This window comes from Chiloscyllium punctatum, chromosome 46 (genome assembly GCF_047496795.1).
Source record: "Chiloscyllium punctatum isolate Juve2018m chromosome 46, sChiPun1.3, whole genome shotgun sequence".
In the NCBI taxonomy this organism is placed as follows: Eukaryota; Metazoa; Chordata; class Chondrichthyes; order Orectolobiformes; family Hemiscylliidae; genus Chiloscyllium; species Chiloscyllium punctatum.
Genome location: NC_092784.1, coordinates 31,603,870 through 31,675,958, shown reverse-complemented (window position 1 = coordinate 31,675,958; position 72,089 = coordinate 31,603,870).

The window sequence follows — 72,089 nt, the reverse complement described above, 5'->3', positions numbered from 1 at the left end:
CAGCTGGAAGAGCTTTTAATATCGTTTTTATATTTTGGGTCAGTTTGCCTTCATACCTTATTTTGTTTCTCTACGAAAATGAAATGAGTTTGTTTTCTTGTTGTTATCGAGTTGAATTCTCAATTTGCCAAGACCTATTCTTGCTCCTCAGGCAGCTACAGAAAACAATAGGCCAGCCAATAATAATCTTCCTTTATCATTGTGTCAGTTATTCTACTGTTTCTGTTCTCAAGAGAACCAATAGCTAAAATAACAATAGCTTAATTTCTGATAAATGAAGCGTTGTTTTGGGTAGAGTTCACAAATGTTTAGAGCTCTCAACATGAAGGTAATAATTAATTTATATTGGGATATAACCCAAAATTATTCATGTATTTTGTAAAAGTTCATGCGGAACTGCCAATCCTCACTCCTGCACTCCAGTTCGTGTTTGATGTGGTATTCAGATTCGTGTCCACTGAGTGACCAGCTGAAATACTGAACCAAAAACATTAGATATGCAAAACTAATAGGTGGCAATGATTCGGACTGCTGCCTCATAGCTTCAGTGGGTCAGGTTCGTTGTGACCCTTGGTTGACTGTCTATGTTCTTGGTGCATGTCTATGCGTTACATGCTCTTCACCATCTGTGTTTGGTGTCTGCTGGTTGTTCTGTTTTGTTTTCCCCAGTATAAAGACGTGCAGGTTAGGTGCGTTGGCTATGATAAATTGCCCTGTAGCGTGTAGGTTAGTTGCATTAGGTCCAATAAATACCGTTTTACGAGATGCTGTTGGAATATTCTTGGACACCAGTGCAGACTCGAGAGACCTCGATATGAACTTCAGGTGTTCTGTGGGAATAATGTTGAAAGAATGCCAGGGCTGGCTTAAATTTCAGATATGCAATACTTTAGATTGGGGATGATATGAAGAATATTTAGATTTAGTGGTTCTGGCAGGTGTAATTTTACACAAAGTGCCGAAGGCTCAATCACATATGATGAAGAATCAGGCAACAGAACAGCATGTAAGTATTTGTTAAGGACAAAACCGTATTTTGTCTTGCTACATTTGTGCCTTTGGGTTGATAGATGCTTGAAAATCTGTTGAAAATCTGTTGCTCCTATGTCTCATTTAATCAGTTAGTGATCCAACTCATGCTGCACTGTCATTGATCTGTCTACATCAATTAGTACACTCTCGATACGTCAGTATCTATAAATCTCCAATGTCTCATACCCGTTTCATTCACAGTTATCTCTGAGTTAATTGAACTCATATTCCTTCAGTGAAGACCGTATAAAATTATAAATAATACTCAGTATCATGCCCTCTCCACGGCGGACAATTGTCCCCTTCACCTTGCACTTCCACAATATACTTTAATTCCAAACTAAACTTATCTTCACTCTCACATTAACAGCTTGTTTTCATAGTCAGTGCATCCTTATACCGAAGACATACTTAAATTTTGAATCCTCCACAACAATCTATTTTGAAAACTAAACAGTTTCTTCATTCTAAACTATTTCATGTTGGACAAATCAAAAACAAACTAAACTAGAAAAATGGATTATGCAAACTAGGAAAAAACATGCTTGAATAAATCGCAGCATTAATTCAATTATCAACTTTAATTGTGTCGTCTGAAGGCAGAGTAGGTATTATTTACTCAGAAACAAAGTGATTATTGTTTGGAGAATAATATATCACTGCAGCAATGACGAGAACATATGCTTGAATGTTGTAATCCTGACTTCTGCATGGAAGCGTCACCAGCTGGTTTGCTTTACCCAGACAGGAAGGATCTCTGCCAGAAATTTGCCTGCCTGACTCATTGGTACACCAAAACAACAGTAGATTGAAAGGTGCTTCTTTTTCATATAGAAGGGCCATTCTTCACGAAAATTGCTGTGTTTTTAGTAATTATATTGGGCCACAGATTAACATTCATTCAATATTTTGATTTTTTTTGCTTCATGCGAATGAAGTTATGATTTTTAACAGTCTAGAAAAGAAATAAACTTTGCAAGTTTTGAACAAATAGCGTTATTTTCTGACATGTAGCTCAGACTGTAGAAAATAAAACTAAACGCATATTTTCATTTTTTTTAATTTAAGAATTTGACTTAATGGATATATCGACAAAGCATAGAACTGCTCTCGGAATTTGCGTTGTGTTACTGCATAAATAAATGTGTTTGTGCAGCAGCTTAACAGCTGAAGAATGTTTCCACTTTCCTGAAAAATAAACTTGGGGTCATTAAAACCAGTAATTTTATAACCTTTTATAAACCTGTGGCAAAAGAACTCCACAACATAAGTCATCCACAACAGGATGAACGTACCGGAGATTGAAAAGAGTAAGATGATAGATTTTCTTCGGCTCTCCATCTCTTGGTCACTCTTACGTTCGCTATTGCTGTGGGCATGGAGTCTCCGACGGACTCTACTCGCCACCAGAATTTGTCTAACAGTCACGGTGTTGAACAGAACAATCAGAAAGAATGGAAGGCAAGGAGTTACAAACCGATCAAACCAATCAAATACTGTCCACAGAAGTGAAGTATAACGTGCATTCTTCTGTCGACAATACCACGGTATGTTGTCAGTTACGTAAATTGGCTCATGCATAAAATACCATGGGATATTTATAGAGAAAGCTACCGCACAAACAATTCCTATTACCACATTTGCTGTTTTCTCAGTGCAATACTTTGTTTTCAGTTTCTGGAAACAGATGGCAACAAGCCTATCAAATGTGAAAGTCACAGTTAACCATATAGAACTGTCTCTACATGCATAAATTAATGCAATTATGAAACTACACACAGGAGTAATGAACATGAAACTACCTGGAAAATAAATAGCTGGAATTCTATTTAATAGCACTGCAGTGATAATTACCAGGAGATCGGTCACTGCCATAAACACAAGGTACCTCGTAATACAGCTCGAAAGGCCACACCTTCCACGGGCCAGTATCACGATCGCAATCAAATTAACTGAAAGGAAATGAAAACGTGTCGCATAGAATTTATTTTCAGACCATCAATTCTGCCAAGTGCGTAACTACCATATATCTAAAAATAATTTTTCATTTAACTCAATGTCACAACAGGCAGGCAGGCTGAAGGACATTCACTGTTTATAAACCAAACGTCTAGACTATGCCAATTGAAACAAAAGAATTGCACATATTATGTACACCTAAAACAGATTACAGGCGTAAGGAGAATGAAACACAACACAAACATTGAGGAAAAGAAATACAAACAAAATGAATATAAATTATCATATTATTGAAAGAGTTAATGTTCGATTTATAAACTAAGTACATCAGCACGTCTTTCATGCAGATTAAAGATAACGAATTGAAAGAGACAGCAATCAAAGCTGCAAAGTGTTGAACAAAAGTTGTCTCTGTTATTGCAGCCCATTACAAAGGTTCACAAAATGTCTGCCTGGGGCTTTTTGACTTACACAGGATGGTCAAAAGAGGTTGATATATAGCAGATGTTTATAAACAGACATGTGATTCAGAGTTACTGGATAAGAAAATGGAAGGTCCAGCAGCGGTCATTAAAGGGGTCAGATGACAAGAAACATTAGGTAATTTAGTCGAATTTCAATAAACATCCAATTCTAAATATACAAGAATTTTAGTAAGGGAGATTTTTGAAAGGCCTCATGTAGCCACAGTCCCAAATTTATTTTTTAATAATAAGTGAAAAGAAAAGTCTAATTCTACAGTATTCCAAAAACATTTGACCATTATAAAATAGAAGTGGAAACAACAAATTAATCCGAAAAGATTAGATGTGTTTCTTGAGCAAATGTTTGTAGGCAATAAAGAGACACGATGGCTCAATGGTTAGCACTGCTGCCTCACCGCAACAGGGAGCCACATTCGATTTCAGCCTCGGGTCCCTGTCTGTGTGGAGTTTGCACATTCTCTCTGTGTTTGCTTGGGTTTATTTGGTGTGCTCCGGTTTCCTCCCACCGTTCAATGATGTACAGTTCAGGTGAATTGATCATGCTTAGTTGCCCATGGTGTTAAGAGATGTGAAGATTTGGTGTATGAGTCAGGGAAAATGCTGCATAATAGAGTAAAGCAATGACTTGAAGGGCTGAATTTACTGTTCCTACACTTTAGCGGTTCAATGATCATTAGGGAAGATAAACTACAAAATAGCGTAAACACAACCTCCAAAAGACAGAATGGGGCAGTGGAAAGTTGCAAGGAGAGTGGTCACAACTGGGGAGAGATAAACAGTCGAAGTTTATATCAGGATGTAGATAATCCAAAGATCAGTGAAGCGTGATTCAAATTACAATATAATTTTACCAAATGCAAAGTGGAGATTGAATCACACCCTTATTGATGGAAGTTGCATAAATGCTTAATATTACAAAAAGAAATATACTAAAGAAATGTGTTTAGAATAGAAACAGTAAAATATTCATTCAAAAACTGAACTCTCGTTTCAAATTTACTTACAACAAACAAATTAGAGGGTTTGTGTATGCGTCACCTGCAAGTCAGAAGGACTTCATCAGCTATCTGGTTGAAGTGAGAGAGTTGTTGTTTCCATGTTGTCAGCTGCAGCACAGAATTGTAATAACTAACTATTGGAATTAATTTTAAACATTTAATAACAATTGGGACAAATTAAGATATTTTCTAACATTCTTTAAATTGATAATTGTAATTTAAATATTCTTACATAAATTTGAAGAGTTCTTAATAATAACTGAGTTTCTAGTTCATTGATCATTAATGTGATGTCGCCACCAAACGACTGGGAAATAGTGTAACTATTTTCAGAAGAGTTATTAAGGATTGATATTTTACATTGCCCTCAAATTATGAGTTCAAACCAGTCATACAGTCAATGCAGTGAATCGGATCAAAATAGCCGGAGTGAACTATTAAGGAAGTAGGTGCTGGAATATACCATTCGGATCCTCAAGTCTCTTCCAGCTTTCGTTAGGGCAAGGCTGATTTCTGCTCGAACTCCACAGAGCTGTCTTTGGCTGAAAACACTTTCTACATTTGCTCAACAAGAACAACAAGTTTATCTTAGCTTCAAAAGTAACAACTGATCCATCATCTGCTGCAGTCTATGGAAGACAGTTCCAAACCTCGAACAGCTTCTCTGTGGGGAAGTTCATCCTATCTTCTCTCCTGAACTATAGGCTATGCCAATTAGCTCAATTCACAATGAGCAGAAATAGTTTAGCATTTTCTATGTTGTATTTCCCCCCAACATTTGATTGCGACTCTGCTTGATCATCTCTCGCACCAACCTTCAATTAATGCATATACTGCCTTTCAGTTAAGTTGGTAAAATCGTCAAGCAAAAGAAAAAAATGGAAACATGACTGAGGAACAGGCATAAGCGATATTCCAAAAAAATACTTGGCTGATGTTTCGGAGTTTAGAATTGTATATCCTCAGTGACATTCCATGTTACTTGATATCAATGTCTAACACAAGTTAGATTAGATTCCCTTCAGTGTGGAAACAGGCCATTTGTCCCAACATGTGTACACTGATTCTCCGAAGAAGAACCCAACAAGACACATTATTATCCGACTAATGCACTTAACACTATGGGAAATTTAGCATGACTTATTCACCTGACCCAAAAAACTTTGGATTTCGAGAAGAAATTGGAGCCCGTGGATGAAACCCACGCACATAAGGGGAGAATGTGCAAACTCCACAAATACAGTCGCCTGACGGTGGGATGGAACCCGGGATGCTGACACTATAAAGCAGCAGTGCTAGCCATTGAGTCACCGAGTTCCCCTAAATCTGAGTGATCTGTCCTCCATTTTAAACATTTTTTTCACAGAATCGTTTTCTTAGATATTATGCAATGCAAGGCAGAATGAACTAGTGTTAATGTAACTGAAGCGTTTACGTCCAAAAATCTCTCAGCTTTTAGCATTGGTATTATGAAAACTGACTCTCTGTCTGTCCAAGTGAGGATTCAAAATTTGAATCCTGGCTGTGGTCAGAAGCAACAAATATGTGTTAGTTTTTATTAACAACAAAGCGGCTTTTAAATTTAAACTAACCCAACAAAATGGCTTCAAGTTATGAATTGGCATTCCTATTGACCGATCTCGAAACCAAGAGGTCCCACCTGGGATCTACATCTTCACAAGTACTGTCCATGTCATGTGATGCAGATTTCTGCCTGTGTCATTTTTGCAGACAAAATATTTCAAATTACATTTAATCTCTGTGTGGGCATTTTGTTTCGCTTCAAGCTCATCCCGAAAACTCATTGTAATACTTTGACAATACGGGCTGATTACTGCTCTCTCATTTTAGACAATAGATAATTGCAATCCATTCTATATTAGCTTCCCATAATTATATACACCGAATTTAAATGTTCACCATCATTGTAGTTCAATTTACTGTTACCATTTCATTTTACGTGCAAAAAAATTTATTCTCATTATAGCGAGTTTTGAGAAGATTTGTATCTTCGATTGAGGTTTTGGATGGTTTGCTCACTGAGATAAAAGGTTTAGTTACCTTACTCGGTGACATTTTCATTGGTCTTCCTGCGAAGTAATGCTGAAAATTCGTGTCTTTGATGGTCCTCAGGATTTCTTGGTTTGAGTGGATGGAGTGGCATGCAGCCTTCTACTAAGTGTCTTCGACTTTCGTGTAGCTCCTTCACCAATCTGTAAATTGGTGTTCCTGGGAGCGAGACTATGGGTCTGAGGGGAGCTCCTGGTTTGTGAATGTGAGTAATCCATTGAAGCGTGGTGTGTTGGATCCGTCTGGTTTTACTTTTTGGAATTTAGTCTTATTTATTTGTCAAGATTTCTGAGTTTTTTTTGAGTAGGGCTGTGATTCAGTTCTCTAATTGTGGGGTTGGGTCTATTGCCACATGTGGGTAAGTGTTGGTATCTATAATTAGTGCGTTTCACTTTTTCAAAGTAGTCTCTTCGATTTAGAATGACTGAGGACCATCAACGACACTAAGATAGAATAGGATGAAATAATGGTCTCCTTTGATGTAACAGCCTTGTTTATTTCAATCAACACTAATCTGGCCAAGGAAACACTGTCTACACTATTGGAAGACCCAAAGACACATGCACAAAACACCACTACCTTCATCAACAAGGAGAATAACATCAAGCCAGTGGACCTATGCCTTACCACCTACTTCACCTTTAACAACAAAACTTACAGACAAACAAATGCAACACCCATGGGATCTCCGATATCCGGGTTCTTAGCAGAGGCAGTAATGCAGAGACTTGAGCAAACAGCCCTGCCAACCATCCAACCCAAACGCTTGGTCCCCTACGTGGATGACTCCTTTGTCTTCACTAAATGAAACAAGTTAGAGGAAACCTTCAAGACCATCAATAATATCCTCACTGGCATAGAACTCACTAAAAAGGAGGAAAGCAACAACAAATTGCCATTCCTAGATGTCACAGTAGAGTGAACAGCCGATGGGGAACTTCAAACCAGCGTCTCCAGGAAAACAACAAATACGGACCAAATTTTGAACGACAGAAGCAATTATCCCAACACCCACAAACGAAGCTGCATCAGAACAGTATTTCAACGAGCCAACACACACTACAGCACAGAGGAACTAGGCAGAGCAGAGGAAAATTACCTATATTGTGTATTCAAAAAGAATGGGTACCCAATGAACAGTCCGCCGATTTTTCAGCAACAAACCCAAACAACCAGACATAACATGTCCAGAATCCCTACATTCCCGACATCAAAGACACCTCGGAAATAATTGCCAGACTACTCAGACCCCTTGGTATCAGGGCATCTCACAAAGCCACCAATGCACTAAAACAGCAGCTAATGAAATTGAAAGACCCTGTATAGACAATGAGCAAGGACTGTAACAAACACTATATTGGACAAACAGGCAGAAAACTAGCCATCAGGATATATGAACACCAACTAGCCACAAAAAGTAATTACCCTGTCTCACTAGTATCCTCACATACAGATGAAGAAGGACACCACTTCGACTGGGACAATACATCCGTCCTCGGACAAGCGAAACAAAGACACGAACGAGAACTCCTGGAAGCATGGCATTCCAACCAGAAAATCTATCAACAAACATATCGCGTTAGACCCCATCTATCACCCCCTGAGAAAAGGAACACGACTTCATCACAAGAAATAACATCACCACAGGAAATGACATCAACAACCCAAAGAAATCCAAACATATACATAGAAAGCAAGAATTTCAGCATCGCTTCGCCTGAGATCCACTGAAGATGTTAACTAGGAAGGTAATGGAATGGCTGGAAATGAACCTTTCAGGTCACCGACATCCAAAATCTCTAATTATATTAGCTCAAATTATACATTCCTGCCTCCATTGATCTGCACTGTCGTGACAAAGACTATCATCTACAGCATCAAATTATTTCAACACTTTTATGTAACGTAACCAAATTAGATCATTGCATAAATTGACATGTTAAATAAAGTCCTTCTCCCCTTTTTAAAAACAATCTCGTACAGTAACCATTGAAACGAAAATAAATAAATTTAACCTTGAGTAAAACATCGCCCAAAACCAAAGATCTTCCTCTATTCATTACAGATGAGTGCCATAAGCATAATTTAGCTACAGTACGATCAAGGTTTTCACAACTTTGCCAACTTTCAAACTCTCAGCATCACAGAAATATAAACATAAAATGCTGCATGAGTTCAGCGCTGAGTATGGCGTTCGTGGAGACAGAAACTCTGTGGAGACAGAGTTAATGTTTTGAGTCCAATGTAGTTTTCATCAGAACGCTTGTGTTACATTGCTGTTACGAATAAATGCCAGTACCCAGTTCATTAATCAATCATTTATCTCACCACGTTACCTGGGATAGCAATAGCACTAAGTGCAGTGTAGTAAATGGCGTATGCCGGACCTCTTGGTGGGGCATGCATTTTCTTTGAGAAGTCGCAAAAATCATTTGGGGTTTCTGATACATCGTATTCAGTTTCTAAGGGATCCTATTATACCTGATACTAACCCACCAGAGACAGAAGTATATGATTTCACTATTGATGTTATTTACAGTAACTGAGAAAAAAAACAGATTTCGACACATAGCTATTCATTTTACTTACTGCCATTAAACAGCTGATTTACTTGCATCAATGCAAATTCTCGTTAAATAATAGAGATGCTTATCTAAGCATTGAAGTAATTCTGGTTTACTTCAATACTACAGACATTCCTTTCCTTTTATTTTCATGAAATAGAATTGCAACAAAGGGAATTGTATGAAGAATTATAAGAAACGTTTGCTGTCCTCAAGAGGTAAACCACTTCAGCCATCTGCTTTTTTGAATCAATGAGTGAATGCCAACGCCCATCAAAGGTTTACTTTTCTATGGACTCTGCATAGGCCCAGCAAGGAAACAATAAAATAAAACTGACAAGTGAAACAGTCAGGTATTGGGCATATGTTATGGACAAGTCTTTTCTTCAATTTGACCAGATATACTTTTATGTTGGTGCTAATGTTATGAAATCTGTTTTACAGATTGTTACAATATCTAATCAACACACTCTCAGAATGAAACTTACAGATAGAGCTGTTACAGACTAATTACAATACCATTATATTAGATTTGATAACAGGGCAGTCAGAACATAGGTGAAAAGGAAACAAAATGTAATGTTTGGATGCGAGCAGGTAGTGGGTGGATAGGTTTTCATGATTGGTGATGTTCTATTCCATAACAGAACTCATGGATTCAGAACGAATACAACAAGTAGAACTTCTCCTTTTAGCTCATTATTACTAAAGATTTGGCCAAGCATTCATGAGATCAAAGGATAATTTTTAAAAACGATTATGGGAAACTTTTATTGAATCGAACATTATTTTGGAATCATGAATGGCCTCGCTGTCTGTCTGATCTTCTTTAATTTCACGTATCGGGAGGGCGACTTGGCGAACGAGTCAATAAGTTGCCTAGCATAGCTACACGTGTCTGTGATGATAAAGAGAGGAGGGATGAGCACATCGTACTTGTGTCATATCGTGCAAGGATTCATAATAAGGTTTTAACGAGTATGTCATGAATAACTACCATTAAGTTACTGAGTATAGAATTAGTAGAGTTCCAGTGATAAGCACTGCACATTCATGAGGCACTGCGGATTGCAGCAAAACTTTCTTCCTGGGCATTCTCTGGTCTCCATGGCCAATTCCCTCACTCATTTATGACCGGCAAACATTTAACAAATGCTGCTGCTATGAAAAAATGCAGTAACGTATGCACAGTGTACTACCATTCTGAAGTGAAAATGATGCTTTGAATATTTGAAGCTGTAACTCGAGACTATATGGTAGTGTTCACAAGATCAGAGCAGCCATGAAGAGATTCTTGAATAGATGGTGCGTGTTCATACATTGAAGTGTACTGGCAATTACGTGAGCCATAACTCGCTTGTACATTTAATAACAAGGTATCTTAGTTTGAGATGGTCAGTCTTAATTTTGAAAATGAAATGTGGATTATATTTTCAAGCATTTGGGCTGTAAAATCAGTGTCTACACCATCATTTGCATGAAGAAGTCATTGAACGACTGAATTATTACTGCACAGAAGGCCATTTCACACCGGATTCTGCACTGGCACTCTGGGGAGGCTGACTGAGCACAAGAATATTGCTTTTTTGCCATTTACACGAAGGAATATTTATTAAAATAAAACTTAATTTCCACTTGAATGGCTCAATTCAAACTGCCCCTTTGCAACTCTGTGCAGTATTCCAAACATGGACCACAAGTTTTGAAATTTTTTTTCTCAGATAGCACTTATTCACATAAAACAAAGCCAAATAAACAAAACACACAAAACGTTGAAAATAGACACACATGTTATTTCGTATTTTTCCGTGTGAACATTTTGTAACCAATCTCCCCTGATCAAAGCCGTCATAATTTTGTATTCTTCCTTTCACACTCACTTGAGCCTTATTCATTCAAAGGAAAACAATGCCAATATTTCCAATCTATCTTCATGAATTTGCTTATCATCTTCTCGCAAGTCTCTTCTCCACTCTCTTGAATGCGTTCATATTCCACTTCAAATGTCAAGCCCAGCACTGTGAACAATATTCCACATTTTGTCTACCAAAATCTAATAGAGGTTCTATAAAAAAACATTGGAATTTTTCAATGTCTCTTGTAAAAGACAATATAATGTGTTCATAGTTCAAGAGACATGAATGCTTACAACAACTATTTGCACCTACATGAAAATGTGCAAAATTCGTGACTAAATATAACTCTCTAGAAGATATTGGAATACGTCAATCCTATTCATGTATTGATACCATAGGTTATGCCATTGTAGTCACAACATAATAATGAACATGATCTAGAAACAACAAAGATGTTTTCTTGTACGTCCAAAACAGGAGAAAACAGTTGAAAATCATTGCTGAATAATATTGAATTCCATAGTCAACAAAGGTGATTTTGAATGAATGCGGAACAAATTAATGACCAAAAACATTGCATTTGCTGGTACTGATTAGTACGTAAGGATATACGAATGTTCTTCACAACCTATTGACGACTTGCAATAAGTGACTTGTTTAGCAAAGAAGCAAACGTTATCAATAGAAGAAATTTGAAGAGGGCAATTATTGATCAATGCTGCACTATTCAGATCTAGATTGTATAATTATCAAATTACAGAAATTTGCAAAACAGGATGACGCTGTTTGTTGCATAAAAACTGCATCATTTCTTTGACATGTACATGGAATATAATATAGGTGTAAATCGCAATATATTTACTTCTAGTGCAAGTCGAATGCTTTTTAAAAGTGTTCAGTACATTCATATTCCTTCCAGAGCTTTCTAAGTATCTGTGTGAAATAAATAATTCCTTGTTTCCCAAATTTGATTGTTTAAGATTGCTGTTATCGATAGCGCTTTGCATTACATTATCAACTTTCCCAAGTATGGTCTATCTGAAAGGCTAACAGACCTATTGGGTTCTAGCTGGTACAGAGTAGCAGACCTATGCTGTATTAAACAGATCGATCCATAACATACGTTGCAAGGAACTCAATGTACGAACGATTCTGAAGGTATGAAGGAAAACGCAATAGCATGTGAATTAGGCATGCAGACTGTGACACAGTTTGAAAACATGGAGAGGTAAACGAGTGATGATAATCGTTCTGTTTATAGCAGTGTTATAATATCCAGAGTAAAAACTACATCACAAGAATCAACTTAGTGGTGAAAGCGGTGGAGAGTTTTGCACAGGTAGATGATCATTCTTACAACGATAGGGAATTTGAAATTCCAACATCATTGCAACTGCATTAGTCTCATTTTCATTAGAGTCTGAACAATATCCCTAAATATTCAGATCTTCATTTGAAGGGCATAGTATTAGGAATCATGTAAATGCTGGTATGTCAAAGTAAATTAGGAAAATATGAAATATGGTTTTATAATGGTTTTCACCTGACAATAGAGATGATCTGACCACAGCTACAATTATGGCAATATGTTTGAGTGTCTGAAAGTACAGCACTTCAAAAAAACAGAAGGCAATATATGGAATCATGGAGAAAATCCAGGGATGTATAAAAAATAATACAACATCAAAGGCATAAAATCGAAGCTACATATCGAAACTAAAGGAATTGTTTTGACAGCAAACCTAAATATCTGTGCAGGGTAAGAAAGAATTTTTAAAAAGGTGAAAAAATGAAGTTAGGAGTGGATTGCAAAAACAGGCATTCAGAAGGCAAAGTGTAACAATATAAATAAGTGCTGCAGAAGCATAAATTAAATTGATTCACACAATGTGAATGAAATGTTATCGACGACAAACCACGTCATCCCTAAATTATTATAAGGAGATAGCCTAGATTCTAATTTTTTTTAATTTATTTAAAGGCAAGTGTGTGTTGATGTGCTCCAGATGCAATTCGATTATTCTACAATTTGGCTTTAAGCAAAATACATTTTATTCATTCAGCACGTTTGAAATACAAAGGACAGACGTTACACGGCACCAGGTTAAAATCCAACAGGTTTATTTGAAATCACAAGCTTTCCAAGCGCTGCCCTTTCTTCAGCCTAAATAAAACTAGAAGTCTATTGAAATACACAAAAAAATTAACAATTAATCATCAACACTTCCAATATAGCATCTCATAAACACAGCCTTTGATAAAATAAAATTGCAGCGAACTTCTGATAAAACCAATTCGATCCCAGGGATTGTAGTACTGCTCTCTTCACCAATGAAGTGGGAAACACAACAATAACCTTCGCTTCCATATTCATTGTGGCAATTGGTCCTTGTCACCTAACATGGCCCAGGAACATGACATGGGCTTTGGAAAATTTATTCTTAATCACATTGATAGCCAAGCCTGTTTCCTGAAGTCGATCAAACAATTTCAATGCATATTGCAAATATTATTTCCATGTGTGACTAAAAATCAACAGGCCGTTGTTGTACACCCCGCAATTAATTCAACCAGAAATGACTTCATTGTTTGGTCTTTGAGGTGAGGCTGGCATATTTTTCATAACATATGGCATGATTTTAAATTGGTAGAGTGCATTCTGTGTCGCAAAACCGGAAATTTCAGATAAAGTCACCTCCAAGCACCCTCTGAGAATATCTAAATTAGCAATTAAGGTGCTTGTTCAACATTCTCAATGCAGTCTTCCAAACATGGAATAGCATATGAATGACGTTTTAAAAATGCATTGAACTTGTGATAGTCCACACATAATCGTTAGGTACAATCTGGTGTTAGCACCATTAATATGGTGGGTTCCAGTCGCTGCAACACAATTCGATTACATTGTCCTGAGCATGCATTCAATCTCTTTTTGAAACATTGCCAGCTTTAAAGGGGTAAGTCTATAAGGATCTTAGTTAAATGGAACAAAATTTCGTATATTTACATCATGCATAATTTGATTGGTTTTTCTTGGCTTCTCCACATATGATAGTACTAACTCTTCCACGTCATTTTGAATTTCCTCTGAAAGGTAATTCAACAGTTTATCCCAATTTTTGAGAACTTTTGCAATGTCCAATATAATTTGAGGAAGATTCAGTTCAGTATCCTCCGAACTTGAGTGTTCACTCTGTGTGATAACGAATAACGCATTCTCATTCTGCTTTCCTTCCGTCTCAAAACACCTTTTCAGCATATTTACATTGCACATTCGTTGAGATATCGTTGTAATTGGGGTTCATATCAAATAATTCAAATCGCCTGTCAGTTTGATAGGAATAACCAAATCATGCGTTTATAGGTTCATCTATCACTGCCAGGGACACTAAAACTTTGTCTCCATTAGCAAAATTGTGAACTTCTTGATTTCCCGTCTGATTCCTGTTTTCCATCTTTGCTGCAATTCTTTGATCAAAAGATATCGATTTTGTCCTCCACCTTTTCCTTTTTTTGAATCAAATGCTTGATCAAACATGGCCTCTGATAATTTTACATCAATTTCGTTATCTTTATTCTTTGATTTCTCCTTCTGCTTCAACCGATGGTTTTATGAACTGATTATCACACATACAAGAAAAATGCCAGGATATGTTTACTGTAATATTTCAGTTACCTGACTTTTTTCTGGCTTTTTAAACACTCCCACCTGTGTTCCAGCTGTATCATTGCCAAGGACCAATTACATTCCTGAAGCCGAGAGATCCTTCAGTATTCCTGTCACCATGTCCTTACTTTTCACCAAACATTCCAATCTCACGTTACATAATGGAGCACTTCTCATCTCACCATGAATTCCAGATATTGCCACTTGTTTTCGGCAATAGTCCTTCTGAAAGACAGATCTCCTCATGTGTGAACACCAAAGTTTGACATGCTCCTGTAACTCTTAAAATTATATTTTAGTTATATATTCCTGACACATGGGAGCAAACCTTTCCCTCACAATAAATTTTTATTAAAAAAAGATCTGGCACTTTCTTCCCAACCAACCTCCAAAAAAATTGTAAATTCTATTGCAGCATCTTACTCTTCAGTGTGCTTTCCCTTTCTGCATCAGCAAGTTCACTGCCTTATCCTATTTTAATGCATCCTCCTTCTCAATGCTTTTTCTTAACCATCCACACTGTGATCTCATGTGGACTACTGTATTGCAGTGAAAACACTGGAGATTTTTAACTTCACTCTCTGTTTCATTGGTTTTCTTTTCAACTTGCGCTAAACTACCTTTATTATCTACAGTGGGATCTATATTTCTCTTTCCAGCCGAGAATTTCTCTTTCCCACAATTTCGAATATGTTGTTTGATTCTTTCAACCTCAATATATGTTTGAACTGGTTTCCTCCTTAGATTCCTCATGTGTTGTCCATAGGCCTTGGCCCAAACGGACACATAATTTAGATGGGTTTCTTCATCACCTCATACTACACAAGTGCCTCCTCTGTTAGTGAGGTAGATACATCACAGGCTCTACTTACCAATTTTGTTTGGATCAACAAAACCCACAAGGCCCCCAGTCACTTCACTTGTTTATCTACGTTCTGAAATAAAAAAAACTTCTGCATCCTTCTCGTCAAATTCATGCAATTCTTGGATATATTTAAACATCGCCCCACAAGACCTTTAGCTACACTGTTTTTTTTTCATCAGGACAATCTTCCTCACTAAGCCTACATTCGACCTTCATCTCTATCCTTTTAAGTCGACTTTTCTGCCGAAATGATAATTTCTGAAGTTCAAACTCTCTCTCTTTTTTTCATTTCGTCTGCTCGGACCTTCCACCACTATTCTTTTGCTCTCACAGGGCTATTATTTTCTTTTTCTTTTTGTTCTGCTTGGAATATTCCTTTACTTCCTTTATCATCTGTTTTTAATCTTAATTCAAAATGTTTCAGCTCCATTTGATGTTCAAGTTCTTTCATCTCCAACTGAGTTCCACCCATTTCTAAATATTTCAATGGCACTTTCAGCAAATTGAAATGCCAAGCTTTCCTATAATTAACCCTCCGTTTATCACAGACACAGGCAACCCTAACTCCAGCTTGTCTTCCAACAACTTTACCTTACTTTTTGTTAAACTCCCGAAGTCACTTTATCCAACTCCAGAAAACGGCTTGTGCCTGACAGAGCCATTACAGCACAAAGCACACACAATTTAAACAACTGAATTCAACACACGAAACAAAAGAGACTAACGCCTACCACTCGCTGCCTTTGAGACCAACAATCATATCACTTGAAGTTAAGCAAAATATAAATTACTTGAACACTATAGTTAAGATACAAACCAAAAGAAAGGAGCATTTAGGGTAACAACCATTGGAAAGGTTGGTCGAAAGGGTGGTATGGAAAGGTACAGCAGGTCAGGCAGCATTCGAGGACTTGGGAAATCGACGTTTCCGGCATAATCCCTTCATTATCTTCTGCTCCTCAGACGCTGCTTGACTTGCTGTACTTATCCAGCACCACAATCTCGACTCTGATGGCCAACTTCTGCGGTCTTCACTTTCTACTATTGGAAAACTTCACAAATTTATACGTGCACTGGCTAGTTCTAATTAACTGCTCCAATTTTGTCGCAACCCATAAATACACCGTTTGGCTAAAAGTTAAATCCAAGGAGCAGGAGAATCGACGTTTCGGGCATAAGCGATAGGGTTCGGGCAAAAACGTTTGGCAGAGAAGAATCAGATGATTCCAAAGAGACTTTTTAAGTATAATAAGTGAAAAAATAATAAGACAGAGAACATGACCTGTCAAGGTCCAATGTTAACAGATTGTTTGGAACCACAGGAGATGTGCGAGATCCTGAATAAGTATTTCTCCCCGTGCTTATCATACAGAAAAACATGATGACATGAGAACTTGGGGCAGTTAGTGGTGACATTTTGGGACAGTTCATATCGCAGTAGAGGAGATGTTGGGTGTATTAGAATGAATGAAGTTGGAAAAATATCCTGGTCCTGACTGGAAAAATCTGAGAAGACTGTAAGAGACTGAACAATAAATTATGGGGTCTGTGGCTAATATTTGTGCATCATTGTTCTCCACATCTGCTGGCAGGTAATTTCATATGCAAATCATTCGCTGTGTTAAAAGGTTGCCCCTTAGATTCCCATTCAGCCTTTCCCATTCTCCCTTAAACTGATCCCCTCGCTTTCTCAATTCCCAACCACAGGAACAGGATTAAGTGCATTCACCACATACATGCCTCTCATGTTATTATGCACTTCATGATGACCCTCCTCAGGCTCCTATGCATTGAAGAAAAAAATGTCCAGATTCTCCAATCTCTCCCAACAACTCAAATCCTTGAGACCTGGCAACATTTTGTAAATTTATTCTGCGTTCTTCTCCATTTAATAACACCTTCCGAGAGCTAGGTGACGAAAACTGGAGAGGTGAGGCCTCACCAACGTCCTGCTTAACGTCAACATAACTTCCCAAATTGTATACTCAGTACCCTGGCTGATGAAGACTGGTATGCCAAAAGGCAGCTTCACTGCTCTGTCCATTTGTGAATCTAATTTCAGAGAACCATGCATTTGAACGTCAAGGTCACTTGTTCCAATATACTCCTGAACGGCTTGCTATTCACCATGAAATTTCTACCTTGATTTGACTTTCAAAAATGCAAGACTTTAATCTGTATTAAACTCCATTTGCTATTTCTCAGGCCTTGTTACAGCTGGTCAAGTTCTTGTTGCAATGTGAAAATGCTTTCTTCACTGCCTATGAAACTGCCGATTGGAATGTCATCTGCAATGTACTAATCATGCCTTATACATTTTCATCGACATAATTGAGAAACAGAACAAACAGCAAACTGCCCAGCACCGAACCCTAAGCGTCACCACGAGTCGCAGGCGTCCAGTCTGGCAAGTATCCTTCCACTATTACTTTCTGCTCGCTGTCATCAAGACAATTGTCTATCCATTTTGGCAGTTCCTTTATCAAAGGCCTTGCTGAAATCCTTCAGAACACGTAATCTGCTCTACCCTCATCAACCTTCCTGATCACTTCATCAAATCACTCGATTAAATTTGTGAGGCATGATCTCCCATGCAGAAAATAACATGCCGACAACTCCCTGTCTTTCAAAATGCAAATATGTCTTGTCTCTCAGAACGTTCTCAAGTAACTTCCCTACCACAGATACTGGTTTGACTATCCGATCGTTCTCAGGATCTTTTATGCAGCCTTCGTGAAAAAAGGTCAAACATTCGCTTCTGGGGCCTCACTCAAGTCGAACGATTATACAGCCAGCATCTCCATAATTTCTTCACTAGCCTCTTGCATTATTCTCATATGTGTATTTTCAGAACCATGAGTTTTAACCACCTCCATATGTTCGAATATATCCAACATCTCCTACACTCTGATATAGACTGCCCCAAAGGCATCACCACGAAACCCTCCAAAATTCAAAGTCTTAATGTCTTTCGCCATGGTAAACCCAGTGGAGAAATATTCTTTAAGGACCTCGCACATTTCCTGCTGTTCCACAGATACCTGTCCCCTTCGGTCCTTGCATGGTCCTATTCGCTCTCTAATTACTTGTTTTCCTTTAATATTATTTTAAAAATCTCTTCGGATTCAACCTATTCTTCACAGCCAAACCTATCTCATGCCATCCTGCATTCCTTCTTCAGTAAAATCCTGTATCCCCCCATTAACCTCCAGAGATCCCCTTCATCCCAGCTGCCTACACATGAGTCATGCTTCCTTGCCAGAGGATTACAGAAAAAGTAAACCAAAACTTTGAGGTAATTAGCGAATTGCTATTTTGGAAAGAACATGTTCGTATTCGCAATGCATTACAACAAAGAACAAAGAATGCAAGGACTGCAAGTTTGAAGTAAAATCGGAAACTGGTGGAAAACTCAGTAGTTCTGGCAGCTTCAGTGGGCTTAATGTTTCCGTGGAGCAACCATTCATCCAAACTGTTCTTGCCATCAGTCGTCTGCAGTGAGGAGAAATTCTTTCGAAAAGATTCAAGAATATTCTATATTACCTTGTTGCACTGAATGTAATATAGGTCTTGAATGACCTTGGACAAGCAGCTGAAGTGGATCATACAGATTTTGAAAACGCAAGTAAGGCGGACGAATAACTGAATATATATATAGAAGATGGCTTACTTGGGATACTCAGAGATTAAGAAACAAAGAGAGGGAGTAAAGGAGATTGAGCAATTGGGAACAGATGAAAGAAATTGAATCAAGTGTCAAGGAGCAAAAAGCTGCAACATGGAAAAGATTGACAGATGGGAGCAAAGTGTAATGTGCAGATAGTATGCAGAAATGTGCGGCACAGACTAATTTGCGGCTCTATGCTCATGAATCACACACGCACGCGAGCGCGCACACAGACACACGTACACACACAAAAGTGGCTTGCAAGTTCAGAGATGAAAACGAACTGTACAGAGAGGCAAATGAATTGTTGGTCTTTACTTCAAAGGCAATAGAGTAGTAAATATTAGGCTGGCATATCAAAATTATATGAACTTGTCATCAGACTAGACATCGATTAATGTAAACAATTTTGTTTACTCGATCGAAGGAAACACATACTGGTTTTGGATGGACTTCCAAGAAGTTTTGCCTGTTTCATTTCGAGCAAGATGGAGTTTATACTGAGTAAAGGATGAGTGGGTTTGGCGATACTTATTGGATTTTAGATCAATTCGGAGAGGCAGATTTAAATGTACAGGTACCTTAGGGGAATGATAGGACAGACAAAGAATTTTTGCTTACATTCGTCGATGTGTGAAGACGACACAGCATAAACGCAGAGTAAGTGACCGTCCATTTACGATATTGATGAGGGGGAGTTTTTCTCAATGTCTAGTTGAACTGAAAAATTCTGTACCATGGAAACGTGGAGACATGTTGTTAATTAGTAAGGGAATTAGGACTTAAGGTGAAATGGCACGAAAATCTAATTCTCTTTGATCAGATCAGCTATGATTTAATTGAACGGATGAGCGAATTCGATAAGACGATATGATTATAACTTTTTTTTTACAACTTAAGATTCCATAGGTCAATTATGATATCTTGCCTTTCTGAAAAAACGTTGGGCCATCAGAAATACTTTATGCTCATATTTTCTTCAGTTGTCTCAATGACGTTGATGCCATGAGGTTCCTTTCAGAATTCTGGGGCTTTGTTCTACGATGGCTGGTTCCCCAGGGAATATACATAAGATTGCATAGAATATAGAACATAGAACAGTACAGCACAAAACAGTCCCTTCAGCCCACAATGTTGTGCCGACCACTGATCCTCATGTATGCACCCTCAAATTTCTGTGACCATATGCATGTTCAGCAGTCTCTTAAATGTCCCCAAAGACCCCGCTTCCACAACAGCTGCATTCCATGCTCTCACAACTCTCTGTGTAAACAACCCGCCTCTGACATCCCCTCTGTACTTTCCTCCAACCAGCTGAAAACTATGACCCATCGTGTTAGCCATTTCTGCCCTGGGAAATAGTCTCTGGCTATCGATTCTATCTATGCCTCTCATTATCTTGTATAACTCCATTAGGTCCCCTCTCCGTCTCCTTTTCTCCAATGAAAAAAAGACCGAGCTCAGTCAACCTCTCTTCATAAGATAAGCCCTCCAGTCCAGGCAGCATCCTAGTAAACCTCCTCTGAATCCTCTCCAAAGCATCCACATCTTTCCTATAATAGGGCGACCAGAACTGAATGTCATATTCCATGTGCGTTCTAACCAAAGTTTTATAGAGCTGCAACAAGATCTCACGACTCTTAAACTCAATTCCCCTTTTATTGAAAGCCAAAACAACATCGGCTTGCTTAGCAACCCTGTCCACTTGGGTGGCCATTTTAAGGGATCTCTGTACCTGCACATCAAGATCCCTCTGTTCCTCCACATTGGCAAGAATCCTATCCTGAATCCTGTACTCAGCGTTCAAATTCAACCTTCCAAAATGCATCACCTCGCATTTATCCAGGTTGAACTCCATCTGCCACCTCTCAGCCTATCTCTGCATCCTGTCAATGTCCCGCTGCAGCTTACAACACCTCCAACCCTTGTGTCGACTGCAAACTTGATAACCCATCCTTCAATCCCCTCACCCAAGTCATTGATAAAAATTACAAATAGGCCCAAGGACAGAGCCCTGTGGAACACCACTCACCACTGACTTCCAGGCAGAATATTTTCCTTCTACTACCCGTCGCTGTCTTCTGTTGGCCAGCCAATTCTGTATCCAGACAGCTATGTTCCCCTGTATCCCACTCCTCCTAACCTTCTGAATGAGCCTTCCATGGGGACCCTTCTCAAATGCCTTGCTGAAATCCATATACACCACATCAACAGCTCGACCTTCATCAACTTTTCTAGTCACATCCTCAAAGAAACTGATATGGTTTGTGAAGCATGACCTGCCCCTCACAAAGCCGTGTTGACTGTATTTAATCAAACCATGCTCTTCCAGATGGTCATAAATCCTATCCCTCAGAATCCTTTCTAATACCGTGCAGACGACAGACGTGAGACTTACTGATCTGTAATTGCCGGGTGTTTCCCTATTTCCTTTCTTGAAGAGAGGAATTACATTTGCCTCTCTCCAGTCCTCAGGTACGACTCAAGTGGAGAACAAGGATGCAAAGATCTTTGCAAATTGCGAAGCAATTGCATTTCTCGTTTCCCAAAGCAGCCGCGGACAAATCAGGTCCTGGACTGGCGACTTGTCAATTTTAATGTTTGATAAAATTTTCAGCATATCAGCTTCCTCTTCCACGATCCATTCCAGCATGCACACCTGCTCTTCAAAGGTTTCAATCACTACAAAGTTTCTTTCTTTCGTAAAGACAGAAGCAAAAAACTCTTTTAGGGCTTCCCCTACCTCCTCAGACTCCACACACAAGTTCCCTATGCTATCCCTGATCGGCCCTACTCTTTATTTTACCATTCTCTTACTCCTCACTTAAGTGTAAAATGGCTTTGTGTTATTCCTAATCCGTTCTGCCAAGCCGTTCTCGTGCCAACTCCTGGCTCTCCTCAGACCATTGGTGAGCTCCTTCCTCGCCTGCCTGTAAGCCTCTCGTTTCTGGATTAGTGGTGCTGGAAGACCACAGCAGTTCAGGCAGAATCCAAGGAGCTTCGAAATCGACGTTTCGGGCAAAAGCCCTTCATCAGGAATAAAAGCAGTGAGCCTGAAGCGTGGAGAGATAAGCTTGAGGAGGGTGGGGGTGGGGAGAAAGTAGCATAGAGTACAATGTGTGAGTGGGGGAGTGGATGAAAGTGATGGATCAGGGAGGAGATGGTGGAGTGGAAAAGGAGATAGGCAGGTAGGACAAGTACATACAAGTCATGGGGACAGTGCTGAGCTGGAACCTGAGAACTAAGGTGAGGTGAGGGAATGCGAAATGAGGAAGCTGTTGAAGTCCACATTGATGCCCTGGGGTTGAAGTGTTCCGAGGCGGAAGATGAGGCGTTCTTCCTCCAGGCGTCTGGTGGTGAGGGAGTGGCTGTGAAGGAGGCCCAGGACCTCCATGTCCTCAGCAGAGTGGGAGGGGGAGTTGAAATGTTGGGCCACGGGGCGGTGCGGTTGATTCGTGCAGGTGTCCCAGAGATGTTCCCTATAGCACTCTGCTAGGAGGCGCCCAGTTTCCCCAATGTAGAGGAGACCGCATCGGGAGCAACGGATACAATAAATGGTATTAGTGGATGTGCAAGTAAAACTTTGATGGATGTGAAAGGTTCCTTTAGGGACTTGGATAGAGGTGAGGGAGGAGGTCTGGGCGCAGATTTTGCAGTTCCTGCGGTGGCAGGGGAAAGTGCCAGGATGGGAGGGTAGGTTGTAGGGGGGCATGGGCCTGACAGTTAGTCATGGAGAGAACGGTCTTTGCGGAAGGCGATAAGGGGTGAAAAGGGAAATATATCCCTGGTGGTGGGGTCTGTTTGGAGGTGGTGGAAAAGTCGGCGGATGATTTTGTTTATGCGAAGATTGGTAGGGTGGAAGGTTAGCACCACAGGCGGATGGAGGTGTAGAGGGATTGGATATCCATGGTGAAGATGAGGCGTTGGGGGCCGGGGAAACGGAAGTCTTGGAGGAGGTGGAGGGCGTGGGTGGTGTCTCGAACGTCCATCCCCCTCCATCCAACATGACCAGGGTCTCCAAGCCCGCCGTTGTTTCCTCTCTAGACGTCCCCAATAGTACCCTTCCACCGACACTCTCATTCGTTTGGCCGAACTGGTCCTCACCCTTAACAATTTCTCCTTTGAATCCTCCCACTTCCTCCAGACCAAAGGGGTAGCCGTGGGCACACGTATGGGCTCCAGGTATGCCTGTCTCTTTGTTGGCTACGTAGAGCAGTTGGTCTTCTGTAATTACACCGGCACCACTCCCCAACTCTTCCTCCACTACATTGATGACTGCATTGATGCCACCTTGTGCTTCCACGAGGAGGTTGAGCAATTCATCAACTTCACCAACACATTCCACCCTAACCTCGTAGCACTAAGCACGGAGGGAAGAAAACACAATTTTGACTGGAACAACACATCTATCCTGGGCAGGCTAAACAAAGACATGCCAGAGAATTCCTAGAGGCCTGGCACTCCAACCACAACGCCATAAACAAACACATAGATCTCGATACCATCTATCAACCCCTCAGAAAACGAACAGAAAATGACATCACCACAAACCCCAGGAACCCCATCCAGGACAAAGATATAAATAGAATGCAGGAGACAACAGCTTCACTTCACATGGAGGTCACCACTGATAATGTTACCGAGCCAGGTAATGAAACGTTGGATATCAAACCTCCAGCTAAGTGAGCTAACCTACACACTAAACAGTCAGACTTCATTATTTATTATACTCCACGTTTCATATATAAAATTCAGAAAATAAGATTCAAAACAGCAGCCGTTACAGTTCCCTGCAACATTTGTCGCCGTCAATTCAATATGTTTGCTCAGTTTCTGACAGTGAATGGTTATAAAAGTGTCAAAAGTAAAAGCAGTCGGAAACCAGACAGTGCGACATCATGATACAGAACGTAGCACGCACAAAGACCACAGAATGGCACTAGGTTGAAATAAATTTTAGCAATCCAGTTCAATATTAGTTCAACGATTACTAAGTTTGTTGTGAAGTATGGAAATCAAGACACCACAGAAAGAGAGAAACTCAGCTTTATGCCTCGATTACATGACCAGAGAAGTTATTGATTTGCTAGAGAATGGATTTATTCAGCCTATAGGATTTGAACAGTACTTTCAGCTTTTTGTCCGATCCCAAGTGTGCATATCTTTTTTCTTTGCTGTGATTAACGTTTTTATTAAAAGACATAACAATAACATTAATACGTAAGATAATAAATAAAGCAGAATGTAATACTGAGGCATCAGAAATTCCTTGCAACACAAGAAATAAAATGTTTTGCTACATTTGTTAAATCTGAGCAATTAATAAAAGTGATGCCACTAATTGAACTATTTTACAATTATTCCATCCCTATAAATGCAACCACGAATATCGATGGAAATTGCCAGTAAGCATTTGCTGATTTTCCAAGATAGTCGCTAAAAACGAAAACCTGTGTATCTTCATGTGTGATCATGTTTAGACGCCTGGAATGTTCAGCAAAGAGTGGAATTACGAGAAATGACAGATAAGGAAGTGTGAAATGTACAATGACCTCAATATTTCTCAGGCATCATTATTAATTAACTTCAACAGATACAAATCTCACAAAGATAAAAAAAATCCATGCACGTGCAGGAGCTATCAACATTTTTGTGTTCTCAGATAACGCAGATCTGAGTGAAGGAAGGAAGTGACCCAAATCTTTCCAGGGTGCGGAATAGAAGAAAGATCTGACCATGGTGTAGTCGCTGTAATGCGGATAATGAGAGCTGAGTTCAAACAAAACTGGAGGCCATTGCAATGTGACTGTGATGTTGAGTAAAGTATGTATTTTTCTTGATCTTTTTCCATGTTGCATATGTTTCTGCTCATCGCTCGACGTGATTGATTCCTCTTCAATACTCACCCCCCTCAAAGTCAGTTTAAATCTCTTAATACCTGCAAGATTTTAATCACTGTAATGTTAGTGTGAAATAGTTTTTGCCATGCAAATCAGAGTGTGAAACTATTGTTTATTTACTTTGATCCCATTGTCATAACTGAGTAACATATTTATTGTCAATAACGTATAATATCTACATCGAGGCAGAGTTATCAATGTGATCACTTCTCTGCACCACCAACCCCTGCTTTCTCTCATATCATCAAATCCAGCAAGGCAATATAACTACCTTGCAGTTCACGAACCGAATGATAATTCACCAACAATGATAGTTATAGCTAACACATTATCATAAGATTACCATTTCAATAACAGTGAAGCCTTAGTAACAACAACACTATCAATGAGACACTGCAAGAATTTTTGTATCATGATAATAATGTATCAGTGTATTTGTGGCAGCAAAGTGATATAATGATATTTGCATCGTGGTATGTTGGCAGTTAAAATGAAAAGGCGCAACTCAGTAACTAATGAGATGGAGGGAGTGATTTCAGTGCAGAGAAGACACAACCTCACGACATGTTGTTGCTGATAACGTGAAGAATACACTCTGAAAGACTTTTAAAGGAAAGATGACTAAAGACGAGAAATTGCACCATTTATGGGAAGTATTTGAAATTGTCTGCTTAAAAACAAAAGAAAAATGTAAATACGCAAACAGAACCAATAAAACAGTGACAAGTTAGAAATTATAAATTACCTCTTGGAAGTCGAGGAAAGACTATTTGTATATCCAGTAGTGATGCAATAAAAGATGATTTTATTTAAAATGTAACTCACTACTGCACTTTGACTGGAAAGCTGGTAGTTGCAAGGATGGCGTAGTCAATGAAAAGAAAAGCTGAATCTTTATACCTCTATAACCCGGCTGTAAGGAAGTTCCACACAACTTGGCAAGACTGAAGTATTGAAATCTGTTGTCAGACGCAAGGTTTTTAATTAACAATTTAGCTCGTTTTTTTTAAAACACCAAATGAATTCATTCAAACAGACAGAACAACGAAAATGTCAAGTTAATATTTTGTCCGTTCTGACTGAACTTATTATTTGCGAAGAGATCTCACCATTCTCTAAAACAAAGTACCCTATATGAACTGTAATTTTTTTCGTTTTCTCACAAGTTAATTTGAAGTTAGAACCGAGATTGAAGTGATTGAACTGGGTTTTGTACATTTTTGAGAAACTCAATCCTGAAGTGTGTGAGTGCAATGCACGTAAGAAAATCTATCTCATACATGGTGGGTGGAATGAATTTATGTTTTCACGTGGTATCTATTGTTCCGAGGTTCGGATTGTCTGCGACATATTTCTCTCTAGCTGCGTGATTCTGTTTCCACAGAACAAGACATTGAAATGCAGCGTTCGTCCAGTTTATTACTCCAGGCAAATTTCTTTGTGAGCATTCATGTGCCATGGTGTTTCTGGATTTTAATAGTCATCAGATTCGCCACATAGCAATTTCCAGTAGGAATTAGAATTGAAATTTGACCACGCTCTCGCCAATTCCCCGCTGCAAGCAGAAAGTGGCTACTTCAGCTTCGATCAGAGGCTTTCTGCCCAGGCCTGGAATGCAATGTCCTCTGATCCTGAACCAAACCTCCCAAAATATCGAGCACAGACTGAAGAAAACGCAGGTAAATTTCACTTTACTCGACCAACACAAAGTAGCATTGACACAATCCTGAAATAAGTGAAAGATTCTCTTCATTTCAAGACCAGAATGAATGATGTCAGCTAATTTCCCGACAGCACAAATCGTTCCACATGGACTTTAAACATATGCACTGTTGGACCCTGAAAAGAAACATACTCAAACAGACATCAAATCATGTCTTCAGTATCACCAACTGATCGAACTGAAACAAGATAAGTTTCCATGACAGCTTAATGTTGTCGACTGAAGCGGTAGAAAACTTTACACTTTTCAAAAATGTCTTGCTGTCTGTCCAATCAGAGATTTCCGTTGACTTCAGTTTATCACCTGGTTAGTCTTTAAACTATTTTCATGTACAGTGAGAAAGGTTGTTCATTCAGCTTTGTGCAATTTCATCACCTCCATTTGGAGATTCATTCTGAAGCCAGAACACACTGAAAAACAAGTGGCATCTAATTCAAAAGTGGAAAGTCTGATTATTTTTGTTTTTTGGTCAAGACAAAGATTCATGTGTGGAAAAAACTCAGGGAATGAGCAGGAATTAAACTTTGACTCACATAATTTGAAGAAAGAAAGAATCCCTTGTTTCTTCACGGTCAAAACGATCCATGTGGAAACTTTCTTCGATATTTTGTTAGACTGCATGTAAGTGCTTTTAATTGATTACTAATACCAGAGAGAATAACGTTGAATAGAAGGTTCTGTTCAGCCTGCTGTGAAGTGGAGAAGGGAAAGGTATCCTACTAAAAATTCAACAGCAAAAAGTAATGAAGTGTCAATCACTATTTGAAAACTAGAATCATCGTTTCAGTCACTATGTTCAATCAGAAATTGTGTTCCAACAGTTTTCTGTGCCTGCCATTTGATAAGCAACGTCCAAAATATGGTGACAACTATTACTTACAGAAAGTTTAGTTTAGTGAATATGGACGTCACTGGTGAGGTGAGAATTTATTGCCAATCCCTTATTGTCTCCAGGGTAGGTCAGAATCAATCATATTGATTCTTGAGTCATTATTAGGACAGAACATGCAAGGAAGTCACAGAAGAATGTCAATAGATCAGTCGGTGTCTGCCTGGAAGATAAGCGAAATGTTCACAATCATCATTAAAGTCTTATGTATAGATTTTTATTTACTTCAAATTTCAGCACTTGTAATGACGACATTTGTGGAAAAATTACTCAATGTTCTATAAAAATATTACCAGGAGCTTCAGACAATCCTTCACGAAATTAAGCTTTATTCTTACAAAATCAAAAGTGTGGGAGCCAGCAAAATGTCTTCCCTGACTCCGCACAAGTCCTTTGTTCCCCTTCAGTTTATACAATTGTTGGTGGTATGCTTCTCGGATAATATCAGCATAGCCAATCGTGCTGGCTTGCTTTGTCTTTCTAAACTACCAGTGATTTGACAAACCTATCACAATGCATTACAATTATCAGTTACTGGAGCACTGTAGGATGACCCCGGGCATACATTGTAACAGTAAGTTAACTACATCACTGCCAGAGTAATTTCCATAAAATGAGACTCCAGAATATAACAGAGGTTTCCAGATTAACGATCCAATGATCAGATCTCTGGATCATTATGTCTCCTTATGTCTAAGTTTGCGATTGTTGTTATAATTCTATCCATGTTAGATCAAAATGTTGTTTTCTCTGGAGATTTAAATTATAGACAGAGACAAAAGCCGCCACTCACTTCCAATCGCCCCCTCATGCAATCAATGCAGCAATAGCCACGGCGAATGTCCGTTGAATGAACTATAGATGGAGAGCAGCATTCGTCACATGCTTGTCCAGAATCGCGAAAACCTTCATGCTGATCTACCGTTTACTGTTAACAAACTGAAAAAAAGGGCAGAAGAATCGTGGTTCAGGTGGAAACGACAGAAGACTGAGAGATGTCACAGCTTACGAAATTTGATCTACATTAATCCATAACCACACCGCCCTCACGTGAAGCTGCTCTTCTCTCACAGTCGAGAATGCATCCACATATGTTAAGAAAACCATTTCAAACTTACTTTTTCGCCATTGTATTTCTGGGAGTATCTTGAATTTATGTTTCCACAGAATGACTAACAGAGGATTATGAATCTCATTGAGTACTATAAAATCAAATAAACAATTAAGTTCCTCTCACGCACCCGAGGGGCAATGTCCCATTTTGAATTTGATTCTCGTTCAGCAGACTGCCCTGGATTAACCCAGATACATACACAGCTGATACTGTGAAACATTTTAAATTTTTCACTTTTTGCATGATGTACCATTCCTCCATGGCGCAATTTCTTATCTTACAGGTGAATCACTTTTACCCAAATTGAAGGGGACTGCCTCTGACTGGTCTACAAAGGGTGACCTCGTGAGCACTGTGTTCAAGACTGAGTCCAAATCTAATGGTGTCTGCGATGGACAAAACATCATTGCCTGCATATTGCAAATTTTAGCCACAATCTTTGAACTCCTGATTCACTTTTATGGATTAAACCATGATGCCATGAGCCACTGATTCTGTGCCAGATGTACTGCAGTTCACCAAAATCAAGAATTGGAGTTGTGTTCCATTGGTTCGGCCAACATTTAAAACGACTTCTCGTTACATTTGACAAGGAGTGGGAATTTATCTTCTTGCACCTCTGTAGTCCCTGTGGCATCGGGGCACGGATGATGCTGTGGGAATGGTGTTCTAGCATTTTACCACAGTGACAGATAAAGAATTGTGATTAATTTCGAAGTCAATTTGATTTCAAATCAAGGGGAAATTGAAGATGACGTTATTCCCATGAGTTTAATGCTCTTACATTTGTCGGTGGTGGAGATTTCGAAGGTGCCATTGTGGACAATATGGAGAATTAAACGCAGTGAATCATGTAGATTGCACACTCAGTTGCACCTAAAAATTGGAGGCAAACAGCATATATGTTGAAAGTGGTAGACGAGAATGAAGTTGAACAGCCTGCTTTATCCTGCATAATGTCAAAGGTCTTCAACATTAGAGGTCTATTCATTCAGGGAACTGGTAATTATTGCATTACCTACTTATCTGTGGCATGTAGACTTTGGGGCAACATTGTTAAGACATGGTTATCGTGGAAGATTTCTTAGCCTGTAATTTATACACCCTGCGCATTATTCTGTTATACTTGCTGCTTCTCGTAACAACTTTCTATGTATGAGTTGCAAAACCGACTAAGCCCATCAACTTAAAATTTCCACAATGCTATGCTCTCCCTCCAGCAAAATGGACCTATGCTTCAGGTCTTAAGCACCCGTATCAACCATTTTATTTTCGTTGGATCTGGGAGGGAATTCAGAGATGAGTTATTTAATGTAATTAAATATCAATTGAGCCTATTTGTTGTTCAAAATTTGAAATTACCAAAGCCCACCTTCATATTCTCATGATTTGTCTTTTAGGCCATGGCAAATACCCTTTGCCACTTACATTAGTTTATTTGTGCATTTCATTTACGTATTGCATAATGCTGTTTTACTGCATTGTTCCAAAAAGCAAACTGTCTTTGCTAAATTTCCAGTTTTCTTGCCAAAGTTGTTGTTAAGGCCATGTTCATTCCAAAGGATGCCGTGGGTAAAGAACTAGAATTTGCGTATCATGAATCGGACAGTCAGGACTTTCTTTGTAATTTCTTTGTCATTTGATCTTCTCAGCTGACGTTATCATAGTAAGGTAGATCTAATAGATCAAAAGCTGGTCTGATCAGTATATAATGTGCGCAATTCAAACCTGAGTCTCGAAATCCGTTTTGTCTCTTTCCAGCGCCTTTTGGCAAAGAAAAAATGCCAAACACTCAGCTTTAAATAATTCTGTCAGAATTTCAAGCATATTATTCTTCTGGTTTGTGCATTTTAAACTATAATCCTTACAGATGTGGACTGCACACACCCTGCAAAACTTGCTACTTGTGTTAAGGCAGCAATCGTATTTGACATTTCCAGTGTCGCGTGAGCCCTGATCTACCTGTGACAACTTTAGTAACGAACCTTTTCAAAATGCAAACGAATATCTATCTGAAAACAAAAGAGAAATTAAAAGAATCAATAACGTTTTCCCTTATGCACTAACCAACTCCATTATCAACATTCTGGATCAAAAGTGAATAAGGCTTTAGTTTAAAGAAATGAAAACTCATCATCAAATAGAGATAAGGAGGTGATTACAGTTATTTGACAGAAAGTTATCTGTTCCCATGGTGTCCGTTTGCTATGAAGGGTTAGACAGATGATTGACAGAGTAATGATGGCCAGCTCCAGAAATAAGGTACATTAATACAGACAGGAAAGGAGGGAGGCACAAGACGATCTAGAAAGAGGAACCCAACATTACCCTGCAGTAAAGTCAGTTGTTGTGCCACATCAGTCCGAGGATAAAACAAAGACTGTTGACAACTATATCATGAAACACTAAATTATAAACACTCAAAAGACAACAGGACCATTGGGATATTGGAATGAGCTCCCTCTACTCTATTCTTCGGAATATCTCTGTGATAAGTAAAGCATTGTCATCATTATGGGTTGTATGTCTCCTCTCTTTATCTAATTCATTTACTTCTTGGTCCACTAAGAAAATTAAATACATTTTCGAATGCCTATTTTAGGTATTTGCAATCACAAAGCTACTAAAATAAACAATGCTTCTCCGATATGCAATACACAAAATCTAGTTCAATTGACATTAATTTTAAGATAATGGAAGGAGAAGAACTTTCACTGAAGTTATCATGTCATTGAAGTATTCTGATATGTGACCAGTCCACAGTTTAAGAAAACAAATTAGGATCATCAGTAACGAGAAATTTACTGGAAATGTAAGAAAAATGCAATGATACTCATGAGTGTGTCCTTGATACTTCTAAACATGCTGTGAAAGGAAACATTGCAGTCTGGACACTCAAAAAATGTGGAGTGAGTTTGGTTACTGTTCCCATACGTGCATTGTACACTTCAATGAGGACAATAAAAAGCCATGGAAATTGCTGCGTGTAAACGTGCTGGCCAACAGCAAACCAATGCACAAATTGCTGATTATATGCAGAAAACGGCTATATGTCTACCGAATGTTTAATTTAGCCAACTCGATCTTGATGTTGATACAACTGATGAAACGGACATCTCTCTTGATTCAGTAAATATTAAAAAACGCCATACAGAAATTTGTGAGCAGCCAGCAGTTGGAACAATTTACTTACAAATCAAATTGGTTGTGCTCTGCTTTGTGCAGGAGGACCGTCATTCTACCTTTGTCTGCTGGGAGTGTGATTATTTTCTTCCAATTTCTTAGTATTTTTAGTGCTTCCCTCCCGTTGGTGTTGAGGTTGTGTGTTTGTCTTTTCCTTGTCATCAGGGGTGCGATACTTTGTCTCACTCTTTGTTGTTTCTTTTCTGTTAATCTATTGTTTCTGAGTGTGCATTCTAGTGCTGCTAGGAAGTCTGCTGTCCTGGCGTCCCTGTGCATACAGTTGAGTCCCTTGGCCAGTATCGTTCATTCCGTGTCTGTGAGCTGTCTTTGGGAGAGGTTTCTAACCCAGGTATGTGTTGTGGTGTCCTCTCTGTTGTTTATTAGTTGAGCCAATTATTTCTTTTAGTGCCTTTTTTTGCGCTGTGTGGTCCTGTTCTGTCCTTTGGTGATGGCCTGTTCTATGGTCCAGGTCCATTCCTGATTGGTGGTTTTTGACATTTACGATTTTTGGCGCGCAATTTCTTGTCTGTATTTGTGTCGTCTGTTGTGTGCGTCTGTCTGAATCTGTTCTGTCTGGCTGTGTCTCTGGCTTGTGGGTTGTTGACTGGTGGTCTCTATCCGACACATGGTGGAAGGATTCGATTCTCTCAGCCTTCGTGCAGGAACTGGAGTTGTTCGTATGTGACGCTTAGGTCGTTGGCACAGGATACCCATTTCCTGCCTTGTCTTAGCGTCTCTCTCCCGTAGGTGTTCAAAGTTTGTGAGAAGATTTGTAGGTCGGGTGCTCATTGTTGTAGTTCTGTTCGCCGAGCTGGGAATTTGTGTTGCAGACGTTTCGTCCCCTGTCTAGGTGACATCCTCAGTACTTGGTAGCCTCCTGTGAAGCGCTTCTGTGATGCTTCCTTCAGCATTTATAGTGGTTTGTCTCTGCTGCTTCCGGTTGACAGTTCCAGTTCCAGTGGCTGGAATATGGGGTCCAGATCGATGTTTTGTTGATAGAATCTGTGGATGAGTGCCATGCAAGGAATTCCGTAGTTGAGCTCTGTTTGGCTTGTCCTATAATAGTAGTGTTGTCCCAGTCGAACTCATGTTGCTTGTCATCCGTGTGTGTGGCTACTAAGGGTAGCTGATCGTGTCGTTTCGTGGCTAGTTGGTGTTCATGGATACGGATCGTTAGCTGTCTTCCTGTTTGTCCAATATCGTGTTTTGTGCAGTCCTTGCATGCGATTTTGTACACTACGTTGGTTTTGCCACGATAAAGACAGGTACGCCAAAACAGCAGACTTCCGAGCAGCACTAGAATGCACACTCAGAAACAATGGACTGACAGAAAAGACACAACAATCAGTGAGACAAAGTATCACACCCCTGATGACAAGGCAAAGACAAACACACAACCTCAACACCAAGGAGAGGGAAGCACTAAAAACACTAAGTACTGATAAGAACATAATCATGCTACAAGCAGACAAAGGCAGAATGACGGTTACCCTGGACAAAGCAGAGTACATCCAGAAAGCGCAACAACTACTTGCAGACAATAACACCTAGAAAATGAGAGAGTTTGCCCCCATCCCACAGCTCACCAATAAGCAACACACCGAGGAACCTACAAAAACGGACAGATAACCAAGTCTGACCTACAGAGAAGGAAACCTGAAAACAGCATCACCCCTAGATTCGATGGACTACCGAAAGTGCACAAACCAGACATCGCACTCAGACCCATTGTATCGCTACGAGGGATACCATCACACAAACTGTCTAAAGAACTACAACAGAAACTGAAACACCTGATCAGCGGATCCAGACACTCTATACAGACAACACAGGAATTCTAGGATATCATCAGAAGTATATATACAAACAAGGAAGAAACTATGGTCTCATTCAATGTAAATGCACTGTTCACCTCTATCGACAAAACCCAAGCCAGAGAAGCAACAGCCAACCTGCAGGACATACAGAACAGACAACAAGATGGGGAACCTATCAACAAAGACTGCATACTCAAACTACTGGACCTGTGCCTCAAAACACACTTCACATTCAACAACCAAATATATGAAACAAATCAACGGCACACCCATGGACTCACCCATCTCTGGACTCATAGCAGAAGCTGGAATGCAAAGATTAGAACAAACAATCTAACCGCAAATTCAAACCAAATTCTGGGTCAGATATGTAGATGACAACTTTGCAATCATTAAAAACACAAACATAGAAAACATACACCGGATCATCAACGCCACACTTACAGGAATCAGATTCACGAGAGAGGAAGAAAAGGACAAGAAACTCCCATTCCTCGATGTGTGGTACAGAAAACACCGAACGGAGAATTCAGCACAAAGGGAAACAAGAAAGCCACACACACAGACCAAGTCCTGATCTACGAAAGCAACTACCCCAACACACACAAAAGAAGTTGCATCAAGACACTGTTCAAAAGGACCATAACACACTGCAGCACACCAGAACTGCAAAAAGAGGAAGAAGAACACCTCTACAATTTATGTGCCAAAAACATATACCGCCGCAATTTCATCAACAGATGCCTAAGGGAAAGACAACGGAATGAGGACATGCCACAACCCAAAGGACTAGCCACGTTACCATACATCAAGAACATTTCTGAACTGACAGCCAGACTACTACGACCACGAGGACTCATAACAGCACATCAACCAACAGCCACTCTCAGGCAACAACTCACCAGGACAAATGACCCGATACCCAGATGAGTAAATCCAATGTCGTGTACAAAATCCCATGAAAGGACTGCACAAAACACTACGTAGGGCAAACAGGAAGACAGCTAACGATCCGTATCCATGAACACCAACGAGCCACAAAACGACACGACCAGCTATCCTTAGTAGCTACACACACGGATGACAAGCAACATGAGATCGATTGGGACAACACTATGTTATAGGACAAGCTAAACAGAGAACAGCCAGGGAATTCCTAGAGGCATGGCACTCATCCACAGATTCTATCAACAAACACATCGATATGGACCACATATACTGGCCACTGCAGCGGACAGCTGGAACTGACAACTGAAAGTGGCAGAGACAAACCACGATAAATGCTGGACGAAACATCACAGAAGCGCTTCACAGGAGGTTCCCAAGCACTGAGGATGTCACCTAGACAGGGGACCAAACGTCTGCAACACAAATTCCCAGCTCGGCAAACAGAACCACAACAATCATGTATACTGATTCGCCTGAGGCCCACTGAAGGTGTTATCTAGTAGAGTGATGAAACGTCTGGAAATAAACCTCCCAGGTTAGCGAGAAAACTTTCATCCTGAGCCTGTGGTTGGATCTTTACTAAATGGAAATGCGTTTTACTTTACGTTTGTGATCATTTAGCCACATTTCAGTTTCTCACTGTCATTTTTTTTACAGCATGGTAAAAGAGCTGTCAACATATCTTTTTATTGCCCGTCATCAAACATTCACCTATCCTGCTCCCAGTTTACTGCGTTTAGCGTGTGGTGTTGTGCGCGCTGACATTTCGAGCAGTCATCTCAATAATACTTTCCCCATAACCTTTTACTCTCAAACAACACCGCAATGGGCACATGTTTGAACTGATAAGCTTGTGTGCAATTTCTTCTGGGGAACCTTTCCTCAAATTCATCAACAGAGGGAGGCATGCAGATAGATCATGCGAGAGTGACAGAGGCTTCAAGACTCTACCAGTTCCCTTTGCTTCAGGATTCTCCCCAATCCTAGATGATAGCAAGAGGTTTAAAAAAAGGAATGGTTAGAAGGTACTTCGGGGTCATATACGAAAGGTGGCAGGGCAGGGTAATGGATATAGAGGGCACGCACCTTTGTCAGCTGAATGGAATCTGATAAGAACGGGAGTTATTTTGGAGTTGTGCAGGACTTCTGCCGTGGCACAGCTGGAACACTCTAAGCAGTTCTGGTAAGCAAATAATATGAAGGATGTGATGATACGGAGGGAATGTAGATAGGTTTCAGCAGGATGTTGCCTGGAATGGAATGCTTACACGATGACCAGAGTCTCAATAAGCTAGCATCGTTTTCTGTGGAGCAGATATTTGATGGTGGGGTGATCTGATAGCTATGTGCAAGATTATCAGGGGTATGTCAGTGTGGAGGGAATGCAGTTGTTGCCTTCAGTTGAAGTTACATACCAAACAGCACATTTTCAGGTCGGAGGGAGGTGGTTTAGAGTTAATTGCAGTAATGCTTCCCGCAGAAAAGCTATGTGGTGTGGCGTTCGAAATGGCGTGGGGAGGGTAATTGAAGCAGGAATGGTCAGAACGTTCAGAAACTGCTCAAATGGGCACTTAAAATGACCTAACATTGACGGTTACCATAGAACAAAGAACATTAAGTGCATTGCAGGACCTATGGCCCTCGATGTTGCACCGAACTGTGGAACCAATCTGAAGCCCACTTCTCCTCCAATATTCCACGTTTATCCAATGAACATTTAAATGCCCTTAAATTTGGCGAGTTTAATACCATTGCAGGCAGTTCATTCCACACCCTGACTACTTTCTGAGTAAAGAAACTGCTCTGATATCTGTCCTATATTTATCACCCCTGACCCCTCAATTTCAAAATATATCTCCTGTTGTTAGCTGTCACCATTGTCTCAATTAAGTCACTTCTCAATCACTTCTCTCTAACGAAACAAGCTCAAATCCCTCAGCATTTCCTTATAAGTCCTTCCCTGCATACCAGGCAACACTCTACTGAATCTCCACTCAACCCTTTCCAAAACATCCACACACCTCGTAAAGTATGGTGGTGAGAAATGTATACAATACTCCAACACTGACCGCACGAGAGTATTGTACAGCTGAGGCACGACCTCGTGGCTCCGAAACTCAACCCCTCTCTCAATAATAGCCAATAAAAGAATATGCTTTCTTCACAATCCTGCCAAACAAGGTGACAACTTTCAGGATCTATATACATGGACACTGAGTTTCCTCTGCTCATCCACACTACCAAGAATGTTATCATTAGCCCAGTACTCTTTATTCATGTTGCTCTTTCCACAGTGAATCACCTTACATGTTTTCACATTAAACTCTATTTGCCGCCTCTAATCCCAGGTCTGCAGCTCATCTATATCTCTTTGTCAACTGCAACATCCTTCAGCACTATCCACAGCTCCAACGATCTTTATTACGTTCACAAGTTTACTAAGCTATCCTTCGACGCCCTCATTTTGGTCATTTATAAAGATGACAAACCAACAGTGGCCTGAAAACAAAACCTTGCAGTATACCACTGTTAACTGAACTCGAGGATGAAAATTTCTCATCAACTACAAACCTGTGCCTTCTTGCAGCAAGCCAACTTCTGATCCAAACTAAGAAATCACCCTCAATCAAAATTGTTGTGCATTTTTTTGCAATAACCTACTGTGAGGAACCTTGTAACATGTCTTACTAAAATCCATATACACCACATCAACCACTTTACCCTCATCTGCCTGTTTGGTCACCATCTCAAAGAACTCAATAACCTTGTGAGTCGCGACACACCTTTCACAAAACCATGCTGACAATACCTAATCACGTTATCTCTCTCTAGATGATTATAAATCCTATCTCTTATAACTTTTTTTCCAAGAACTTACCCACAATCAAAGCAAGGCTCACTGAATTCAGCATCGCATTCCTAACCTGCAATCTTCTTCCTGAACTCTCCGCCCCCACCCCACTCCGCCCTATCACCCTGACCTTGACCTCCTCCACCTATCACATTCCCAACGCTTCTCCCCCAAGTCCCTTCTCCATACCTTTTATCTTAGCCTGCTGGACACACTTTCCTCATTCCTGAAGAAGGGCTTGTGTCCGAAACGTCGATTCTCCTGTTCCTTGGATGCTGCCTGACCTGCTGCGCTTTTCCAGCAACACATTTTCAGCTCTGATCTCCAGAATCTGCAGTCCGCACTTTCTCCTCACTGTCAAAAATTACCAACATCGTCCTATTACCTTTGTTTAAAAATGGGACAACATTTACCATCCTACAGTCTCTGTCACTAATCTTGTAGACAATGACGACACACTGAACAAAGCAAAAGTCTCTGCAATCTGCACCCTACCTTCCCACAGAATATAAGGATTATTCCTATCTGGCCCAAGGCACTTATCTGTTTTCATATTTTGCAGAATTGCTAACACCTCCACTTTGTGAACCTCAATGTTGTGTAGGCTAGTAGCCTGTATCTCAGCAGTCTCCTCGACAACATTTATATGTTTTCCAGTGTGAATGCTGACTAAAAATATTCATTTAGTGCTACCTCTACTTCCTCGGGCTTCACACTCCACTTCCCACTACTATCCTTGATTGGCCATAATCTTTATCCGGTCATTACTTTATTCCTGACGTACCTATAGAAAACTTGAGGGGTTATGTTGATTCTATTTGCCAATGACTTTTCATGACCCCTCTTGGCTCTTCTTATCTCTCTTTTGAGGCCTTTCCTGTCCAGCGTGTAACAGTCATGCACCCTAACTGAGCCTTCACATCTCATCCTGCTTTGGAATTGTGACTACCAGCTGAACAAGAAGAAATAAAAACCTGGATGCATTATTTCGATTGACAAAGATTCAACTTCATTAGTCAACCACACGCCCTTGCTCGACCACTTCCTCGCTGCTGACAGATGCATAGTTGTCAATGACGTGAGTAGCTGTTCCTTGAATAAGCTCCACATTTGAATGGTACCCAATCCCTGAAGTTTAATTCTCCATCCTATGCATCCTAAATCTTGCCTAAACGCATCATAATTGCCTTTCCCCAGGAATAACTCGATCCCTTTCCATTGCAAAATTAAACAAAACTGAATAGTGGTCACTATCACCAAAGTGCTCACTTACCTCCAAATCTAACACTTCGCCAGGTTTATTACTAAGAAACAAATTTAATTTGGCATCATCTCTTGTTGCTTGTGTTCATACTGTATCAGGAAACCATCCTGCACGCTTCTGACAAAAACTGATCCATCTAATGTAGTTGAACTATTATATTTCCAGTCAAACTTTGGAAGCTTAAAGACTCCCATCACAACTACCCTGTTACTCTCGCTCCGAAGCAGAACTGTCTTTGCTATCCTTTCCTCTACATCCATGCAAAGATTTGGAGGCCTCTAGAAAACTCCAAATAGGATGAACTCTTGTATCCCGTTTCTAACATCAGTTCATACTACCTCAGTAGACAAATTGTGAAATGTCCTTTCTCCTACTGTAATAATGTCCTTGACTAACAATGCCACACCTCTTTTACCATTTCCTTTGTTCTTACTTAAATATCTAAATCCCGGAACTTGCAGCAATCATTCCTGTCCCTACTCTATCTATACCTTCGAAATGGCCACAACCTCGTGCTGCAAGTTCACCAACCTTATTCTGAATGCTCCTGGCGTTGAAGCAGGCACGATTCTCTACACTTTCCTGCTTGCTGGTGAGCTCTAGCCAAATAGAAACTATGGTTCTGACCTCACAATTCTCAACTTCTTGAACACTGGAACGACAATTCCTAAAGCTGAATTAGTTTAAACACTCCCGAATATGATTAGCAGAATCGAACCCCTACCCCCAAGGCTGTTGGTACACTCTGGTTCAGGTATAGTCCATCCTGTTTGTAGAGGTCCCACCTACTCTAGAATTAGTGTGAATTATCCATGTATCCGGAACGCTCCCTCCTGCACCACCCCTGTAGCCACGTGTTCAACTCCACTCTCTCCCTATTTCTTGCCTCCCTTGCACAGGCAAAAAACAGGGATAACAACTCTGTTTGTTCCAGCACTAAGATTCCACACAACTTCCCTTTTCCTGCCTTCGTCGGTAGTACCTATGTGGACCACGACTTGGGGCTGCTCGCTGTCCCCCTCAAGGACGCTGGAAACATAATATAAAATATCACTAACCCTGGCACCCTGGATGCAGCATCCAAACCGTGAGTAACGCTCGTTCCCACTGAACCTCCCATCTGTCCCCCTAACTATTGAGTCTGTAATGCTCTACTCAGCTCCCCTTCCCTTTTGAGCAACAGCGACAGACTCTGTGCCAGAGAACAGTACCCCATGGGAAGTCCCCCCGCCCCCCCCCCCCCCATCATGTCCAAAAACACTGGATTTGTCACTAAGGGTAACGTTCTCAGTGGATCCATGCACTGCCTGCTGGTTCCCATTCCATTCCCTGATAGTAACGAGTCTGTCTTTTTCCTTCTACCTGAAATCTGACTACCTCCCTGTCGCAGCTCCGATTAAACTTCTCCACCTCCCGAATGATCGAAGTTCATTCACTCCAACTTCCGTTACCTAATGCGTTTTTCAAGGAGCAGGAGTTTGTGCACTTCTCGCTGATTAAGTCATCAGGAACACTAGTATTCACCCTTATCTCCCACATTCTGCAGGAGAAACAGACAACTGCACAAACCGACATTCCCACTGTTCTAAATTCCCAAACAGATGGTAGGAAAATAAACAATAAAGGAAACCTGTTACCCTTACCAATCTGGCACACAGAACCTTATTTTTAGTTAGAGGCGAAGGAAGGGGAGCTTATGTTACCTAAGTAGTGTTTTGGGTAACACAACCACCCAAATATATTACTTGACTTCCTCAGCAACCCCGTTAAGTTGATATAATTTTACATTTACCATCCCAGCCAGTCTCGCGTCCTCGGTGACGTTTCTCCCACTACTGCTGCTACTGGCAAAATTAAGGCAGTTGAACACACGTGGAAAATGTCTATAATTTTAAATTTAATTTCTCGGCAGGGCCCTAGTTCTCACTGTCGACCCTCTGACTGCTACATCTACTGGCAAAATGGACACCGCTGAACAGACGATGTAACTTTCTCCAAGTTTTTTTTGGTTAGAGATCTCATCTTGGAAAGAGTGATGAAAGTTTATTTAGCGTTGTTTTGGTTATACAACTCAATGGGAAGAAGTGTTTCTTCTGCACTTGTGATGGTGTCATTCTATGATGAGAGCCAAGATGTATACAATGTGATGATGTTGCCACTTTGAAAAGGTTATTTTGCCGGTGGGTGTTTTGAAGTGAGGTTGCAAAGGCAGAGGTACCGAAGAGACGAGCTGTATTTTTTTCTCAGAAGGTGTAACAGTGGAAGGGGAGTAGCCAGTTCTCACATTTCGTGGTGCATAACGTTTTTTTTCTTAGCTGCTGCTGTCACAAAGTATGTGATTCCATATGAATTGCAAACTTCAGTAAAGTTTTGGGCTGACTGTCTCTGAAATCTCTCTCTGGATATTGTTCCCTCCTCCCTGTAACAGTATATGATTGGATTTACCTTTTTGACAAGATGTCTGTTTATAATATATTACTGTATTTTACCAGTTAATTGCTAATACTCACTATATTATGTAGATTACTTCTTCCAGTACATAATTCATTCTAAATTCTGCTGTCTTTTGCTCGGGTTTCAACTTTGTGTTTAAATAAATTCCCTTTTGCTTGAAGCTGAGTGATTTGACCAGTTTCATCATAGCTGGAGCACCCATTTCAAATCTGTCTTTAAAATAAGGGAAGGTTAGTGTCGAAGTGATATTCTTTGAGCGTCGGGTGTCTGTCCTGGACCATATCAGATTAGGAGAAGAAGTCTATAATTCTTGGTTGTGTTTAGCATTGTTGGACTCAAAGATGGCAAGTGTTAGGTGTTAGTAACTTCTGTTTCGGATGTTGAATTCATTTGGTTTGAAGAATTTTCTGGGGTTGGAAGAAGTGACTTGAGCGGTTTTTACAAAATGTGACTAAGGCAAAGCTGTGTGAATTGCAGACAAGCTGGAGTTGGGGTGCCTTTATCTGTGGAAATAGGTGAAGTAATTGCAGTAATTAGATTTGCTGGAAATGATATTAGAATCTGTGGAAATGGCAAGAATTCAATTGGAGATAAATCACCATAACCATGACAGGGAAATAAAACAGTTTGAGTTATGTTTAAAATTACAGCAAAGAGAGAAGGAAATAATTGTTATTGTGGAACAATACACAAAAGAGAGAATCGTCCAGGCAGAACACAAAGAAAAAAAGATGAAGGTCCTCGCAGACGTAAGGGAACAATAGAGAGAGAAAAATGGATAAAAAAGACTGTGAAGTTCAGAATATGGCTACTACACAGGAAAGCCGACTTAAATGTACGAAGGTTATCACATAGCCGGTCCTTTTTAACAAAGCTGTACCTTTTCTCAAGGACACTGTGTCTTTGACTGTTTCTCACAGGTGTCATAAGACCTTCCCGTCTCCAAAGTCAATAGTTTGGTACAGTGATGGAAAAGGATTTTGATAGACCTTTTGTTTTTATGTAAACATATGAGACTTCAGGCTAAACTGGTCGTGAATTATAAGTAAGCCGAATAATGAAAGGAGCGTGGTCAACTCTCCAACTGAGCAGTACAGACGAGAACTGGTTGGGATTTCGGCAATGTTGAAACACGTTGTGAAACTCACTTTTCCCTTCTGGTCTTCTAACTTCAACCTGTCAAAATGTGTTCCATGTTTGCTCTTTATTTTAAGGAGGTTTGCTTATTGGGACTGTTGTGTATATTCGGAACAGCATAATAACATCTAGTTTGGAAAGACTGAGTTCTGTAGGCGTTCCTTACTCTGTTCTTCCTGTTTCGGTTCTTAACTTGTGAATACTTTTTTTGTTTGTTTTAAAACTTAGCTGTCAAGTGAGCTAAATTACTCTGGGTAATCTTCACTGCCAACTTATTGAAACAAATTGCAATGTTGTGGTCTTGGCTGCCTGCTTAAGAATGTTTTGAGTGGTTTGCCCTCGTTCATAGCAGATTGGAGGCTCTTTGCGTGTTTTAATGAGCAAGTGGTTGGTGCTAGTGTCTTTATTTCGGGTGTTCGTTTGGTTGTGTAGACGAAGCTTGGGATAGTAATGGCTCTTTCAGTCGCTAGAAGTTTTCTGGAAGTGGATGAGGTGACTTAGGAAGGTTTGCAGAAGGTGAATAACGCCAGCTGCAGGAATTAGAAGACCAGCTAGGATTGGATCTGACTGCTTCTGAGGAAAGGAGAGATAATTGCAACAGTAGCTCAGCATTGAAATTTATTGGAGAACCATCAGAATCTATAGAGATGGCAAGAATCCAATTGCAAATGAAGCAGCTTGAGTTAGAGGTGATAGAGAATGAATAGGCAGCGGAAAATGAAATAGTTTGAGTTATGATTGAAAGCAGAAGAGAGGAAAGGAGAGAGCAGGAGAAGAGAAAGAAAAGAATGAGCAGCAGAACAGAGAGCAAAACAGAACGTTTCAACTTCAGAAACTGGCACTTAAAAAGGAATTTTAGCTTAAAAGGCTGTAGATAAAGGCTGCAGATATCCTTTTCGAGGAAGTAGTAGGAAATCCTGTGGAGGAGCAGAGAGGTAAAACGGCAAGGTTAGCATCTGAAGTGGATGATGATTATGAGCTGGTCTATAAAACACGGTTTGGTTTCCAGAATCAATTTCAGTCCATGATGGATAGAAATGGGGGCAAAGAAAAATTCGCAAGGTAAAGGTAGATATCAGTTAAGATTGTAAGGATAACTTACCACAGGGTAAAATAGAAAACCATGAGGGGGATAAAGAAGTTAAAACGCTCCAATTTTTTCATTGTAATAAAGTAGGCCACACAAAATCAGTGTTGGTGGACGAGGAGAAAGCCAGAGGTAGGAACACCAGACAAGCCTAGGAGTTTTGTTGAATTAGTAACACAGAGCACATTGGAAGCTAAACACCTCCTCAGGGTGTACGAAATGATCAGAGGATGAATAAGCAAGAAGTGCCAGATTTACTTAAAAAATATACAGGGTAAACGTTATGAGTAGCAGGTAAAGAGGTTACAATATTAAGGGACATAGGATCATCTCAGTCTCTAATGTTGAAAGATTAGAGGAAATACAAACCTGACGGATATTTACCAGAAAAGTTATTGGTAACAGAAATTCATGGTGAGACAAAAAGTGCTCAATTATGTAAAGTGAAGATACAGAGTTCAGAGAAGATTGGATTCCTATGCTTATTGAGTTACAGCAGAAAGATGAAAAGTTAAAACAGTTGTATCAAAAGGCATATGCAGTGAAGAAGAGTGAATGCATCCATATGTGCTATTTTTAATAAATGATGTCTCAATGAGGAAAGTTTAAAAATCACACAGCACCAGGTTATAGTCCAACAAGTTTAATTGGAAGCACATTAGCTTTCGGAGTGCCGCTCCTGCATCAGGTGGTTCTGGAGGGCACAATTGTCAGACAGAGAATTAATAGCAAATGTTTACAGTGTGATATAACTGAAATTATACATTAAATAATACCATAATTGGTTGGTGAGGCTTTCATCTGTTAGAATACTATGATAGTTTCACTTCTTTCATGTTTAAATCACAAAACATTTTTTTTAAAAGTTGCATTCTCTAGTTAGCTGTAACAATGTGTGTTAGCTAGACAATATGTTGAAGATATTAACCCCCATGTGCTCTGTCTTTGCCATAATGTTTAGACTGATTGCAAACTAAATTTGAGATAACAGAGTTTTACATGAATTCATGCAGTTTTTGAACAAAGTACCATGAAACTCTGCAAGTCCAAATTCACACCATAAACGTATATGTATAGTGTGTGTGTGTGCGCGCGTGTGTTTGTGTGTCTGGGGGGTTCTGAGTGAGAGACAGTGTATATGTGTGGGTATGTGAGTGTCGAGTGTCTTAAGTCTGTGAGGGGGTGCATTTGCAAGACTCACAGACTTAAGACACTCCAAACTCACATACACACACATATGCACTGTCTCTCACTCAGAACCCCCCAGACAGACAGACAGACACACACACACACACACACACACACACACACACACACACACACACACAAACACACAAAGATCCACATGCACACATATATTTATACATGTAAGTTTGTTGGTTGAATATGGACGTGTAGAGTTGCATTGTGTTTTGCTCAAAAACTGCACGAATTCATGTAAAACATTGTTATCTGACTTTTAGTTTCCAATCAGTCTAAACATTATGGCAAAGACAGAGATCACGGGACGGTAACACCTTCAACATATTGTCTAGTTTACACCCATTGTTTCAGTTTACCGGAGAATGCAACTTAAAAAAAAGGCTTTGTGATTTCCACATGAAAGAAGTGAAACTATCATAGTATTCTAACAGATGAAAGCCTCAAAAACTGTTAAGGTATTACTTAATGTATACTTTCAGTTACATCACACTGTAAACTTTTGCTATAAATTCTGTTTGACAATTGTGCCCTCCACAACTACCTGATGAAGGAGCGGCGCTTCGAAAGCTAATGTGTTTCCAATAAAACTTGTTGGACTATAACCTGGTGTTGTGTGATTTTTAACTCTGTGCACCCCTGTCCAACACCGGGATCTCCCAATTAATGAGGAAAAAGGCATGCAATAGGGATAGGGTTGAGAAAATCCTTAGAAGAGTATAAAGGCAGTAGGAATACACGAGAGAGGGAAATCAGGAGGAAAAATGGGACACCAGATAGGTTTGGCAAATAGAGTTAAGGCGAATCCAAAATATTTTTCACAATTACATTAAGGACAAAAGGGATACTACGGAGAGATAATGGCGCCTTAAAATCAGCAAGGCGGCCTTTGTGTGGAGCCAGAGAAAATGGGAGAGATACTCAACGAGTATTTTGCATCAGTATTAACTTGGAAAAGGATATGGAATATATAGACTGTAGGGAAACAGGTAGTGACACCTTGCAAAATGTCCATATTACAGAGGAGGAAGTGCTCTATCTCTTGAAACACATAAAGGTCGATAAATCCCCAGGACCTGATCAGGTGTACCCTAAAACTATATGGAAGCTAGAGAAATGATTGCTGGGCATATTGCTGAGATATTTGTATCATCGATAGTCACATATGAGGTGCTGGAAGTCACATATGAATTGCTGGGGATTGGCTAACGTGGTGCCACTGTTTAAGAAGGGTGGTGAGGACATGTCAGGGAACTATGGACCAGTGAACCTGACGTCTGTGCTGGGAAAATCGGTAGAAGGAATCCTGAGGGAGAGGAAGTACATGCATTTGAAAAGGCAAGACTGATGAGGGATAGTTTACATGTCTTTTTGGGTGGGAAAGCATGTCTCACAATCTTGATTGGGTTTTTCGAAGAAGTAACAAAGATGGTGATGAGGACAGAGCAGTGATGTGATCTATATGGACTTCAGTTAGGCGTTCGAGAAGGTTCCCCATGGGAGACTGATTAACAAGGTTAGATCTCACTGAATACAGGGAGAACGAACCATTTTGACACAGAACTGGCTCAAAGGTAGAAGACAGAGGGTGACGGTGGAGGGTTTGTTTTTCAGACTGGAGGCCTGTGACTAGTGAAGTGCCACAAGGATCGGTGCTAGGTCCTTTACTTTTTGTCATTTACATAAATGATTTGGATGCGAGCATACAAGGTACAATTAGTAAGTCTGCAGATGACACCAAAATTGGAGGTGTAGTGGACAGCAAAGAAAGTTACCTCAGATTGCAAAAAGGACATTGACCAGATGTGCCAATGGACTGAGAAGTGGCAGATGGCGTTTAATTCAGATAAATGTGAGGTGCTGCATTTTGAGAAAGCAAATCTCAGCAGGCCTTATTCACTTAATGATAAATTCTGAGTGTGCGTTGCTGAACAAAGAGACCTTGGATTGCAGGTTTATAGCTCCTTGAAAGTGGTGTCGCAAATAGATAGGATAGTGAAGAAGACGCTTGGTATGCTTTCCTTTATTGGTCAGACGATTCAATACAGAAGTTGGGATGTCATGTTGCGGCTGTACAGGACACTGGGTATTCCACTGTCAGAATATTGCCTGAAATCCTGATTTCCTTCATATCAGAAAGTTGTTGTGAAACTTGAAAGGGTTCAGAAAAGATTTACAAGGATGTTGCCAGGGTTGGAGGATTTGAGCAATAAGGAGAGGCTGAACAGTCTGGGGCTGTTTTCCCTGGCGAGTCGGAGGCTGAGGGGTGACTTTGTAGAGGTTTACAAAATTATGAGGGGCATGGATAGGGTAAGAAACAAAGTATTTTCCCTGGGGTCGGGAGGCCAGAACTATAGGGCATAGGTTTAGGGTGAGAGGGCAAAGATGTAAAAGAAACCTAAGGGACAACTTCTTCAAACTGAGAGTGGTATGTGTATGGAATGAGTTGTCAGAGGAAGTGGTGGAGGCTTGTACAATTGCAACATTGAAGAGACATTTGGATGAGTTAATGAATAGGAAGGGTTTGGAGGGATAGGGGCCAGGTGCAGACAAGTGGGAATAGATTGGGTTGGGTTATCTGGTCGGCATGGATGGGTTGGACCGAACGTTGTGTTTTCACGCTGTACATCTCAATGACTCTAAATTAGTTTTGCCAACAGGGCAGGGAAAGGAGATACTGCGAGTAGAGCATGCGTCACCACTAAGAGGTCATTCGGGGTGAGGAAAACACTGGATAAATCATAAAGATATCTTGACTGGCCTGGACTACACGAGAATGTAGTTGAATTTTGCCTGACATGTCATACATGTCTGCTAATCGGAAAACCACATGCTGTAATAAATCCTGCACCTTTCATTCCTTTTCCAGCATTTGAGGAACCTTTCACAAGGGTCCTGATTGATTGTATAGGTCCCCGACATCACACAAAAAGTGGTAATAAGCCTTTAGTAATAATGATGGATATGTCAATGCGATTTCGAGAGTAAATCCTGTTGCTCAACATCACAGCTAAAAGGGTTGTACAGGAGTCACTTAATTTTTTTTTGAGATTGGATACGGATTATCAATAGGGACCCAGTCAAATCAAGGATCAAACTTCACATTCAAACTATTCAAGGGGATTATGGATAAAATTCGCCTCAAGCTATTCAAGGCTACTGCGTACCATGCAGGAACGCACAGAGCATGACAGAGATGACATTAAACACTAATGACCATGTTGAGGACATATGTTCTGGATTATAAATCTGATTGGTATAAGGGGTTTCCGTTTCATTTTTAGGGATCAGAAATGCGCTAAATGAATCGTCAAATTCAGTCGATTTGAATTAATTTTGAGGCATGAAGTAAGAGGACCATTACAATTTATTACATAGAAAATAATAAGTCAGAATTTAGACACATTTGGAATAAGTGTCAAGTTTTATAGAACGATTAAATAGAGCTGGAGAGTTGGCTGGACAGACTTTCGAAGTAACACAGCATACAATGAAACAAGAAGTGAAGAGGAAATCAAAAATTTCCAATTTTGTAGCTGGGCTTAAGGTATTGGAGTTACTCCCCGAAAAAGTTGAGCCTTTCAAAGCAATGTTTTGTGGCCAAAATAACATCGAGAGGAAATTGAGTGAGTTGAACTACTTGACAATGACTGCAGACAGGAATAAATCTCACAGAGTGTGTCATGCGAATATGCTCAAAAGTTATTTTGATAGGGAAGGAAAGCAAGAGGAGAGGGGGTTAATGATTACAGCAGGAAGAACCAAGTTCAGAGGATTCTGAATTGGACATTCCTTAAATAAAATTGTAAAATTAGGAAGTTATCAAAATTGGGATAAATTATTGAGGTACATTTCACAAGAATATCAAAATGACCTGTAAGAGTTATTAACATCACAAGGGGAGATATGTGAAAATAAACTTAGAAGTGCTAACGTAATTCTGTATGATGTAAAGATAGAAGATGTTCTTCGGATTAAGCAACATTCTTACAGGGCATAACCCTCTAAACATTGCCACAGGTTCAGAAGGATATAGAGGGCATGCTCCAATAATTCATAATCGAAGTGAGGTACATTGACTGGAGCTCACCCATCGTCACGGTGCCAAACCAAGTTGGTACCCAACGGTTATGTGTGGACTATCGCAAAGTCAAGGCAGTTACAAAGACTGATGCATATCCACTTCCACGGTGGGAAGACTGTGTCAAAAAAGTGGGAAAAGGAACTAATCTTTCGAAGTTGGACTTGCTCAAGCGATACTTGCAAGCACCTGCCAGAGATAGCAAAGATGATTTTAGTTTTCGTAATGCCAAATGAACTGTATCAGTTCAAAGTCATGTCATTTGGTATGTAGCCATATTTCAGAGAGTGACTAATAGGGTCATTGCCCGCTTACCCAATTGTGTTGTTTACATTCATAGAACATAGAAAAGTACGGCACAGAACAGGCCCTTTGACCCACTAAGTTTTGCGGATATTCAATCCTAATGTAAACTATAGTAACTTAATCTATGCACCACTCAATTCACTGTTATCTATGTGCATATCCAGCAGTCGCTTAAATGTCCCCACTTACACCACCACAACTGGCAAAGCATTCCATGCATTCACAACTCTCTGCGTAAATAACCTACCTTTGACGTCTCCCTTATACTTTCCTTCTAATATCTTCAAAGTATGATTTCTCATACCAGTCGATCCTGCCCTGGGGAAAAGTCTCTGACTATTAAGTCTATCTATTCCTCTCATTATTTTATGTACGTCGATCAGGTCTCCTCTCTTCCTCCTTCGTTCCAGAGAGAAAAGTCCAACTTATTCAACCTTTCCTTATAAGGCAAACCCTCCAGTTCAGGCAGCATCATGGTAAACCTTCTTTGCACCCTCTCCAAAACCTCTGTATCTTTCCTATAGTAGGGCGACCAGAACTTTACACAATATTCAAATGTGGTCTCATCAGGGACTTGTAGAGCTGCAGCAAAACCTTGTGGCACTTCAACTCGATCACCCTGTTAATGAAAGCCAAACACCATATGCTTTCTGAACAATCTTATCCATTTGGGTGGCAACTTTGAGGGAGCTATTTACTTGCACACCGAGATCCCTCTGTTCCTCCACACTGCCACGAATCCTGTCTTTAATCCTATATTCAGCATTCGAGTTCTATCTTCCAAAATGCATGACTTCGCATTTATCCAGGATGAACTCCATCTGCCATTTCTAAGCCCAGCTCTGCATTCTGTCTATGTCACGCTACAGATTGCAGTAGCCCTCCATACTATTGATGACACTTCCAACCTTTGGGTCATCGGCAAATTTACTAACCCACCCCTCAACCTCCTCATCCAAGTCATTTATAAAAACTATAAAGAGCAGAGGCCCAAGAATATAGCCCTGCGGGACCCACTCAACACTGACCTCCAGGAAGAATACATTCCATCTACAACCATTTTCTGCCTTCTGTTAGCCAGCCAATTCTGAATCCTGGTAACCAAATCTCCCTATATCCCGTACTTCCTGACTTTCTGAATGAGCCTACCATGAGGAACCCTATCAAATGCCTTGCTGCAGTCCATATGCACCACATCTACTGCTCAACCGTCGTCGACCTGTCTTGACACCTCCTCAAAGAACTCAATAAGATTTGTAAGGCATGACCTGCCCCTCACAAAGCCAAACAGACTACCTTTAATTACACTGTGCTTTGACAAATAGTCATAAATCCTATCCCTCAGAATTCATTCCAAAACTTTGCTGACCACAAGTGTAAGACTGACTGGTCTATACTTGCCAGGGATTTCCCTATTACCCTTCTTGAAAAGAGGAACAACATTCGCCTCCTTCTAATCCTCCGGTAGGACTCTTGTGAAGAGTGAGGATGAAAACATCCTCATCAACGCCTTAGCAACCTCCTTTCTCACTTCACGGAGCAGCCTAGGATAAATCTGTTTTGGCCCTGGAGATTTAGCAATTTTAATGTTTTCCAAAATTTCGATCTAATCAACTTCATCAACCTTGATCTGGTTAAGACTGTATCCCAGCTCCTCTAAGCTTTCATTTACAACAAGTTCCCTTTCCTTGGTGAAAACCGAAGCAAAAATCTCATTTAGGGTTTCCCTTATCTGCACAGACTAAACGCACAAATTCCCTATGCTATCCCTGATCAGTTCTACCTTCTCCCTGATCATTCTCTTATTCCTCACGTACGAGTAAAATGCCTTTGGGTTCTCCCTAATCCTTCTTGCCAAACCTTTTTCGTGCCCCTTCCTAGCTCTCCTCGGTCCAATTCTGAGTTTCTTTCTAGCTAGCCTGTAATCCTCTAAAGCTGTGTTGGATCCTTGCTTCCTCCACCTTACGGAAACTGCATTCTTCCTTTTGACGAGAATTTCCTCTGTCCTCGTCATCCAAGGATCCTTACTGTTACCCTTGTGTGCATCACTCGCAACAACTGCTCCTTAAATACCTCCACATGTCTGCTGTGCCCTTCCTGTGGATCATTTGCTCCCAGTCTGTACTTCCGAACTCGTGTCTGATAGTGTCATAATTTCCTTTCCCCCACTTAATGTCTTCCCTCGGTAACTGCTCCTTTCACTCTCCAAGGTTATGCTAAATGTGAGGCAGTTGTGATCAGTTTCACCAAAGTGCTCTCCCACAGCGAGTTCTGACACCTGTCCTGGCTCATTGCAGAGCACCAAATCCAAAATTGCCTCTCGCCTCGTCGGTCTGTCGGGCATAAGCCCTTCTTCAGGAAGATACAGGAAGAAGTGCTTATGCCCGAAATGTCGATTCTCCTGTTCCTTGGATGCTGCCTGACCTGCTGTGCTTTTCCAGCAACACATTTTCAACTCTGATCTCCAGCATCCGCAGTCCTCACTTTCTCCTCCAAGTTGAAATCACCCACAACACCAACTCTGCTACTTTTGCATTTTTCAAGAATCTGCTCGCTTATGAGATCTTCAACCTCTCTATTGCTATTAGGAGGTCTGTCGAAAACCCCTAATGTGTTGGCGGTTCGCTTGCTATTCCTAACTTCCACCCATACTGAATCAGTAGACAAACCTTCCTCAACAACCTTCGCTTCTGTAGCTGTGATGGACCCTCTGATTAGCAATGCTGCACCACCTGATTTTTTCTACCCTCCATGTTCTTTCTAAACATTCTAAACCCTGGAACGTCAAGCAACCATTATTGCCCCTGTGAAACGTACGACTCTGTTATGGCTACAACATCACAGCCCCAACTACTGACCCATGCTGTAAGTTTGTCACTCCTATTTTGGAGACTCCTTGCATTAAAGCAGACACACTTTAACCGATCCCTTTGTTTCATCGTGTGACAAAACTTCCTGATAGATTCAAGAAATCCTGTCACTGTCCCGTCTGCAACTGACCCCCTCTTAACATGTGCCTCTGATTTCAACCCCCTGCCAAATTAGTTCAAACCCTCCCGAATCACACAAGCAAATCTCCCACCCACGACATTTGTGCCCCTCCAGTTCAGGTGCAGCCTGTCTTTCATGTACAGGGTCCACCTGCCCCTGAAGGCATCCCAATGGTCAACGTATCTGAAGCCCTCCCTCCTGCACCGGCCTCGTAGCCTCGTGTTAAGCTGCGTTCGCTGACTGTTGCTCATCTCACTATTTCATGGCTCTGGTAGCAAATCTGAGATCACTGCTCTCCTCGCCCTGCTCTTCAGCTTTCAACCTAACTCTCTGTTGTCACTTTTCAGATCCTCAATCCCTTTCCTGGCTATATCATTGGTGCCAATATATGCCACGATTTCTGACTCACCCGCTTAAAAAAATTATTTTTAAGGGTCAGACACACCTTCCCAGAATTCCTTCGCTCCTCCCTCTCATCTCTTGGCAAATGGAGGCTCCGACGCCTGAAGTAAGTCCTTTAAACGGTAGATTCACCTTCCCAGAATTCCTCCGCTCCTCCCTTGCACCTCTCGGCAAATGACCCTGTGATTTTTAGTATCACGTGGTAGTTACATATATGGCATTTTTCAGACTTGCTGGATCAACTTCGGAATGTAGACTTGCTGGTAAATCGAGCTAAAAGTGAATTATCCAAAGCCCAAGTCACCTTTATGGTCGTGGTATTGAACATGGACAAATGGCCCCATGGGATGCCTCAACGAAAGTAATTGGGGAATTTTCCACACGTCGACAGAAAACACCGTACTATGGATCCTGGGATTGAGTGGGTTTTCCCAGAAGTTTGTGCTGAATGTTAACAATGTGGTTGCTCCGCATGCTGAATTGTTAAACTAAGGGCAAGAAGTTTCAGTGGATAGTAGACTGTCAAAAGGCATTTGACAGTCTGAAAACTGTGTTCACCACTGCCCAATTATTAGCCACACCTGATTACATGAGTCTTTTAAAGTGGTTATCAACGCCAGTGGTGCGGAGTTCGATGCACTGCTCCTGCAGGAGGATGGCATGTGAATCGAAAGACTCATCGGATGTTTTTCCAGAAAGTTGATCATTCATCAACAGGAATATTCAACGGTGGAGAGACAGACTTTAAGCGTGATGTTGTGATTACAACTTTTCACTGTTTTTGTTACTAACAATTCTTCATTTGTGGAAAAAAATTAAGAACAAAAATGCTAGACTGTTTAAATTGAGCTTGTTGCAGCCATTCAATTTGACAATTGTGCATGCGGCTGGTCTTCAAAACGTGATTGCTGAATTGCTGATATTTTATTGAGAATCGAATGACATACGGGGGTATTCGATCGTGGGTGTGCCACGGTCTGAATTTGCATGTGATGGCACATGTTTGCATGTGTATTATTAGAAGAGCATACATGTGCGTTTTAGATTACTAACCAGTTTGTTGTTGAAGGTTTTAAAAATGAAGCCATTTTTGATAATGATTATTCTTTTTTTGAAAGGGGGAGATGTCATTAAGCCGGTTTAATTTCTCAAAGCTGTTCTTTTCTCAATGATGCTGCGTCGTTGATTTTTTCAGGGGATCATTAAACCCTCCTGGCTCTGACGTGTCTAGTTTGGTACAGAGATGAAAAAGGATCTTGAGAGACCTTTTGTTTACATGTAAACAGATTAGAATTGTCGCCAAAGTGGTAATGTTTTAGAAGAGACCTGTATAATGAAAGGGGAGTGGTCATATTTCTATGTAAGCAGTTCAGTCCAGAGCTAGTTAGGATTTCAGCTGTGGCAAACAGGCTTCGAAAGTGTCTCTCTCTCTCTCTCCATCTGGTCTTAGAACTACAATCTACAAGCATCTGCTCTATTTCCACTGTTCAGATTTCATGGGAATTGCTTATTGGCACAGTTCTGTACATTCAGAACAGCGCAATTAAGTCCAGTTTGCATAAACTGAGTTCTGTAGGGGTTCTTTATGATGTTCTTTGTGTTTCATTGTGTAATTTTGTGAATAGATTTTTGTCTGTTTTAAAACCTGGTAGTCAAAACAGCTAACTTACTCCAGGTAATTTTCACTGTACATCTGCTGAAACAAATTATCAAGTTATTGTCTGGGCTGCCTGCTTAAGCATTTTTGAGTGGTCCGTCCCAGGCCATAACAAGGCAAGGTAGAAAGTAGGCTGAGTGAGAAAGGTAGTGATGATAAGCAAATCCAACTTTTTTTTATATCCAAGCATTACCATATTTTGATGACAAGAATTTCGAAGACGTTTTCATCTCACTTGAGACTGTGGCAAAACTAATAAAGTGGCCAGTGATCATGTGAGTATTGCGATCCGAAAAACGTTCTAGTGAGTGCGAGTGAGGTATTTGCATCACTATCAGGAGGAAACCTGGTCAAACGAATATTGAGTTGGAAAGAATAACACAAAAGTTTTCATAGGTGAAAAGGGGTATTGAACACAAATTAAACATATGACGTTGTTCACAAGATGACATTTTGAAGAAGTTAAAAAAGTTGCTTCCTGATATAGTGAGAACTCATGTGGAAGAGCAAAGAGTGAAAACGGTAAGACTGGCAGTTGAAACTACTGATGATTGATGAAACCTTGGCTTCCAGTATCAATTTCAATATGTATGGGGCAGAAATTGGGAAAAGAGAAATACACAGGTGGTGAGGGAAAAGTAGATCACTGCGAAGATAATAAAGATCGCTTTTTCAGGATAACAAGAAAATCCATGAAGGAGAAAGAGAAGATAGAAGGCTCAGGTGTTTTCACTGAAATAAAGTAGGTCACGTGAAGTCAAGGTGTTGGCTTTTAGAAAAATGGCACAGGGAAGGCAAATGTAGGAAAACAGAGTAGAACATAGAACATAGAACAATACTGCACAGAACAGGCCCTTCAGCCCACGATGTTGTACTGAACATTTGTCCTAGCTTAAGCACCTATCCATGTACCTATCGAATTGCAAACCAGCGAATTTCATTAAAATGGTAAAGGAAAGCACAGTGAGACTTCAAAAGCTCCACCAGAATGTACTGCCTGATCGGACATTAGTTTAGATGAACTGTCACATCTTCTGAAAATATTTCCTTCCAAAGACAAGGCTGATACACTGAGGCCAAGAACAACAGGTAAAGCAGATACAATATTAGCAGATCCGGGATCATGTCAATATTTGATGATGAGAGATGAGGATACATGTAACTCAGAAAGACTATCACCAGAAAAAATAAATGCAGCTAAGTTTAATTCATAGTGAGACAACAAGAGCTCTATTATGGAGAGTGAAGTTGAAGTATTTGGTGAAGAGTGGAGTAGTGGTGGGAGGAATACTGGAGAAACTATCTGGTCCAGAAATATAGTTTATCATTTGTAACAATACAGCTGGATCAAAGGTCGGAGAGTTGAATACTTTTTTTTTGAAAATCCAGTGTAACAACGGGCAACTGAGGTATTACAGCAAGTGTATCCTGAGACTTTCCTTGACTGTGAGAATACGAAGTCACCAAGCCATCCATCGAAACAGGAGGAGAATTCAAAGAATACAGTTACGGAGTTGATGGCGAATTATCAGAGGTCATGTCTCATCGAATGTTCGAAACATAGCAAGAACAGGTGGAGGACGAAGTGGATATATTAAGTTCAGAGAAATTAACTGAGATACTGCAGAAAGATGTGTTCTGAACAACTGAAGGAAATGTATTGAAAAGCGTACACGTAGAAGAAATCAGAGTGCACCCACAATGTTACTATTTTAAAAAGCTATTACACAGTATGGCAACGAAAAGATTGTAATAAGAAACTCAAATTTTGCGCTCAGTACGAATTACTCAGAGATATACAATTAGATCAATGGTCAGATTTTACATCAAAGTAATTCAGAGAAGTTATCGATTGCTGAGGAATGAGGCAATTCAAATTAACTGCATACCACGCAGAATGGAGGGACCATTAGACAGGTGGCATCAAAATTTAAAACTATGTTGAGGGCTCATCGTCAAAGATTACCCAGACGATTGGGATGAAGGGATTACGGTTGTACGTTTTACCATTAGAGGCACACAAAATTATTCGAACAACTTCAAGCCATTTGTATCCCTTTTGTGCATGAAGTGAGATGACCACTGATATTACTTAAGGATAAACTAATGAGTTACAATTTAGTGGCCATATATTTGGACTACGTAACCAATTTTACTGAATGATTAAATATAGTGGTGATGTAGGGTCAACAGCATATAAAATATCACAGCATAAGATGAAATAGGAAGCAGACAATAAATCAGAAACTCACAATTTTGCTAATACAGAAAAAGTGTCAGATTTATTTTCAGTGATAGTTGCACCGTTTTAGAACAAGTTTTAGTGGAATTTATCAACTCGAAAGGAAATTGAGTCATTTGAATTATTTAACAAGTACTCGAGATATAAAGAAATGTAACAGAAGGTGTCACGTGAATGTGCTCAAATGATATTTTGACATGAAAGGAAACAAAAAGGAGAATGTGTTCCTGATTACAACCACAGAGTGAAGAATCAAGTTCAGTGGATTTTGAATTGGACATTCTTCAAATGAAAATTTTAAAAATGAGGTAGTTCTCAAAGGAAATGAATCAGTTGTTCAGCTCTCTTCCAGAGGAAATTCGAGATGACATGAATGAGTTATCATATGGACAGTTATGTTGAAATATGCTGGGAAGTACAAATCTAATTATGAATATGTAGATTCAGAAAATGCTGCTCCAGTCGTGCAGCATCCTTAACCCTCTAAAGTTGGCACAGGTTCAAAAGAGATTCAATGCATGCTCAAAGACAGTGTAGTCGAAATTAGTTGCAGCAACTGGAGCTCACCCATGGGAGTATTTAAAGATAGCACAATGGTGCCCCACGGTTATGTGTGTACGATCACAAAGGCAATGCAGTTACAACGTTTAATTAATATCTGATTACTTATTGGAGAGTTAGTCAAACCATCGACAAACAGAACCTTATGACAATTTCTGCTATTGAGTGGGTTCATCAAACAGTCATACATAATGTTGGCATTGTGGTTGATCAACTGAATGACTTATTGCAGAAGTGCACAATATTTCAGTCAATGGCACACTGTCAGAAGCCATTTAACAACCTGAAAGGTGTGTTAACAACTTCCCCAGTAATAGCAACGCCTAATTTCATGAAATGAATCAAGTTCACTATCGATGCGAGTGATGTCTTCTTCCAAGAGGACGATGAGAAGATACGAAGTTCAGTCTAGGAAATTAAATATTTATCAAAATAAATATTCCACAATTGAGAACGAGTCCTGGAGCTTGGTGTTGGTGCTGCAAACCTTCAACAGTATTTTTGCCAGCAATACTGATGAGACAATTGTATGTACTGATCATGAACCATTAAAACTTTTTTTGTCTGAATTATAGTTCAAACACTCTTGAACTTATGGACTTATCACTGTAGTCATTAATTTAAAAGTTATGCACATGTAACGGTGAAAGGGGAGTGAGCATTTCTCACAGTGCAGGCTTTATAGTTTTTTTTTGCTGTAGTAGTCACGAGTTGTTTGAGTGCTGGAGCTTCAGTAAAGGATTCCACTGTCTTTCTCTGATATCTCTCTTTGGATGTTGTTCCTTCCGACGTGTAACAACCTTTTTGGCAAGAGGGGTTTGAACAGGATGTTACTGCATTGGAATTGTTAATTGGTTTTTTTATGTATTGGATCGGTTCAAGTTTCGAAAAATTTAAACTAGCTTAGCAGGGGGATGGGAGACTTTGGTGGAGTTCCACTGCCCAGAGGATGTGAGCATGAAGGCATGGATAGGATTTCATGGCCACAGGAGTATGCTGGAGCATAGAAAACTGGTTTAAAGTGTGTCTACTTCAACGCAGGAGTATCCAGAATAAGGTAGGTGAGCTTGCAGCATGGAAAGGTACCTGGAATTTCGATGCTGTGGCTATTTTGGAGACTTAGATAGAGCACGGTCAGGAATGGATGTGGCAGATTCCAGGGTTTAGATCTTTCATTAAGATCAGGGAAGGTTGCAAAAGAGGGGGAGGTGTGGCTGTTGTTCAAGGACAGTATAATGGTGGGTGAAATAACTTTCGACAAAGACTCATCGACTGAGGTAGTATGGGCTGAGGTTAGAAACAGGAGGGGAGAGATCACACAGCTGGGATATTTTTATAGGCCTCAGCAAAGTTCCAGGGGTGAGGAGGAGAGAATTGGCAAAACGATTCTGGGTAGGAATGAAAAGAACAGGGTGTTCATTATGGGGGATTTAACTTTCCCAACATTCACAGGAAATGCGATAACACTCTGATGGAGTTATCAGATGGATTTTTTTCCAGTATGTGCAAAAGAGTTTCCTGACACAGTATGTCGAAGGGCCCAAAAGAGGGGAGGCCACACTGGATCTGGTACATTTTAATAAACCAGGGGAGGTGCTTGATTTAGTGGTAGGTGAGCACTTTCAAGCGACTGACCAAAGTTTGGTTACTTTTAGTTTAGTGATGGAAAGGGATAGGTACATACCACAGGGCAAGAAATACAGATGGGTGAAGGGCAATAATAATGCAATGAGGCATGACTTCGGAGGCATAGAATGTAGTAGTAAAATGCAGGAATTGGTGAAAATCGAAATGCGAAGCTGGTTTAAGGAACAGATATTGCGTGTTCTTGACACCTAGTCCCTGTGAGGCAGGGAAGAAGTGATAAGGTAAGGGAAACGTGGTTTACTAAAGAAATTGTACCTTTTGTTAAAAGGGATGCTGTTCTAGTGTTAAGACAAAATGGTTCAGAGGAGGCAATGGAGAGGGACAGACAAGTTGGAAGGATTTTAAAAAAAGTTAAGAAGAGCAAGGAGGGAACATGAGCAGTCTTTAGCAGGTAGAATGAAGGAGAACCTTTAAGATTTCGAAAGGTTTGTGAGCAATAAAAGGGTGACGAGGATAGGAATTGGGCCAGTCAGAGGAAGAGGTGGACCCTAGAGACATCGGAGTGATGCGAAACAAATATTTCTCATCTGTTTTCACTCAGGAAAAGGAGAATATTGTAGAGGAGAAGACTGTGATGCGGTTTATTAGATTAAAAATGAGGAGGTTTTATCAATTCTAGAAGGTATGCAAGTAACTAAGTTCCCTGGGATGGATAGGATTTAGCCAAAGATTCTCTGGGAAGGTAGGGAGGAGTTGGTGGAGGCTTTCGCCTTGAACTTTGAATTGTCATTTTCTGCAGAGCTCGTCCCAGAGGACTGGAGGATTGGAAACCTTGTACCCTTGTTCAAGACGGGCAGTAGGGATGACCCATGTAATTATAGACCAGTGAACCTTACGTGTGATGTAGGAAAAGATTTGGAAATGATCATAAGACATCGGATTTTTAGACATCATGCAAGCAACCATTTGATTAGAGATAGTCAACATGGTTTTGTCAAGGTCAGGTCGTGTTTCACAAACGTCATTGAGTTTTGTTGAGAACGTGACCAAGCATGTGGATGATGGTAAGGCAGTTGATGTGGGGTACATGACTTCAGTAAAGCCTTTGATAATTTTTCACATGGTTGGCTGTTGGATAAAATGCGGAGGAAGGGGATCAAGATGATTTAGCAGTTTGAATTGGAAACTGAATGTTTTTTAAGAAGGCAGCGAGTGGTGGTTGACAGAAAATACTCAGCCTGGAGTCATTTTTGCGAGTGGTATTACACAATTATCTGTTTTGTAACCACAGCTGTGTTTCATTTTTATAAATGATTTCGAAGCAGGCAAAGGAGGATAGGTTAGGAAGTTTGCAGATGACACCAAAGTCACTGGAGTAGTGGGCAGTGTTGAAGAATATTTTAGATTTCAGGGGGATTTGGATAAACTGCAGAATTTGGCTGAGAGATGGCAAATGGAGTTCAATGCAGATAAATGTGAGGTGATTCACTTATGGAAAAATAACACATAGGCAGAATATCAGGTCAATGGAAAGACTCTTGTTAGCGTGCAAGTGCAGGGGGATCATGGTGTCCGTGTGCATAGATGCCTGAAAGTTGCCACCCAGGTAGATAGTGTTGTAAAAAAGGCATATAGTTTGTTTGGTTTTCTTGATGGAGGGATTGCGTTCCAGAGCCGTGATATCATGATGCAATTGTACAAAACAACTAGTGCAGCCTGAGTTGGAACGTTGTGTGCAGGTCTGTTCGACCTTCAATGGGAAGGATGTGGAAGCATTAGAAATGGTGCAGAGGAGATTTACTAAAATGTTGTCTGGTCTGGAGGGAAGAAAGGCTGAGGGACTTGGGTCTGTTCTCATTGTAGTGTAGAAGACTAAGAGGGGTTTTAATAGAGACATTCAAGATTATCAGAGGGTTAAGTAGGGTGGACAGTGAGGGTGTTTTTTTTTCCTGGGATGTTGACGTCGGCTTTTATGACTGGGCATGGCTGCAACTTGCGGGGTGATAGATTTGAAACAGATTTCAGAGGGAGCCTCTTTACTCAGAGAGTTGTACGGGCATGGAATGCCCTGTCTGCCAGTGTAACTCAGCCACATTCGGGGCATTTACATAATCCTTCGATAATCATATGGATGATGATGATGGGATGAATTGGTGGATAGGCTTATGTTTGTTCAAAGGTTAGCCTAAATTTGAGAGCCGAAGGTTCTGTTCTACGCTGTAGTGTTCTATGTTATATGCTATTTTAATTGCTGCTTTCTTTTGTTCGTGTTTGAACTGCAGTGTTCACATAAATCATGTTTTGCTTCAAGCAGAGTGCTTTGAACAGTTGCATCAGGTTACTTTCTTGAAGTATTTTGTGAAGGGTCTATCCGGGTCCATAACAGATTGGGAACTCGTCAGGGATGATTCTGTAATTCCAATTTGGCTTGAGCTTAGTTGGACTCAAAGGTGGCAAGTGCTGGGTGTTTGCATCTTTTGTTTTGGGTGTTGAATTTGGTGAGATAAAACAGTGCTTTGCATAGTAATTGATAATTCAGTCACTTTCTTGGTTTGGAAGAAGTGATTTTGGCAGTTTTATCAAAGGTGAGCAAGGCAAAGCTGTTGTAATTGGCAGACGACCTGGAGTTGCAGTTGCCCTTATCTATGATAAATAAGGTAGGTAATTACAGCAATATCTTGACATTTAGATTTGCTGGAAATGCAAACAGAATCTTTATAGATGGCTGGAATTCAATTGCAAGTAACAAAAAGTAAATATCAACTCAACGTTCTTCAAATACTTTGAGGAATTTGGCCTTATCAATAACATATTCTGATTAATCATTTTTACCCAATAGGAGAAGGTCGTTTTCGTCAGGAAGATGAAAACTCAATCACTTTCTCATGTCAATTAACTTTTCTAATCTCATACATATTTATGTGTGATAATCGCACCCTTATTATCATTTTTTACTGATCTAATATGTCTGATCACTTCAGTTTACAATTGGAAATTGGTAAACAGATACCAGAGTGTTTAAGGCAATTTAAGTTAATGGGGCTGCACTTAAAGTCATTTTGGTGGCACGGTTACTAAAAGATCAAATCTGGGAATAAAATATGCAGAGGCATGTGACATTTCAAACAAAAAGGTTTGAAGTGAGGGTTAGTGCAAAAGTACAGTTCATGTAAGTTGGAATAAATATGAAAACAATATTTCACTATAAACTGAATGTTGCAGAAAGAACCTTGATCAAGTAAGCAAAGAATACACGGTTAAAGACATTGGTGGCAACGGACCTTTGGGTCTAACAGTAGTTGTCTTTTCGGATAGAGATTAAATCAGGAGATAATTAATTCATATCAAAGGATGTGCATTAACTGCGGGTTCCTTTAATGTCCACGTGGATTGTGGAATCAAATCAGAAAATCGTAGCTACAGTAAAGACTTGTCAGACTGTACTCTGCCATAATGGGGTGCCATTCAGGCGAGATAGATAGATTTTTAATCAATCAGAGAATCAATGGTTATGTGTATAAGGCAGCCAGTTGAAGTTGAGGATAAGCAGACTGCCAAAATTTCATTGAATTCCAGATCAGGCGAGGCGAGCTGTGTCCCTGTAACTGTTCTATATCCTCCAGTATTATGATCTGATTGAACTGTGAAGAGCAAATTAACCCAAATGATACCTCTTTTCATCAAAGTTCTCAGCAACTGACATTCCTTCGATGAGAATATTTAAACAGCTGAAAACAACATCAATACCTCCAATTTGAAACTCAACTCCTGATTAGAGCTTTGATCTACCAGCTGCCTGTGTACATTGTTAAAGGCTCTTATCTGTCTGTGACTTCCACACAAAGAGTAAAATTTCTCCAAACATAAATGAAAAGTGTGCATGCTGTGAATTAGAAAAAAGGAAAACAGAAATTGATGGAAAAGTTCAGCAGATCTTGTAGCATCAGTGAAGGGAAATCAAAGATAATATTTCCGGTGCACTGATCCTCACTCAGACCTGATGATCTTTTCACGCAGCTTCTGTTTTTGTTTGTGAATAAAATTTGCCTACTTCCGTCCTCCTTACAATAAAAGTCAAAAATTCCACTAATGTACCAATCCCCTGATAGATCTGTAACGTTTTGTTGTGATTCTTGCAGAAGAATGCACAAATGGTTCCCTATCGCATTTTTAAAACCTTTACATATTTTACTCTACTCCTACCACCTCCACCATCATTAAAGTGAATAAATGCACATTTTCCTATAGTACATGCCATGTGAAGAAAGAATTGTGGCCACTCAGCTAATGTGTCTTTATTCTTTCGCAGACTCTCTAACTTCTCGTAACAACTTACCTCCTTAATTCTCTGAGTGTGATCTATAAAATGTTAATCATATCGTTGGCTTCAGAGCCAGGTCAAGTATTCAAGTGACCCTGCTCTGATCGTTTAAGCAACTCGCTCTAGAAATATGCCCAACACGAAAGAGACTGATTTATCTCTCCTTTGTGTTTCTTTTCTGTTCGCCAATCACGGGATAGGAAGTTGTTATTCTTTGATTTGGAGATGCTGGTGTTGGACGGGGTGTGCAAAGTTAAAAATCACACGCTATGTTCTAGTCGAACATGTTTAACGGGAAGCACTGACTTTCAGAGTACTGTTCGTTCATCAAGTGGAGAGCTTTTCTGTTGTAGACCAGAACGTTTATGAGATCTTGAACTTTATCTTTGTAACTTATCTTGCCCTGTGACGATGAGAAGGCTTTAACTTGTTCGTAACTGCTTTCTCAATTTCCAAAAAAAACAGTGGTAATTATCTATTGATAAGCTGATCTGTTCTCAGAATGCTTTGTTGAATAGTATTGATGAGAGAAATGCATGTGAACAAAATAATTTCAGGTAATCATTCAAACCATCAATCACAAATTCTGGTGCTAGCTTAGTTCAGTTCTTCATGTGATGAATTTGACTGCAGTAAGGTTTCTTCCAATAAGGAGAATATAACAGATTGGAATTCTTTGACAAAAGTGTTTGTGGTGCACCGCAGCTGTTGACAATTAGAACTTCTCAAATGAAAATTGAAAACTTTGCTCGACTTCCTATGAGCAAATTATTTGTAAAGTCTGACTTGAGAGTTTTGGTAATTATGTTCGTTCCTCATCTTAATTAATAGAATGTGTCCTTGGAAAATGCATTTCAAAATAATAAGTATTAGGAAATTTACATTGAACTTACTGTTGAACAATAGTCGCCAGGAAACACAAAGACAGCAACGAGAACATGGAACATTACAGCATAGTACAGGCCCTTCGGCCCTCGATGTTTCAACGCACTGTGAAACCAATACGAAGCCCATCCAACCTTCTCTATTCCATTCTCGCTATTATGTCGATCCAATGACCACTTAAATGTCTGTGAAGTTGGCGAGTCTACAACTGTCGTAGACACTGTGTTCCATGTACACACTACTCTCAGAGTAAAGAAACTACATCTGACGTCTGTCCTATATTTAACACCCTTCATTTTGAAGCTATGCCCCGTCGTGCTAGCCATCATCAATCCGCGGATAAGTCTCTCACTGTCTATCCGATCTCAAACATTTTCTCTCTAATGAAAACAGCCTCAAGTCCCTCAACTGTTCCTCATAAAACTTTATATCCACACCAGGCAACACTGCAGTAAATCTCTTTGGAACCCTTTCCAAACCTTCAACATCCTTCCGACAATGCAGTGGCCAGAACTGCGCACAATCGTCTAAGTGCAGCCACACCAGTTTTGTACAGCTGTAGCATGACCTCATGTCTCCGAGATTCGATCGATCAACTAATAGAAGTTACCTGCATGCCTTCTTAACAATCCTATCAACCTAGGTGGCTACTTTGTGGGATATATGTACATGAACACCAAGATTTCTCTGTTCATCTACACTTCCAAGCCTCTTGCCATTCGCCTAGTACTCTGCATTACCGTTACTCCTTCCAAAGTGAATCAACTTACCCTTTCTGCATTAAATTCCATTTTCCAACTCTCAGCCCAGTTTAGCACCTCATCAATATCCCTCTGTAACTTACAGCATAGTTTGGTACTATCCACAACTGGATTGACCTTGGCGTCATCTGTAAATTTACTAACCCATGCTTCTAGGAGAAAGTGAGGACTGCAGATGCTGGAGATCAGAGCTGAAAAGTGTGTTGCTGGAAAAGAGCAAAAGGTCAGGCAGAATCCAAGGAGCAGGAGAATCGACGTTTTGGGCATCCGCCCTTCTTCAGGAAGAAGGGCTTATGCCTGAAACATCGATTCTCCTGCTCCTTGGATGCTTCCTGACCTCCTGCGCTTTTCCAGCAACACATTTTTTGCCTCTAACACATGCTTCTACACCCCCATCCAAGTCGTTCATAACAATGACAAACAGCAGTGGACCCAGAACAGATCCTTGTGGTACACCACTATTAGCTGAGCTCCAGGATGAACATTGCCCATCATACACCACAATCTGTCTTTTGTCAGAGGGCCAATCTCTGATTCAAACCCATATATCGTCCTTAATCCCATGCCTCCATATTTTGTGCAGTAGGCGACCATGGGGGGATCTTATCAAATGCCTTACTGAAATCCATGTACACCACATCAATGGCCTTACCCTCATCCACCTGTTTGGCCACCTTCTCAACGAAGTCAATAAGCTTTGTGAGGCTACCTATCACAAAACCGTGCTGACTATCCCTAATCGACTTTTTGTTGTTGAGATGATTGTAAATCCTATCTTCGAGAACCTTTTTCAACACTTTACCTACAACCAAGGTAAGGCTCATTGGTCCGTAATTTCCAGGGTTGTTTCTAATCCCCATCTTGAACAAGGGAACAACATTTGCTATCCTCCAGTCTTCTTGTCCTATGGCTATACACAATGACGAGATTAAGTTCAAATCCAAAGGCTCTGCAATCTCCTCCGTGAAATCCAAGAGAATCCTAGGATAACTTCCATCAGACAAAGGGGAGTTACCTATTTCCACAATTTCTAGAATTTCTCCTACCTCGTCCTTGTGATCCTCAATCCCACCAGGTCTCGTAGCCAGTGTTTTGCCAACAACATTGTGTTTTTGTGAATTCTAATGAAAAATATTCATTAGCACTTCCCCTATCACCACTGACTCCAAGCACAACTGCCCACTCCTGTCCTTGATTGACACTAATCTTTATCCAATAGAAATCATTCGGGTTTTCCCTGACCCTATCCATGTACCACTTCTTGTGTCCCCACCTCGCTTGTCTTCGCTCTCTCTTTTGGCCTTTCCTGGCTACCTTGTAACTCTCAGTCGCCCGAAGTGCACCTTTATGTGTCATTCAAACATAAGCCTTCTTCTTCCTCTTGAGAAGAGATTCAACTTCTTTCATAAAGCACAGCCCCTGTGCTCGACAACTCTCTTCCTTGTCAGACAGATAGATACTGATCAAGGGCACACTGCACCTGTTCCTTGAATAAGCTCCTCATGACTATTGTGCCAATCGCCTGCAGTTTCCTTCCTTATCCTCTGCATCCGAAATTTTGTCTAATCGGATTGTAACTCTGGTAGTTCAGTTAATGGATTAAGGTCAGAATATTTTACGAACATTCAAAGTGTCATAGTTTTCTGGAGCAGTGTGCCATAGAGCCAAAATGGAAGCAGTCTCTCTTGATCCGGTAATTGGCAATGAGGCAGGTTTAATAAATGACCTCTGACAAAAATGCATGAAGTTCTCTTCATCATAACGTGACTGAATTTAGTATTAAGTAGCAGAGCGAGTAGCTCGAGCTGAAAATTGAAGTTTTTGAAAAAAGAAAACACTTGAATGAAGGGAATTACAATAAAAAAGTGACAATTTTAGGTAAAGTGAAATGGGAAGATACATTAACAAGAATTATACTAAGCAAGCTGTGGCAGTGTTTTAAGAAGGTAATCCATTAAAATATGTTCCTGTAAAGATGAAAGATTTTAAAGGAGAATTAAATTAAAAATTGTTAACCAAGGAAGTTAGGAGTGTATTTTTGTGGAAAAGAAAGCAGCGAAGGAGGTCTTGTGACAAGTACCCTGAACATTGGAATAAATTAGAAATCCAGCAAAGGAGCACTAAAAAGATAAACAAAGACAGACAAAATGAGCTCCGAAGGCAAAGTGATAAGGAAAATAGGAACTGATAGGAAGAGTTTTTTTTAAAAATACATGAAAATGTGAAGCGAGAGGTCAAAATATACATTGCCACCCAACAACACCTGAACTTAATGTGGAAGATTGTTTTCAGCCACAATGCAAGAGAAGTTGAGCAGACATTTCTCATCAGTATTTGAGGTGGGAGATATTTCAAACAAGCCAACAATGCTGAAGAATATGAGGCAGGAGTCAAATACCATTGACATGACTAAACAGGTAGTATTAGAAATCTTAATGTTGTTACACACAAAAATTCCTCCTGGCTCTTATCGCGACCTGGATAGATAAAAGCTCAGTAAATTGCGAAGTACCGGAGGAGACGTGATGTATTCATTATGGGAGAAATAATTTTCAATAAATAATTCTCTGAGTGAGATGAAGACAACGTATCATACAGAATGTTAATGGTCTATTTGTGCATGGGGATCAAATGTATTGCACAAGGCACACTAATTTGTGTTTCTTACAGATCAGTTCGGCCTCCAAATAATTATGAGGTAGGAATGAAACTTTCTTGGTCAAAGCTCTTTCTTCTTTCGAAAGGCATAACTTAAGCAGTGAGATACTGAGTTTGTGCATCGACTCTCTAAGGAGATATAGCAGTTTTCTAATAATTGACATCAAACACATTCTGGCAAACAATTTCCACAAATGTTGATTGAATCGCTTTTTTGTTCAAGGTGGCATCAGTGGAGCAACTGATCTCCTAACAGAGAAAAGTATGAATACATTCAAGAAAGTACTTCATGTATCTCAGCTGCAACATATCCCTGTAAGAAGGAAAGCTTCTAAGATAGTGATAAATGGGCAATGGATAACTAAGCAAGTTAAGGAGACATTATGGTGAAAGGAAAATAATATATATACTGTATAAGGAGGCCTTACAAGGATCGCCTTTAAGCTCTGATGTACTGTTTGCTATTTTGGTCACTAATAATTTGAAGTGCAGAATTTCATTCCAGACTGTTTTGAGAATTTGCACGAATTTGATCTTTCACATTGGAGATTCTCTTCTGAGCAAAGATTAATTAGTTTGGAATTCTACTTTTTGGACTTCAGGACAATGAGCGGTGATCTCTTTGAAACATAGATGACTGTTGAACGGTTTGATCGGCTGAATGCTGAGGGACTGTGTCCCTTCATGGGAGAGTCTACGACCAGAGAAAAGACGAGTCTTAGAATAACGAGGAGCCAGTTTAGACTGAATGCCTTCTTTCAGAGAATTGTGAACTTTTGGCAGTATTTGGTGGTGGCGTTATCCTTGACTATTAACGTTCAGGGGAGTTGGGTCCTAGTCCCACTACGGCACATGATGGAATTTTAATTCAATGCACATCTTGAGTTAAGAATCTAATGATGGCCACAAGCCATTTGTCGATTGCTGGAAATTCCCACCTGATTCATTAATGTCCTTTTGGGAACGAAACTGTCAACCACCCTCTGACATGGTCTGGTCTACACATAGCTCCACACCCACAAAAATGTGGTTGACTCTGAATTGCATGTATCTCAGCTGCAACATATCCCTGTAAGAAGGAAAGCTTCTAAGTGAGTGATAAATGGGCAATGGATAACTAAGCAAGTTAAGTAGACATTATTGTGAAAGGAATATAATATATATATACTGTATAAGGAGGCCTTACAAGGATCGCCTTTAAGATCTGGCGTACTGTTAGCCAAGAATGTGCGGCGAATGCTGCAGAACCAACTTTACCTTCATCCCGTGATTGAATCAAGGAATAACATCTTGCCACATAGAGATTATGGTGATTGTTCTTGTATATGTATAAGGTCAGCATGAATTGTTTTTGATCAGTAGGGGAATTAAGCATTACTGGGGAAAGGCATGAAAGTCGAGGTGATGACTTTCGCGTCAGGTGTGTTCATGCAGATTGGTTGAGCAGACTTTAGGTGATGAACGATCAAGTCATGTTTCTATTTCTGTGGTGTTCGGGGTCGAGGGCACAGAATAGAACAGAGATAAAGAGAGCTCATGAGGATCGTGTCGAAGCTGTACTAACGAATTTGAGAGTCAATGTAATCATTCATACAGATATTGGCGATGGCAGCACAAACAGAAATATATATATACAGACAACAATTTCAGTATTCACTTCTATAAATATGTACCTGAGTGTGTATGATTCGCTTAACTCGGGTCATAAATAATGATGAACAAAGTGAGAGAAATCTTCACCTAAATTTGACTAATCGTTTTGCTTTGTAGTCTTCAAACCTGAAGAGGATGTAAACAGGGCAGGATGTGAGTAGGAAGGAATGTAGTACTGTCTATTGGCTTTGAATGACTGCATTGCAATTGTTTCCTAAAATGAAGTCAAACACACTTTCTTTCAACTGGTATTCGCCCTCAGTTAATTCATAATATTATAAGATCTTTATCGAAAACCAAGATTAGATTAGATTCCCTTCAGTGTGTAAAGAGGCCCTGTGGCTGAAAACGTCCACACCAACCCTCTAAAGAGTAACCCACCCTCCTCTGACTCATGCACATAACAGCTATGGACGGCTTAACATGGTTGACGCACCTGCACATCTTTCAAGTGTGGGAGGAAACCAGTGCACCCAGAAAAAACGGGGAGAATGTGCAAACACTACGCAATCAGTCATCCAAGGCTGGAAGCGAACCTAGGACCCTAGCGCTGTGAGGCAGCAGTGCTAACCACTGACCCACATTGCCTCCGGCCAGGCCTTTTGCTGAAATAATAAAAACAGATATTCGGGTAAACATATAAGAATTTTTGAATAAGTCCTCTTGTTCCTCCCTCGATTACGGTTTTGAAAGTGCTCAATTATGGTAATGAACATTTTGCTCTGCAATTGCCACATGTTCTGGATGTCTCACTTTGTTAAATGGATGATAGTATGGCAGACACATAAGAGCAGATGATTAAATAATGCTATATTTCTTAATTTGTGCAGGTTATTGGTACCTGTAAATTTCATGGCATGTACAGAGAAGAAAGCTTTTTCATTAGCTTCTGTACCAGCCATTAATAAACTAATTAATAAGTCGTGTCAAATGAGATTCCCCAGAGTAAGTTCAATGTCAAACAGTAAATCTCCCTTCTCCAAGGGCTTACACTTCTGAATAGTAGCAACCTTAATATTCTTGCCTAACGCATGCAATGTTTGGTGTAATTGGTATGCCTCTATCTAATTTTTTTTTATTGTCACCTTTTAATCTGGATATCCTTGCATGTGATGATCTGTCTGTACTGCTTGTAAACATTTTTTTCACCGTGCATAGGGACACATGACAATTAATCAAGCAATGAATCAAATTAATCATTATTCATGTTACTTTCAGACTCAATCTATTTTTTTCCATGTTCGTAGGTTATATTTATCAATCATTTTTACTTTGATTAGGCCTATAAATCTGATTTAAAAATCACGCAACATCAGGTTATTGGCTAACATGAATGAGCAGTGCTCTGAAAGCTAGTGCATCAAAATAAAACTGTTGGACTATAACCTGTTGTTGTGAGACTTTATACACCACAGTCCAACACCTGTGTCTCCAACTATACATTAATTTTAAACTTCGAAAAATCTTTACATTCGCCAAATGAAATATATTTAATGGAAGTCACGACAAACCTCAAATTACTCTTCATTAAAAGCACACATTTTTCCATTGAACTGCGTGTTTCATGAATGAATGCTAATGTCTCATGGTGAGCAGAAGTGAGTGGAATAAATTTGAATGAATTAGCATGAGAACGTTGTCCCGATGTTGTGGATTTTTCGCTATTTCAGATGGTATAATTAACAGGATAATTGCTTCATGCTCTTGAAGAGTGCCAGTAAAGTCCCCATTTTGGGTCTGTTTACTGAAATGCCAGGCATCAAGTTGTCAGGTGTAAAGGTTCACGGAAACTTTGGAGCTGTGGTTCACAGGCAGCAGGGTCTAGCAGGCTAGACAGTCGTAGTAGGTTGGACTGGAGAATGGGTCCACCTCAATGTGGCTTTCGCTGTGCCGAAACACTTGAAATGCAAAATGCAGCCAACAATGTATTTTGGGCAATTGAGTCCTCGGACAACAGGGAGTTGAAATGGGCCAATCTCGGGAGGATGTGAATAAACATCTTTGGCACTGGGAGAGAACAATAGACCAACCAGCCACTCGTCTCTAATGACATGGGGAGTTAGGACATCTTACAGAGCCTCCTGTATTACTTCAAGAACACTGCCCAATGTGGACCAGATATGGACACTGCCCACATCCCAACGTGGACCAGACAGGCAACTTCTGATATCCATTCTTAAAGTGAACTTGAATTATATATTAAAAAACGCACAAATTATCTACGATCTTGTTTCATACATTTCAGACTGAAATTGGTTGGAATTTCAACAGTGATCACAAATCCAATTATCAAGTCGTTTATGAATCGAAATATCTCAGGGAATGGGACAACTAAGGTAGTTTTCATAATTATTGACCGTTGAGAAAGCTGGCCAGTTGCAAATAGTGGGAGCAGTACGTGTGCCAATATCGTTGCAGTTCTTTCAAAATGCAAATCAGAATTTTCTTCAGAGGCGTCAATGCTAATACAACAGTGATGGCCATTTACTTGGCTGTGTTGTTAATTCGCCTAACCTTCGTAAATCTTACTGTAAACGTTTAGTATTCAGCTATCAGCATTAAGTATGATATTTCAAGTGAATTGGTGCAACACTAGATTGTACACACATCTGGAATCAGTCTCAGGGATGCGTTTGCCTCTCTGCAAAGATAGCGCATGACAACTACTCTAATATGTGGCACACTAATGGGAAGGTAGTTTGCAGTTTTCCTAGATTCTTCTTTGTCTTTGATGACGTGTCATGAAGAAAATATTTAGTTTCTCTCTCAGATTGAAGAAAGGATTGATGAAAACTCAAACAATTGCCAAGAAGCGGAGGAGATGCAATGCTCTTGTCATCCTCAAGTGCATGCATGAAGTTTGAGGTAGGAGAAATGAGATGCCATAAGTCATTTTATTGGAACGATGAAAACGGTGTTTCAGCCAGAATGATAATGATGGGCATGGGGGTCGAGCGTACTGCACAAGATGTTTTGTTTTCATGTTTAGCACAACTCACTTCGGCCTCCAAATGACCACCAGTGAGGAATAAATGCTCCTTGCTCAGATCATTGAACAGTAAACTCAGAATGAATGCCTGTGAAGGGAATAAACTGGCCCGAATCAATGAGTACGCAGCCAATATTGAGGAACTATAAACTACAGACTTTGCATCACTGAAAGCGGGCAAAATGTTAATTATGTATAAAGATTCATGTGCGAAATATAACAAATAAATTTTAGATCGGCTAATATGAAATCATGTTATACAAAC